Genomic DNA, 72,089 nt, shown 5'->3' on the forward strand with positions numbered 1-72,089 from the left:
TAGAGTAAGAGCAACATAAAACATGGCCTCACACCATCTGCTTTAACCTGGTCAGAATGCATGTGCCACAGGCCTCTCCACTCTCCTTAAGTTTTAGCTTAAGTTTATGATCCTAGAGCAGGGTTTCTCAACCTTGGCACTCTTGTTATTTGGAGCTAGAAAAGTTTTTGTTTGAGGGGCAATCCTGTTCATTGCTGTTGGATGTTTAGCAGAATCCCTAGTCTCTACCCACTAGATGCCAGTGGAAAGTCCTCCCTGCAACGCAACTGTCACAACTAAAAATGCTTCCAGACATGGCCAAATGTGCCCTGGGGTGCAAAAACATCCCTACTTAAGAACCGTTGCTCTGAAGTAGTCATTGAAGAGAGGTTAGAAGTACAATACTGGTTGGGTTCAGGGCAGGTACAAAATTTTACAATGTTTTTTAAGATATTTGACTTACAAAAATCCAATCAACACATTACTTATTTTTTCCAAAAAATAAAAAATAAATAAGAGCTTAGTTAAGCCAAGCACATCTATACATAAAACAATTCTTTCTTATAAGTAAATGGCCCAATTAATACATATTGTGGCTAGGCGTGAAAAAAAAGACAACACCATGACCAAGTCAAGTTCAACCTCTGGCTTTAAATAAAATATTGAAAAGGTGATTTGTCCCATAAATCTCCCTTTGGAAGAGGAACAGAAGTTACTCTTTTTTCTTTCTTTCTTTCTTTTTTTTTTTTTTTGAGGTATAGTTGATTTTCAATGTTGTATTTATTAGTTTGAGGTGTACAGTAAAGTGATTCAGTTATATATATATATTTTTTCAGATCCTTTTCCCTTATAGGTTATTACAAAATATTGAGTATAGTTCCTAAAAGTTACTCTTAAAGTAGAGCAGTACAGGAAACCAGCCTTCCTCAAATGCACCTGTTTACTTCCTGTTCCCTCTAGCCTGGAAGCCTTCTCAAGATAGCCACGCAACTTGCCTCCTTACTTCCTCCAGGTATCTGCTTAAATATCTCCTTATCAAAAAGGCCTTCCAAGACCAATCTTTACAGATAGCACCCCCGGCGTCCCCGCAATCTGCTACTCCTCATCCTGTATAGCAATTATCACCATCAGCTAGACTGTATATTCTGTTTGTCTTCAGTGTCGGTCTCTGCATTGTTAAAATGTCATTTCCAGTAGGGCAGGGACGTTGCTGATACTCTGCTGTATCCTTACACCTGCAAGTGGTGCCTCACACCAGGTAGGTGCTCAATAAATGTTTGTGGAATGAGTGAATGACTGATGTGGGGGCTCAAAAGCCAAGGAGGGCTCAAAGTGCTCCCCTGGGATGGGACGGGGTGGACAGGGGACTGCTCACGCATATTGTACTTTTTGCATTTTGAGTCGTGTGAAAATAATAGCTACTTAAAACAATTAAAAAGTGAAAGAAAAACGTGGTCAGTTCCCCTCTTTCACCAAGTGGGGCAAATCAAGCCTGCTTCACCATCTCAACATTACTTTACATGTGTGTCACATGCAAAAGGTTTGTTCACCATGTCTCATTCACCCTCAGCGCAAAACTGGCTGCGTTGTTGTTATTATTTTCACAACATAAAATGATGGATTGTTTTGGATCCTCATTCCTCATTTCAGAACCTCTTGGCCTCTTTTAAGTCATGTTTCAGTGTTTCTTCAGTTCTTTCAAGTATTTTCAGCCATAGAAAAGCAAAGAAAAAAAAAAAAGCAAATCTATCACTATGTGTCCCCTACAATACTGAAGAACAATTATTTCAAGCATATTATAGCTACTTAACTTGATAGCTACTTTCTGAGAGAAGAGAAGTGTACATTCAAATCTTATAAATCAATGAGTTTAAATGCATCATGGAGCCATTCTAAGATGATCCTGTGGTGAATAGTTTTACGGAAAAAATTAAAAAGAACCTGCAAAAAATGAAGAACAGAAGAAAGAAAAAAACTCCAATATTGAACCCAGACCGGGTGATTTGTACCCATTTTTCATTGTGGTCACATGATGCTTATTCAAGTGTTGAACACATCTTTTGTGTTTTCCTTTACACGTCTCCTCTCTAGGTAAAAAGTCAACAGTACTTTCCACTGTTCCCAGGGGGAAATAGCAACACCACTGGGAGGGGTGCAGGATCTTGGGAGACTTTTGCAAACTCCACAGCACGTCTAGCAGTGGAATCTGACATACCTCAGGTTAGGGGAGTTGCAGGTTAGGTTCTCCGGGAAGTAGATGCTGAGAAAGAGTAGGGGGTACAAAAGGTCTAGTGGGAGGTAAGACCTATAAAAGGAGATGGGGAGAAAGCAGAATTGGGCAGGCAGAGTGGTCCGAAGGCCATCAGACTTGACAGAGTCTGCCAGCCCCACGAGGAGCTCAGTCACAGGGATTGCCTGGCAGGGAAGTCTTGCGTTGAGGGGACATGGCTAGGCTAGCACCGCCATCTTACTCAGCCCTTGGCTGGGGATCCCCCCAGAAGACTGTGACCTTGACTTGAAGAGCTGAAGCAGATCCTGAAGGAGCTGACGGCTGCAGGCTGTTGGACAATCACACACCCTGTGGCTGGGCAGCCACTCATTTCTTGAAGAGGGCTCTGAGCAACACGTGTCTGTCCGCCCCAGGAGGGAAGGAATGGGAGAATCTGACAGACATTTTAGAGAAGTCTTGGCAACTCGTGGTGCTTGGTCAGATCTATAGGAAGAGGTTAAGGAGAACCCTGACAATTAGGATAGCACTGCCATCAGCAGACGTAGTTTGGATGGGATGTAACCTCTTCCCACGAGACCCACAGCTGCCTTTTACTGAAAGTAGTCCAATTATTTTCTGCCTAAGTTGCCATGGCCTCTGCCCCCTGTGTTGAGTGACCAGCCATGCTCCTTAGCTGCAACTTATAGGGCTCACCAGGGGATTGATCCAAGGCCCAAGAAGGCCACATGCAGGATGGGATTGGCTTGATGTGAAATGGTCCCACTTTGAATGAGGACAAACTAACTCAACACTCCTGTTAGTTTCGAGGAGGGGTTGAAGCAGGTGCTCAGGCTTCATCCTAAGGGGCACTGAGTGCTGTTCCCCCCTCACCTGCTGCACTGAGCTGGCCAGAGAGCAGTCGGCATCCACCCTGCTGTTGCCTGAAGAGGCAACATGTCCTTTGCTACCCAGTATCCTTGCAGGAAACTCCTGTCATCACAGGTGATCTGGGGATGCCATTTCCTTAGAGTCTGTCCTTTGAATTTCAAAATGACAATGCTGATGGGTATTTTTTCTTTGTAAAAAGTGGGTGAAAAGATGAAGTTTGACTCTGAGACTCTAAGAACTGTCCTTTAGTTTTTGGTTTCGGCAAACTTCATAAGCATTGAGCACATCCAACTTGCCTCCTCGCCTTCCGTGGTGGTTTTTCCCAGAGCAGGAGCTGTCATGTCTCTAAATTTTGAATGTCAGGCTAATCTGCCTGCCGCATTCTTTACGTGCTGCAGGTGATACAAAGAACTAACTCTCAACAGTTCACAATCTAATTAGCAGGACCCTATCTCAAGCAGACCTTATTTAAAGTTGTTCTACATAATTAAAACGGTTTACAGTACTATCTGTGGACTTCCCTGGTGGCTCAGTGGTTAGGAATCCACATGTCAATGCAGCAGACACGGGTTCGAGCCCCGGTCCAGGAAGATCCCACATGCCGCAAAGCAACTAAGCCCGTGCGCCACAACTACTGAGCCTGTGCTCTAGAGCCCGCGAGCCACAACTACTGAGCCCACACTGCACAACTACTGAAGTCCGCACGCCTAGAGCCCTTGCTCTGCAACAAGAGAAGCCGCTGCAATAAGAAGCACGCGCACCGTGACGACGAGTAGGCCCCGCTCGCTGCACCTAGAGAAAGCATGTGCGTAGCAACAAAGACCCAACGCAGCCAAAAAAAAAATTTTTTTTTAAATAATAATAATAAATACTACCTGTTAATGCCAAATCTCTGTAGCCTCCCAGCATGAAAAGCCTTAAAAGCATGCTTTCAAACCAGAACTAAGCTACACACACACACACCCACACACACCTACATACACACACACACACACGTGTACAACTTAGAAGCAGGGGAGGGTTCTGTTTCTATAATTCCCTGCCTCTACTACAGGTTTGGAATTCTTCGACCTTCAGGTCATAGAATAAGGATCGTCTATTCCCAGGCAGGAGCCAGATTAAAATGGAAAAGGGGAACTACTAAGAGGTATTGCAGGGAATTTTAATTTTTAAAACAGTGATCAAAATTGTAGTTTGAAAATTAAAATTTTAAAGAGCTTAAAGGTGAAAAAGAAAAGAAGAAATAAGAAAAAGTTACCAGGGTAATACTCAAATTCATACATTTCTTTTCAATACGTTAATTAAAAATCAGAGTTATACCAACAAATAAAATATTCATCCTCTACACTAGTCCTTGGGAAATTTTGGATATTTTTAACTGAATGGAATAATGAGTTGGAAGAAGTCAGCTTCTAGATCTCAGAGCCTGTCAGGGAGAAAACTCAGAAATGCTAAACAGATAACATATTTTTCAAGTTTATATGTGCTGCAATTCCAATAACTTAGATGAATAATATCTGCAATGATATCTGCAAACATAGCTGAGGGGCTTAAGGTAAGGTGAGGTATAGATTAGGTAAAGCTTAGAATGCAAATAAAAATAAAGATGGGAGGCAGGAGATCGCAGTGGTTAAAATACCAGCGTCAGAATCTGGCTTTGGTGTGAATTCAAGCTCTGCCCCTCAACTAACTGAAGAATCTTGAGCAAACTACTTCCCCTTTGTGGGTCTCTATTTGCTGTAAAATAAGAATAGGGAGATGATCCAAGATGTCAGTCCCCAGGGCTGTTCACATGGCTGAATGTTCTCCAGTATGCCTGAACCAGTGTCTATGACCCCGGGGTGAGTCACAACCCCATCACCAACACCACCCCTCAGCAGAGATTTTGCAGTAACATCTGTCAACTTTCCCATCAGACAACAAGTGGATTACCTGACAGCAAGTGGAAAACCAGGCTATTAAAGTTTTCCTTGTATCAAAGCATCCTGCTCTGGTCATTTCTTCAGGTCACCATTCTCTTGTGAGGGCTCCCGTGTATATGTAAATATTCAATAAAATTGGTATGCTTTTCTCCTGTTCAAAAAAAAAATAAGAATAAGGAAACCTACCTCATGTTAGTTTTGTGAGAATTCATATATAAAGTACTGAGCACAGAATTTGGCACGTAGTAGATGTCCAATTAATGAAAACGATCTATAATAAAACGTAACCTGAAGTTAAAACCTTATCACAATGATCACTTCTAATTTTTAAGTGATTAACTTGAGTTGTAGACTAGGAAGACTGAAATATGAGAATAAGAGTTATTATTTATTGAATCTCTACTATTCGCCCCGCATAGTGGCAGACACTATTTACATATCACTAATTTTCACATTATATGTGATATTATTTTCTCTATTTATAGATGAAGAAACTGAGGATCAGAAGGTCAGAGAGGCTGCAAGTGACTCTATAACCTAATCTCTATTCACTCTGCCATATTGCCTCTAAGAGTTGTGATGCCATCAAATTAATCTGTAAATAAAGTTAATTTATTTTAAACAATGTAACCAATTGCTGACTTCCATATCACTCTTGTCAGATGTGCTTAATGGACTCTGGCCTAGAATCTACTACTGGTCTTCAATCTACTGGATTGAAACGAAAAGCAAGATGGAAGATTCTACTACCCTCCACCCATCTCTAGTGCCACTACCACACTGGATCGTGGCAATTACTGCCATTCCTAGGAGAGGCATGTCATGAGACACATCTTTTGCAACACAGAGAGGCTTCTCAAAGTTAGAGAAAGGAATGATTACCTTTGAGAAGGGTCAGAAAATTGCTAGGAAGAATTATTCGCTAAAATGCTAACATGTTGGCTTGAAAAAGTTAAGTTCTTCACATTCGGTTAGCAATATGACCACCAAAATATCATGTTCACTTTAATTCAATGAAGGATGAGCAGTAAGCACTGTTTTTTTAGTTATTCTGTTGTATATCTTTCTTTAAACAACTTAGTACTGTACATGGAAATCCAAATACACACACCAAATAAATTAAGAAAGTTGTCCTCTCTCTCTCTCTCTTTTTTTTTAATGAAGAGCGACTTTTGTTTTCCTAAAGACCTAATATCCCTTGAAGCTGGGAAGAAGCACTTCAGAATTCCTTTAAAGGTAAGCTCCCTCAAATACTTATTTGGTGTTTTTTAAACATGTACCTAATAAGTCAAAAAAATTAAAAATATAGAAAACATGCTATACAAATGGCAAGTAAGCACATGAAAAAATGCTCAGCATCATTAGTCATTAGGGAAATGCATTTTAAAACCACAATGAGATAGCCCTACACACTCACTAGAGTAGCTGTAATTAAAGAGATTGACAATACTAAGTGTTTCCAAGGATATAGAACAACTGGGACTTTCATACATTTCTTGTGAAAATAGTACAGCCACTTTAGAAAGCAGTTTGGCAGTTTCTTAAAAAATTAAACATACACCTACCACATGACCCCTCAATCCCACTCCTAGATATTTACCCAAGAGAAATGAAAGCAGATGTCCACACAAAAATGGGTATGTCAGTGTTCACAGCAGCTTTCTTCATAATAGTCAAAAGCAAGAAAACAACCAGATGTCCAGCAGTGGGTGAACGGATGAAGAGACCATGGTCTATCCATATAATGGAACACTGTTCAGTAATAACAAGGAATGAACTAAATAGATCCACAAAAATTTGCCCAGCTGATTTTTGGCAAAGGTGCAAAAACAATTCAATGCAGGAAGGATACCTTTCTAAAAAAAAAAATAAAATGATGCTAGAGCAATTGGACATCTATAGGCAAAAAAGAAAATTGAATCTCAAACTAGAGTCATAGAATCCACAACAAGTATACAAAACAGGTAACAATTTTAGGACTATTTATGCCACTATTAGCTAGGATTACTTTTTTTAAAAATAAAAATAAATTTATTTATTTAGGCTGTGTTAGTTTTGTGAGAATTCATATATAAAGCACTGAGCACACAATTTGGCACATAGTAGGTGTCCAATTAATTTGTTGCTGTGCATGGGATTTCTCTAGTTATGGCAAGCGGGGGCTACTCTTTGTTGTGGTGCATGGGCTTCTCATTGCAGTGTCTTCTCTTGTTGTGGAGCATGGGCTCTAGGCATGTGGGCTTCAGTAGTTGTGGCACGCGGGCTCAGTAGTTGTGGCTCATGGGCTCTAGAGCACAAGCTCAGTAGTTGTGACTCACAGGCTTAGTTGTTCCACGGCATGTGGGATCTTCCCGGACCAGAGCTCGAACCCGTGACCCCTGCATTGGCAGGCGGATTCTTAACCACTGCACCATCAGGGAAGTCCCTAGGATTACTTTTTTTTTTTTTTGAATTTTATTTTATTTATTTTTTTATACAGCAGGTTCTTATTAGTTACCCATTTTATACATATTAGTGTATATATGTCAATCCCAATCTTTTGACTACAAATGATAGACACTCTGAATTAGCAGGGGCTTAATCTCATTAACAGAAACAACAACAAAAATGCAGGTTAGGGCTAGTACAGCAGTTCCGAGAAGTTGTGCGAGCCCCACGCTCCTTCTGCTTGGCTGCTCCACTTTTCTTGGTATTCTGCCTCAGTCCAGGTTGGCTTACCTAGCCCTCACTACGTCCACACTCTGGCCAGCAGGAAGGGGAAGAGACAAAGCAGTGAGCATCCTTGCCCTTTCTGGACACTTTCCAGAAGTCTCACATCAAACATCTCCTTACATGTCTTGGCCGTTACAAGGCCCACCTAGTTGGGTGGGTGGTAAGAAATGTGGTCTTTTTTCCAGGGAACATTGTGCCCAGCGGAATATCAGAAATTCTATTACTCTTTCTAGAAGAAAGCAAGAAGATGTATTGGAGAAAACTTGCAGACTCTTCCACAGGCCACATTTACATTTGTTTCTTCGATGGTTCTCAAGCCTCTCTTTTCTTGAAAAGTCTGAACAAAAAATATGACTTTTCTATAAAAATATAAAACACCCAACACTCTAGGGAGGGTGGGAGGGAGGGAGGTGCAAGAGGGAAGAGATATGGGAACATATGTATATGTATAACTGATTCACTTTGTTATAAAGCAGAAACTAACACACCATTGTAAAGCAATTATACTCCAATAAAGATGTTTAAAAAAAAAATAACCAAACACTGGAAATGGCCCAGATGTCCTTAACAGATGAACGGTCAAACAAACTCTGGTACACCCATACCATGGAATACTACTCAGCAGTGAAAAGGAATGAACTATTGATACTTGTAACAGCTTGGATGCATCCCAAGGGGATTATCTCAAGGTTATGCTAAGTGAAAAAAAAGCTAATTCCCAACAACTTCATACTATATGATTCCATTTATGTAACACTTTGAAATGACAAAATTTTAGTAATGGAGAACAGATTAGTGGTTGTCAGAGGTGAAAAAGGAGGTGGGGATACAGGAGAGAAATGGACGTAGTTATAAAAGGGCGACAGGATCCCTCCTGTGATGGAACTGTTCTGTAAGTTAACTTTAGGGGTAGACAGAGGAAACCACGTATGTGATAAATGGTATAGAATTAACACACACACACACAAACGAGTACAAGTAAAGCTGGAAAACCTGAATAAAATCTGCAGACTGTATCAGTGTCAATATGGTAGTCAATATATTATACTACAGTTTTATAAGATGTTATCATTGGGGGAACTGGATAAAGGGTGCAAGGGATCTCTCTGTATTATTTCTTAAAACTGTATGTGAATCTAATATTATCTCAATAAAAATTTCAATTAAAAAAAAACACCCAACACTCATTAATTGGCTCATCATCCATTCAATAAACATACTTTCTTTTTTCAAGAAACTGTGCTAGATGCTAAATCATTAAGATAAAGACACACTCAAGGGAAAAAAAAAAATCCCTCATTATTAGTAGCAAAAAAACAAAACAAAACAAAACAAAAAAACCAAAACCCTTACTATTGATCTGTGGTTTCTTTAACAATACCTGGTTTTTGTTTTTTAAAAAATGTTTATTTATTTACTTATTTTCTTATTAGTCATCCATTTTATACACATCAGTGTATACATGTCAATCCCAATCTCCCAATTCATCTCACCCCCACCCCCACCCCCCGCCGCTTTCCCCCCGTAGTGTCCATATGTTTGTTCTCTACACCTGTGTCTCAATTTCTGTCCTGCAAACCGGTTCATCTGTACCATTTTCTAGGTTCCACATATATGTGTTAATATACGATATTTGTTTTTCTCTTTCTGACTTACTTCACTCAGTCTCTAGATGCATCCACATCTCTACGACTGACCCAATTTCATTCCTTTTTATGGCTGAGTAATATTCCATTGTATGTACGTACCACATCTCCTTTATCCATTCGTCTGTCGATGGGCATTTAGGTTGCTTCCATGACCTGGCTATTGTAAACAGTGTTGCAATGAACATTGGGGTGCATGACTCTTTTTGAATTATGGTTTTCTCTGGGTATATGCCCAGTAGTGGGATTGCTGGGTCATATGGTAGTTCTATTTTTAGTTTTTTAAGGAACCTCCATACTGTTCTCCATAGTGGCTGTATCAATTTACATTCCCACCAACAGTGCAAGAGGGTTCCCTTTTCTCCACACCCTCTCCAGCATTTGTTGTTTGTAGATTTTCTGATGATGCCTATTCTAACTGGTGTGAGGTGATACCTCACTGTAGTTTTGATTTGTATTTCTCTAATAATTAGTGATGTTGAGCAGCTTTTCATGTGTTTCTTGGCCATCTGTATGTCTTCTATGGAGAAATGTCTGTTTAGGTCTTCTGTCCATTTTTGGATTGGGTTGTTTGTTTTTTTAATATTGAGCTGCATGAGCTGTTTATATATTTTGGAGATTAATCCTTTTTCCGATGATTCATTTGCAAATATTTTCTCCCATTCTGAGGGCTGTCTTTTTGTCTTGTTTATGGTTTCCTTTGCTGTGCAAAAGCTTTTAAGTTTCATTAGGTCCCATTTGTTTATTTTTGTTTTTATTTCCATTACTCTAGGAGGTGGATCAAAAAATATCTTGCTGTGATTTATGTCAAAGAGTGTTCTTCCTATGTTTTCCTCCAAGAGTTTTATAGTGCCCAGTCTTACATTTAGGTCTCTAATCCATTTTGAGTTTATTTTTGTGTATGGTGTTAGGAAGTGTTCTATTTTCATTCCTTTACATGTAGCTGTCCAGTTTTCTCAGCACCACTTATTGAAGAGACTGTCTTTTCTCCATTGTATATCCTTGCCTCCTTTGTCATAGATTAGTTGACCATAGGTGTGTGGGTTTATATCTGGGCTTTCTATCCTGTTCCATTGATCTATGTTTCTGCTTTTGTGCTAGTACCATATTGTCTTGATTACTGTAGCTTTGTAGTATAGTCTGAAGTTAAAAAAAAAAAGTTCTATAAAATTGATCTACCCAACAAGGGATTAAATTTTGGCTTTTAAAGAATACTAGGTTTTTTTGTTATAATATAATCCTTTGTTTATTTGTATATTTTTCAGAAATAGACTTGAAGGTGATATTTTAATTCTAATAGCCATTTTTAAGTTTATGTCTTGAGTCTGTCCCTTGAATAAAGTAAATATTTTTAAAATGACAAGGTCCCTTTTATTTTCAATATTTATATGTAACTGGATTATCCAGGACTTGTTTCTCTTCTCCTTTGATTCCCCTACCTCATTTCATCGCTAACCAAATCTCTCTTGGGGTCCTCTGGAGAGAAATGAACATAAAGTAAATTTACTCAGTTTTTCTTAATAAAGAAATACTTCCTAGTATTTCTGGGTTTAAATATATACTGAGAATGTGTTTATCAGTGAATTTCATTTATTCATGTTATTATTCATATGTAGCAATATTAGTAATCTCCAAAATGCTATTCTCTTTTAAAAGTCCATTTATTTATTCATTATTCCTCCATTCAACCAGTCTTTATCAATTACCTACAAAGAGGTGGCTAATATATTTGTCCTTCCCACCAAAATGTGACTCTATTGTGGTCTAGCAGTTTCCATCTTTCCACTCTCAGCACCTGTTACATGTGGTATTTAAGTAGCTATTCAATAAACATCTGTTCAGAATGAAAGAATAAATGTGGTCTTTCCAGAACCCAGATCCATTGATGTTGTTCTGTTTTCCTAAAGATAATGAAGGCAATCCATGATGATGTTGAGTGTTTCACTGACATTCCAGAATCCCCTGGTTCTGATATTATTTACTTGCCCTTCCAAAAAGGCCCTTGAGATGTTTCAGCAAAGGAGAACAGTAGGGTACCATACAGAAGGCCTGTGCTAGAATGCACTCTCCATTCTCCGTCTCTCTGCAGCAGATGTCGGTGCTTTTCCTGCATTTATATTTCCCTCTATTCTCAGTCAAGTACAACACTCACTTCTCCCTGACCTCTGACTCTCAACTTACTCTAATAAAACAATCAAGTCTTCTTTGTCAGCAGCTCAGGGTTGATTGTTCTTTCTAAAGCTTGACCTTTGTACTGTTTCTAATCCCTACCTTCTCATATATATAGCCGCTGCCTAGCAGATACGCTTTGATTTATTTATGCCACTTGCATGCATAAGCTATTGCTCGCTGCAAAGCTGTGATAGGAAAGTCACAAAAGGAAGGTGACCTCATCTTATAAATTGCTTAGATAGATCTTTTGGTCAATGGTGGTTTAGAGAAACAGTTCAACACATGTGCCCTTTCCTTCTACTGGTCCCTTACCAATTTAAGTGTTCCTGCAGTTGTTACTTATTCATTTTTTAATTGACCAAGCCTGAAGCCTGCTGACTATACTAACCTGACTGAAAAATCAATGTTTAACAAATAAGTGAGGCGTTAACTGTATGAAAGTTAGTCATGTCAAAAACACACATGACTGCCCCAAATAACCATCTCATGTCCTATAGAGTGGGTTTGGTTTAAATTTCCTATCTAGTCGCTGAAATATTGAAATATTTCAGGGATTCCTGAGGATTTCATGGTTAAGAAAGTGTGTGAACTCCTCCTAAAAATAATTTCAAGTTGAGAGCAATTGCCCCAGAGGAAAGAGCAGGGAAACTAGAATACAGAAATTCTGCTCTTAGGTCCAGAAAAATTTTATATCAAGTCCTGGGAAAACTGCCAGAAATTCACATTGCCCTTGATGCCTTTTCCAGATGCCTAAAGGAGGGAATTTTTATTTTAAGTCTTCTGATATATATGCATTCTTATTGTATTTTCAACCCTTAATGAATTCCACATGTTCCCTTTGCTTATTCTTGGGTACTCAGGACTGAAATACAGGCCAGAAGGAGACAAATTTTTCTTCTGACCTTTCCACTCCATGATTACTTTTGAATTGTAAATGATGCACTTTTGAAACTGTGAGTTCCCAGCTGCTTTCATCCGGCTCAAACCATTATCAAATGGTGGCAACCTCCAAAAGATGATCAGATATGGTGGTACCTGTACCTTTTTTCATTTTGCTTTGTATATATGAGTACCTCTCATATGAAATGATTCCTGAATTCAGAAGACATTTCTGGTAAATATCATAAACCAGCACCTTCATTTCTGTGCCACTAATCTCAATTGTAACTTCCAAAAGTTTTTTTAATGCTTAACACCAAATTAAAGTTTTTACCTTTGCTTACAAAATATAAAAATATAATATATTAAAAAACATAATTGATCAAGAGGATGAGAAGACAAGCCACAGACTGGGAGAAAATATTTGCAAATAACTGATAAAGGACTGTTATCCAAAATATACAAAGAACTCTTAAAACTCAACAATGAGAAGACAACTGGACTAAAAAATTGACCAAAGACCTTAACAGGCACCTCATCAGAGAAGATATACAGATGGCAAATAAGCATATGGAAAGATGCTCCACATCATATGTCATTGGGGAAATGTAAATTCAAAGAACAATGAGATAACACTACCCACCTATTAAAATGGCCAAAATCCAGAACACTGACAGCATCAAATGCTGATAAGGATGTAGAGCAACAGGAACTATCATTCATTGCTGGCAGGAATGCAAAATGGTATAGTCACTTGGAAGACAGTTTAGTGGCTTCTTACAAAGCTAAACATACTTTGACCATACAATCCAGCAATGGCACTCCTTGGTGTTTACTCAAAGGAGGTGAAAACTAATGTCTGCACAAAAACCTGCCCGTGAATGTTTATAGCAGCTTTATTCATAATTATCCAAACCTGGAAGCAACAAAAGATGTCCTTTGGTAGGTGAACGGGTGTATCACAGTTTTGTGGTACTTCCAGACAATGAAATATTATTCAGCCCTAAAAAATAAAATAAAAGAAAAGAAAATCCAGGGAACTTCCCTGGTGGGCCAGTGGTTAAGAGTCCGCGCTTCCATTGCAGTGGGCGAGGGTTCGATCCCTGGTCAGGGAACTAAGATCCCACATGCCGTGGGGCATGGCCAAAAAAAAAAAGAAAAGAAAATCCATGGAGGAAAGCCATGAAAAGACATGGAGGAATCTTAAATGTATATCACTAAGTGAATGAAAGAAGCCAATGTGAAAAGGTGCTACTGTATAATTCCAACTATATGACATTCTGGGAAAGGGTAAACTATGGAGACAGTAAAATGATCAGTGGTTACCACGGGTTGGGGGGAGAGATGAATAGATGGAGCAGAGAATTTTTAGGGCAGTGAAACTACCCCATATGACACTTTAATCATGGATATATATCATCATACATTTGCCCAAACCCATCGAATGGACAACACCCAGAGTGAACCCAAAGGTAAACTTTGAACTTGGGGTGATAATGATTTGTAAATGTATTTTAACAAAATACCACTCAATTTTAACAAATCAATTTTATCAGTTTTAACAAATACCCCACTCTGGTGGGAGATGTCAAAAATAGGGGAAGCTATGCATAAGGGGGGGCTGGGGCTATATGAAAATGTCTGTATCTTCCTCTCAATTTTGCTGTGAACCTAAAATAAATTCTACTGGAGACTGCAACAGGAGACTTAAAGGTTAAGATGTTAAAATGGTGCCAAGCTACAATCTTTGCTACAATGGTTCCCATTTTGCCATTAAAATATCATGAAAAAGTTTTTGAAAAATAAGAGTCAGCCATTTGCAAAAGGCATTTCCACTGACTACAGTGCAGAGGAAACTAAACCAAGAAACTTTATCATGAATATTTTATCCTCTGAGAAAGAAGAGCAAAATGGGTAGGAAGAAGTTAAGCCTTCACACTGTTATTCAGTCAGAATCTCCAAATCCCAGGAGAAGGCACAGTAGAATTACAGAGGACCAGGGAGGCAGGGGTGGCTGGTTACAGAACGTGATGGATAGACCCCTGGCATAAGAGGCTGCAGATAAAGCATCGTGGGGAAGCATGCTGACAGCCTTCAGCATTCAAGATTGTAGTTTTTCCATTTATCACAGCTGATTAAAGAAGAACACCAGATAGCCTCTGATTCTTGTCAACATAAATTCTCCTCCTTGCAGACAACTGAACAATGGGTCAGGGGAAGATCCTGTCATGGCGGTTGCTCAACAGGTGATAAATGTGAATGTCTGCAGGATTCCAGCATTTGGGTAGGTGAGTGTGGTCCTGCACTCTCCCTACCACTTTAGGTCTGTTTTCAAGAGGATGGTAAAGAGAAGCAGAGGAAATTTCATCTGCCAGTTGGCCAACTCTGAGACTGGAAGGAACTTCCCTTATTGACATGTAATAGGAAAACAGTCATCACCCCAACATAGGATCGAAAAAAACTCTATAGCACAAGGCAACAGAGTGCTATCTGAAGACTCCAAAGAAGAGTATACAACTGAAGACAATTTGCTATAGGAAAAGAAAACTTTAGAAAATGTCTCTTTGTGTACTTAATAGGATGTGGGGAGATATGGTATCTATCAGTCACTGGTAAGGTAAAAATGTAAGGAAGCTAAAAATTTCACTGTGGAATTAAAAATGCCATTGGAGGCAAAAAAGCAAAATTGACTCTGCTGATGATCAAATCAGTAATTTATAGGATGAATATCAGTTTTTCGGGGAACCTTCCTCACTTCTCCATGGACAGTGCTCACAGCTCTGATTTCTCAAAACACAATCTGCTTACCTTTACAAGCCCTTACTTCACTGTGCTTCACTGTAATTGCATTTGGTGTTTGGCTCTGTCCCTAGACTGTGTGCTTCTTCAGGGAGGGAGCAAAATCCATGCATTTTTACCCCTCCAGTGCAGCATAATCTCTGACCAGTGGGCCCTAGTTAAGTGCCCGATGAAGGTATGAAATGAGAGTTCACAGTTGACTTGGCTTTCTTATTGGTTTACATTTTTGTTTTTTCAATCAGCATGCAAAAAACCCGGTCTGTGACCAAAGTATCATAGAACACAGGGCTAGAGTCTGGGATGTGGGGATACAGTTAAAACGTATGGACTGAAAATTTTTTTTAGAAAAATAAGGCTAAAGTAGTAGACAAAAGAATGAGGATGGCATCAAGTAAATAGTAAATTAAAAAGTAAAGTAGTGAGACTCTTAGATTAATTTATTTTTAAATTTATTTATTATCTTTGGCTGTGTTGGGTCTTCGTTGCTGTGCGCGGGCTTTCTTCTAGTTGTGGCAAGTGGGAGCTACTCTTCGTTATGGTGTGCAGGCTTCTCATTGCATTGGCTTCTCTTGTTGTGGAGCACGAGCTCTAGGTGCGAGGGCTCAGTAGTTGTGGTTCATGGGCTCTAGAGAGCAGGCTCAGTAGTTACGGCACACGGGCTTAGTTGCTCCACGGCATGTGGGATCTTCCCGGACCAGGGCTCGAACCTGTGTCCCCTGCATTGGCAGATGGAAAGTCCCAGGGAAGTCCCTTAGATTGATTTAGAATTGAGAAAATGTTACTTTCCTAAGGTCATGCTAAAAGTCAAGAGATTAGTCGCGAATACATAAAATACCTTTTATCACAAGATCAGGTTCCCTTTTCTTACTCTCTCACTTCTTTTCCCTCCCACCCCCCCTTTTTTCTTTCCCATTTTCTCTTTAAAAAAAATCTTTACCATGCTTTGGATTTGCCAATGACATCTACAGACATTACAGTGCTAGCTCTTATAACAGATAAATCCTAAATCTCAGTGGCTTAAAAAAGAGAAGATATCCCTCGATAAAGTCCAAAATGTTCAAGGCCAACTTTCATAGACTTTCAGGGACTCGGGCTCCTTTCATTTTACAGTCCCTCTCCTCTAAAGCCTTGAAATCCTCTCCATTTCAGGTGGCAAATAGAGGTGCATTAAGGGACCTAACAGAGGTTCAAACAGGGAGGATTTTATGGACCAAGGCCACAAGTGAAGCACATCACTTTGGTCATATCCTATTAGTTACTGCTTAGTCACGTGGCCACACCCAATTGCAAGGGAGACTGGGCAATGGAGTCCAGCTGAGGCTCTGAGAGAGAAAAATAGGTTTGGTGAATAACTAGTCTGCCTCTACCACAAACTCTAGGTTGTTATTCCAACAATAGATAATTGTGACATAGAGCACTATGTGTAGCTCTCTCCTTACTCTATCTCCTACTTATCCTTGCAATAATCTGACGGAATTGGATATTAGTATGTCCAATTTAGTAGCCTAAGGTCACGTAGCTCTGAATGACAAACGAAAATTTGTATCCCATTCTGACTCCAAAGCCCACTGCACTATGCTGCATTTCTCCAATTAAAGCATAATGTTGAAGTGAGATTATAACCTGACTGAATTGTGATTAAGCTTAAAAGATCACGTAACTGCCACATCATCAATAGAGTCCATCCGGTGAGATGTTTTTCCAATTAAAACGATGGACTTACATTAATTTACCTGAACGCTTTCCCATTTTAATGTATAACATAGATCTGAGGAGATCATTGCAGTCTCTTGTACAAGAATGGAGCAATAGTCACTGACCTATCACTTACGGCTCCTTTGCGCTAACAGACTAACAAAGTTGCATTTCCAGAGTGAACACCTTTATACCTCATACTTTTCAAAGACGTTTTAAATATATGGTTTCATTTTATATTCACAACCCTTTGAAGAGCAGAGACATCAGATATATCCATCTATAATAATAATGAATTATTATTCATGAATAATAATAATAATTCATTATTCAATGAATAATAATAGCTAAGTTAGCAGGGAATGCTGCTAGGCACTATGTATATAAAATACATAATATTGTATATATTATAATAAGAATAATTAAGTATAAGTATAATATATATCTATAATATATATAAGATATAGATCACTTATACATTATATTATACATATGTATATCTTTCACATTTTAAGATACTTATATAATTGCTTATATAAGATACTTATTATACCTTTATTATACATTTATATATGTATATATAAATATATGTATGTGTATATATATATCTTCATTTATTTATTTTTAAAAATATTTATTTATTTATGCATTGGGCTGCACCGGGTCTTAGTTGTGGCGTGGTATCTTTAGTTGCAGCATGTGGGATCTATTTTCCTGACCAAGGATCGAACCCAGGCCCCCAGCACTGGGAGCGCAGAGTCTTAGCCAGTGGACCACCAGGGAAGTCCCCTATATATGTCTTCATTTAATCCTCAACACCACTTAATGAGTTAAGTGTTTTTATTACCAGTATTTTATTGATGGGGATATCAAGGCACAGAGGGTTAAGCAACTTGACGGAGGCAACAGAGTTGAGCAGTGAAGAAAATAAAAACAGGTTAGGCTACCACTGAAAGTCTGCAGTAATTGTCCTAGAGTTCAAGTTCATAGGTTCTATTTCTTTGTTTTCAATTATCCTTGCCATATATTATTCCTGTTCCTCAAAATACTTATCAATTGGGGCTTTCATGACATTCCCTATTCTTGCTCCCCTGCAACCTCATTACACTTTATTCCATGAGCATGTTGATCTGAGTATGTAAAACCTAATAGCTCCTGTCGTTTCACCAAAAAAGCCTTGCTATTTAAAGCAGGAGGCAAAAACCTAACTTAGCTGTTTCCTAAGGTAAATCCACAACTTATTTATGCAGAGAAATCCCTAAACTTCCTCTAAAACAAAGGGCATATATTCTATCTAGGCATGTATTTGAGACATTAAAGAAACATCAGTTTTCTGGGGGTGGGGGGTGGGGGGCACATGGTTTACAGGATCTCAGCTCCCTGACCAGGGATTGAACCCAGGTCACAGCAGTGAAAGCCTGGAATCCTAACCACTAGGCCACCAGGAACTCCCATCAATTTCCTTTTAAGAAAGATTTTTTAAACTTAGTATCTTCTGTCAAATTTCTGGTGCCTAGCACAAAACTGGAGGCCAAAAAAAATTTTTTTTAAGAAATCTTTTGAAATATTAGTCATTTTAAGTGACTCACTCACTAAAAGAATTTGCTTGGGAGTCAAAGAAAGGTGACTTTAATATCCCAGAAACAAAAACCCTGATCAATTTGTTCATCCATTCAGCCTATGATGACTCTGTTCCGATGGGGAAAATAAAAAACACTGAAATTGAACCGGTCACTGGAAAACTCTCTTCCTGGTTTATCTTTTAGTATCTAAAATGCCAGTTGGAACTTCAGGCAAAACGTCATTTGTAGAACAGTCTTGTGGCACAGACACTGTATCCATCATACAGAAAAAGACAAGGTGCTCCGAAGAACCAGGTGCTGGACGAAGGAGGAAACATTTTCTGTGTCTGCTACCGGTAAGTTCGATCCTCTGCGGAACTTGAGGCTGAACTCCTGTGAGGCTCCTTTGTCAGCTGTGCCTAAAGCAGGGCCCTAGTAGGTGCTCAGTAAAGAGATGTTGGAAAAGTCAATGAGGCCAAGATGGAGTTTACACATGGGTAGTAGGAAGAGCTCTGAGTTCTATAAACTCCAGACGACTTTTGCAACTGGTTTTGCAGGTCAACCAGGCACTCATCTTTTCTAAGCTCTAATACATTTAAAGGAAGACGGATCAGGGACATTTCACACTGTGAATATATCTCTTAGAACTTCCTTAAATTGACTGGGTGGAGGCCCTACCGTTTTAGGTTGGCACGTTAATGCGGCACCTGCGATTTCCGCCCTTCTCTTTCCTCTCTTCCTGGCCCCGGGTCCCTGCTCCTCGCCCTGCCTGCGGCCCACCGCCAGCTGGGTCAATCCAGGCCCCGGGAACCCCCGAGTCCCTAAAACCTCGCTTCAGGAGAAAATACATAATCATCATTACGTTTTAAACCACTGCAGCATGAGGCCTTTAAGTGAAAGCTTTATTTGGACAGAAAAATGTAACCTACGAGAAACGAGGCAATACGGTCAAACCTCTTTCTTTGCCTCCCTTCTTGTTAAGGCCTCCACGGCCACCTCAAATCCTCCATCTAAGGAAGCTGTCTTTTCCCCTCGGAGGTTGTAGGCTTTGAGAGCCTCCTTCCAGGCCTCAGCTCCGCCCGCCCGCCCCACCTCAGCCCCACTTCGCGCCCACCCATTGTCCCCTCGCAGCTGTCATTGCGCGCTGATCCCCAAGTCCCGATTGGAAAACCATCCCGTCGCTCAGCCCACCCTCTGGGACCGGACGCCTCACTCTCTGCCGAGCCTTAAAAGGCCTCCGGCCGCTTTCCGCAAGCCAGCAGGTAAAGCCGCGGCGGCGTAAGGGAGAAAGGGAGGGGCCGCGCGCCCCGGTCGCCCCGCCCGGCGTGGGGGAGCGGCGGGCTAGCGGGGTAGCGCGCCACCACGCCCCTCCCCGACCCTCTGACCGCGCCCTCCCACCCCCCCAACTCCAGATCATAACGCCCGCACCGCGGAGCCGCTCTCGTAATCCCGCCCCTCGGATGGCCCCGGGGGCAGCTACCACCGCGAAACACGGAGGGCGGGGCGGGCCAGGCGACTGGGAGGTGGTGGTGGGGGGGGGGGGGGGGAGGATGTGAAAGGTCCCGGATGTTGCTGAACGGGAGCCCCTTCTAGAGAGAGTAACTGGCGCAGGCGCAGAAGGATCGAACGAAAAGCTACGGTGGGGGTGGGGAGAAATTTCCTGCTGGCTGGTTTAGAAGAGTGAGCCGGCGGAGGTAGCGGGGGGATCCGAAGGGAAGGCGAGTGAGGGGTGGGGGTATTGGTGGCCAGGAGAAAAAAAAAAAAAAAGAGCTTCCTGTTCAGGCGCACTCAGGACAGGAGTAGAGAAGCTGGAAGCCGAGCGGGCTGGGGAGGAGTGTTGGGAGCGGAGAGGACGCGCGCTCCTCCGCTCGCCCTCTAGTGCGGGCGGGCAAGACGGCCGCGCGCTGGGGAGCGGCGGTTGCTCTGGGCCCCCTGAGCTGTGGGCACCAATCAACGGTTGCCATAGCAGCGTTTGACGTCATCGTGCGTGTGGCGCCCCTGCTGCCGGGGCTGGTGATTGGAGGAAACCCCGTGTCTGCGGAGCGGCTGTAGCCTGTGAGCAGCGAGATCCAGGGACAGAGTCTCAGCCTCGCCGCTGCCGCCCAGAGACCGCTGAGCCCCGTCCGTCCGTCGCCACCCACTCCGGACACAGGTAAGGGACCCGGCCGCCGCCGCCTCGCCCGGCTCCTTCCTGTCCCAGGCCAGCCTTCCGAAAGCGCGGGGGCCGTCCCCGCTCCGCATCCCTTCAGCCCCACTCGCCCGGCGGGAGCGGCGCTGGGCTGAGGCGGAGTCTCCTCAGGCGGAGACGGGCGGCGGCTTCTCTTCCGCTGGATTCGGGCGGGCGGCTCGCGGCTGCTTCGGGCTACTTGCTTCCGCATCAACGCCTCGGCCGCGATGAGCGCCCGGCCCCGGTCCCGTCCCCCTTGGTGGGAAGGGCGCCCACACGCCAGATCCCCGGGACCCGCCCGGTCGCCGGCTCCCGGGGGTGGCCGAGGCACCGCCGGCTGCGATCCGTTCCCACCCGCGCCCCCGAAGCTCCCTCCTCAGCGCCGCCCCGCTGCCCGCTTCCGCCTGAGATAATGACTCGGCGGCTGCGGGCATTGCAGTGGCGCAGGTGAGGCCGCCCCCTCCCCGCCGCCTCCCCCTCCTCTCCCCTCCCCTGCTTCTCCCGCCCGCTCCTCGGCGCAGCCTCCGCGCCCCGCGCTGCGGCGGCGGCACCCAGCCCTCCCCCACCCGGGCGGTGGCGCGGCGGGAGGCCCGAGCACCGGGCTGCGAGCCGGGGCGGCCCGGAAGCGCCCGCCAGGTAGACCTGGGCGAGGCCGCACTTCGGGCGACCCGGCTCCGGGGTGGGGCTCGCCCGCGACCCAGAGCCGAATTTCCTGGGTTCCGCGGGGGGGGGACTTGAATATTCCTGGCGGGGTGGGGGATGGGCTGGCTTTCTGTGTCCGGGTGCAGGGGGGCTGGGAGCCCAGGTAGGGATGGGGATGGGGAAGACGGTGGGCCGCGTGTCTCGCTCGCTCCCGCGGGGGCTGAAACTGAAGGGTCCTGGTCTGGGTGTGTAGACGGGGACCTCGCTCTGCGGGGCGGGTGAGCCGGGGCATAACAGCCGGCGGTGGCCCGGCTCGCCTGGGTGTGGCTCGCCCCTCCCCCACCTGCCGCAGCTGTCGGATCCCCGTAGACTAAGTAAGCACCCGCGGTGGCCGGTGGCGGACGGACGCCGGTGGGAGAGTGGGGTGTGTCCGCGGCCGGCCCGTCTGGTTCCGCTTCTGCGGGCGGCGCTGGCGTCGGTGCCCCCGGCGCGGGCGGCTCCCCCTCCCCGGCTCGGGCGGGGGCGCGCGGCTCCTCCCTCCGGCCCCGGTGGGGGAATTAACACTCGGCAGTAGGTTGGGCTCCTTGACACAGATCCGCCATGACAAAGAGGGAGACTCGGGGACCGAGCGGAGGCACCAGCTTGGGCGGAGCCAAGGAGGGGGGTTGCGGATGGCGCGGACGGAAGGGTTTGCACTTTAAAGTCGCAGTCGGCCCGTTTTCATTTCACCCTCCTCGACGTCTTAGGCCGGTTAAGGGTTAAATGGGTGCGGCCAGTCCTTGGAGCGCTGGTTATTCTAAGAAACCTAATCCATTTCCCGCTTGTACCCGAGGGGTTGGGGAGAGAAACCTTTGTACTGGTCTTAGATAATTTTCATTAGAAGCAGCGTTAGTCCGAGAGCGTTTTTGAGTTCCTAGGGGAGAAATTAGTAATTTCAAGAAGAGGGGGGTGGGGAGGTTATGCGATCACAAATTTTAATTTTCTCATTGAAACAGTCTAGTTCCCATTCAAGCTCGCTAATCACTTGTTCAAACACAGAGGACCTGTGCCGATTTGGTTTTTTAAAAAGAAAGTATTGTGGGATTTCCCTGGGAAGGTAAAGAAAGGGAGTCATTTCCCGTAGTGAATGACAGTGACTCTTCTGTTCATCATAAATCCTGTACCCTGTGGGACCCCTGTATGGGTTAGTAGCTTTCTGTGCTGCTTTAGGACCTTTCAGAAGGATATCTTAAGGAGTAGTAAAACGGGGGAAATTGAAAAGTCGAAGGAGCTTTAAAATGAGAAAGAATTAGGAAGTTACGATATAAGGGCAGCTCGGGTGATAATGTATTCAATTAAATTTTGACTACTAGGAACAATGCAGTAATTCTGCATTTAAACTGAACAGTGACATCAGAAACACTGGTGACACCGGGAAGCACTTAATATATACATTTTAGTGCTCGCAGATAGTAAGAATGAAGTTCCAGGATTCATGGGTGTTATTTTTTAAGCCTGTGTGCATATAACAAGGTACAGATAAATGAAACGTTAGGGTCAGTTATGTATTGATCCTTGGTGGTGGTTTTACATTCACAGTATCTTAAAACAAGCAGTTTGGTCATTTCTCACAGAAAATTGGCATGCTACGATCAGCTGTTGCAAAGATCAGTGGACTTGGGGTGGGGGTGATACCAACTAAAATTTAAACACTCTTGACAAGCGTAGCTATTAACAAAGTAAAAGGACATGAATTACATTCAACTGACAGGTATCGTGATTCTGGGAGTGTGATAGTATAATGTTTTTCATAGGTGGTGTTTTCACTAAAAGCTGCTTAATTTTGGATTAGTTAGTGATACTTGAAACTGGAGTTGAGATTTTGACCAAGTAAGATAACGGTTGGTTTTTAAGGCCGCCTCTTGGTGAAATGCTTTAATAACCTTTTGTGAAATTAGGATCTTCTGAACAAAGATGAGGTAATGCAATTTTAGTTTTGCTAAACCAGTGTTAATGGCTTTAAATGTACCCTCTGCATGCTGAGCATGCCAGGTTTTTTTTTTTTTCTTAGCATTCTTTTGTGAGGTTGCATTAAATTTCTCATGTAAAAAATCTTCCATAGGTAATTAGGTTTGAGGTGTTAACATAGCTTGTTTACAAAAGGTATAATTTTCAGTCTGTTTGTTTTAATGGAAAAAAATATCTAAATGCTACTTTTTTTTTTCCCCCGGCAGAACATCCAGTCATGGATAAAAATGAGCTGGTGCAGAAGGCCAAACTGGCCGAGCAGGCTGAGCGATATGACGACATGGCGGCCTGCATGAAGTCTGTAACTGAGCAAGGAGCTGAATTATCCAACGAGGAGAGGAATCTTCTCTCAGTTGCTTATAAAAATGTTGTAGGAGCCCGTAGGTCATCTTGGAGGGTCGTCTCAAGTATTGAGCAAAAGACGGAAGGTGCTGAGAAAAAACAGCAGATGGCTCGAGAATACAGAGAGAAAATTGAGACCGAGCTAAGAGATATCTGCAATGATGTACTGGTGAGAATCAAACCATTCAGTTTAGCGTCGCTATAATATAGAGTTCCTGTAATGCGTATCAGTTAGGGTACTCTCAACTTTTTCTTTCTTTGGTTTTTCTTTTCCTTTTAAAAATGGGGTGTTCTAGATTTACAAGTCTTTCAGGGTGTCATTACTAAAAGATGTTAAGACAATTGTATAAGGTAAATGCAAAGATGATTATCAATCAGTTCAAATAGATTAGTAGTGTTTTTTGTTCTAATTGAAAAGGTAAAGTAATAGTATATCATTTCAGTTATGGTTAGAATATTTGTAGTAGTTCTAGAGCTGATTTTCTTTAAAGTACATATATGGATGCAGGAATTTTACATACCCTGTTTTAGGTAAGATGTAACAGGAGACTCACTGTAGACTTAATAGCCTTCCCTGGATTAGCCACTATAATGTTAATGTAATGAGTCAGCCATGCAGAAAACTGGCTTCACAGTTGCTTTTGCCTCTTCCTGCATTTAAGTGTTGGAGGTCAACTTTGAACACTGACAACCACAATAAAAGATTATGAAAAACTGAAGCTTGATTTTTCCAGGTTCATTCAAGAAGTATTTTAAGTATTCAGTATCTACTTGTTGAAGCACTGCTTCTCTAAATAGCTTAAAAGAATTGAACATTACATTTTGGTTAATTTTAAAATTTTCCTACAAATGATGATTTTCTGTGTCAGAAAAGTTTAAATCTGAGGATAAATTGGTAGGAGATCCAACCATTTAGCATGTAACAACCTATATACAGTAATACTTTCCCCTTTTAATGAAGCAGGAGTTTTTGGAATAATATTTGAAGTGGGTTTTACTAAATGATTTCTCTTGTATTTCAGGATTTCAGGTTACACATTGGGTCTCAGTATGGCAGGGCTCTGGTATATAGAGAGATGCAGTATCCCAATTCCTCTGCAAATCCAGCTGCACTACTTAATTATTTGAACCTTGTTCACGGAAGAACTACTGTAACGAGCGATATAGGATTATTTCTCATGTTGTGGGTTTGGAGTTTTTGTTAAAGTTATAATGGTATTATGATTCCTTTATACTAGTCTGAGACTAATGGAATATCTTCAGTTCCTAAATTATGACTTTTTTTCTTAAATGATAATTTTCTTTAGGCTATCTTTTTAAAGAACAATAATATTTTTTATCTTAACGTGGGCGCACAGTCTTATGTGGTATCTGTCTTGTGTGTGGTTTGTTTTTGATTGCTTACTTGAAATCTTTACATTGATAGCTATCATTCATTTCTAAGATGAGAAGGGAGTTCTGGCTTTTATTTATACTAAATGACAAATGCTCATCTTGTGGTTTGCTAAGGTAATAAGAATATTTAAAATTTGAAAATATGATATTTTCCTATAATATAGAACATGTCGAGCTTTTCCCACCTTGCTCTGTTTACTGATTAGTACCTGTGTACGTTACTGAGTTTTGTTCGCTCTGATGTTTTTCCTCCAATTATTACACCTAATAGATCAAATAATTTTTATTTTGGTTTCAAAGAGTTTGCTACAAGTTATAATTTCCCTTAAGACAAAAGTCAATTTTAGGAATAAATGGGGTACGCAGTAACATTTACCCTCTACTTACAGCTTATTTGCGATTCCAGGTAGGTATTTGCATGTTTTCCACACAAGAAGTATAAAAGGTCCTGTCATTGTGAGGATTTTCCTAGGAAAAGACTATAGCAGTTTTAACTTTACTTCCCTTTGGTTTCCTTATCAAGGAAAAAAAATAGGATCAGTGGGTGAGAATAACTGGATTAATCTCTAAATAGCTTCTCCTTGTTGATATGATTATTAAGGGGGTTTCATACTGGTCACTACCCATGTTCTTCAGAATAGCACTGGCTTCTTACCAAGTCTAAACGAAATTTCCACTTGGAAAGTATAGAAAAATGAAAGTTTAATTCTTTTATTATACAAAAGACTCAGAGAATCCTAAACAAGCTTTTGCTTCCCGCCTTAGTCTTTTCTAAAGTAAAGCTCCATTAGTGATCTTTGCATGGCTCATGCCTCCTAACATATAGTAGATACTCAAGTATTTGTTAAGTAAATGAGCAAAAAGGCTTCTTTTGGAAAAGAGGATAATAGAACTAGGTCAGCAGCACTGCTAATTTTCCAAGGCCTTTTCTGTTTCAACTTGGGAAAATTCGATATTTACAGATACTGTGATTCGTTACAGGCAGGCTTCTTTCTTTCCCTGTCATCTTTTTTCAGGCAGGTCATGTTGACTCTGGAAACATCTTGCATAAAATTCCTTTTCCCCTTTTTAGTAAAATGGAAGAGTAAAATATAGCAGAACTGTTATTTCTCCTAGAGAAAAAAATTGTTTGAACTGATTTACTTGATGATTAATGAAAGTGTGCTTAATTATATCTCAATATCTTACTTATAAAAATATAACCAGTTACAATTTTCATTACTCTAGTTTTTTTCTGAACTTTGACTTTTAATTTGAGGAAAACAAGCAGGTAATTCCTTTTCAGAATTAACATTATTGGCATCGGTGATGAACCAGACTTCATTGTTCTATTGAGTACCTGTGTCATACTGGCTAAGAACATATTCTCTTTCTTCCTATTAGTGGGAACTAACCTCCACGGTTCAAAGTTTTTCTGAAGAGCTCTTTAGTCCATTATTAGGTTACCGCCATTCTGGTTATGTGCACTTTATCAAGTGTTTGCTTAATTTATACCATTTACTTAAGCAGAGAAAGAGCAGGGAACATGTTACTTTGGACAGAAGTTTTAGAGCATTACTGTGGAAAATGGTCACTGGCTTTATTCTTCACAACATGGACTTCTCTTTATGCCAGAAAATTTGCAGTTTTCTTCCTTGTGTCGTTAAATTGTGAACTAATGCAGTCTGCCTTTTCTACCAGATCTTAGACCAAAAGCTCTCGTGTTAGTGGGGGAGGGGATCAACACCTCTTCTGCCTAAACTCACAAGAAGCCAAAAAATTGGGTAGTTTATCTTGAACATGATGAAATGGAAAATGAAATGAGGATATGCATACTAGATTGAACCTAATTCAAACTCAAAGAAGAATGTAGCGTCGTAAAAAGAGCTCCAGGTTTTGAGTCAAACCGACTTTTTACCGTTGAATAGCCGAGTGGCCTAAAGAAATCTTTCATCCCTCAGAGAAAACTGAGCTCAATTAAATGGGAATAATATCTACCCCTTAGGATTGTTGTGGAGAAAGAAAATCAGGTACTCTTAGTGCCCCAATTTATCTCAGTTTTGGGCTTCTGTTTAAAGCAGTGACAATAGTACAAACCTGCCTCTAATAATATAGAGGTCTCTTAAGTCAGGAGTCCAAGAATGGGATTTAAAAGATCCAAGAAGCCTTAAAAATTGTGTATTTTTCTAGGGCAGAGGGCCCATACTGGCCAGAAAATTTTCAAAGGTTTCATTTAAAAATTGAAAGCCACTGGTATAAGGTAAAGAATGGCTTCCTTTCACAAATCAGTAAAATCATGAGTCTGCCATTTGTAACAGTTGGCAACAGTAGTTGTGTGATTCAGTTAACTTGACTGCGTTCCATTTTATTATGCTTCTCTACGTTTTTAAGGTGTGGTTTTTAAGGTGTGGTTGCTGGGCACTGGTTTTTATCTCTAGCTCATAGAACTGCCATTAAGCAGGAGCAAGCTAGGAAACCAGGCAGCTTTGGGGTCCTTCCTAGTCTGAATATGTTAACACATTTTTGACCAGAGACGTATTATGGCCACAGGCGTTAGTTTCTGCAGAAATCCCCTGGTCAATAATGTGTTAATATGTGTCTTAGGCTTTAAAAACTGCTATATAGAGTTTTAAGTTGAAAATTACTAGGCAGTTCACTTATTGGAATAAGGGCTTCTCAGAAGAATTCTGCAGTGTCATATTCATTTTCACGACTGTATATATTTACATGTTTTTGTCAAATAACTGCTTTTGGTATGTTTCAGTACAAAGACCTTATGTGACATAGCAGATAGCAACAGTCCCTTCCAGGAAGGAGTACATTGGATAGTCTTTTTGGGAATAAAATTCAGTAGTCTTTTTAAAAGAGTTTTCATGATAACCATTAAATATTGACCCTGGTGGGGTATTTTGTATATTTGGGAAGTCTGAGGTGTGTGAAGTGTAAATGAAAGAAAATAAAGGAACAAAGAAAGGAAAGGTAGATGTTTGCCATTTGGTGGGAAGGGGAAGAATAACAACTTGATCAAGAGCAACAGGTTACCTGTCCTTTTCTGGCATAGCAATACTTAGATAAGAATGAAGTCTTTCCTGCCTGTTCTAGGAGGAGATATAGATGACCTAGAGATGTTTAGTGATTAGATGAGCTGTGAAGATAGTGAAAAGTGAACTAAGAGGAAAAGATGAAAGGATTCAAAATAGGACTTAAAACAAAAAACCTGAGTAAAATCTTAAAGTAGAGGAGGAACGTGCACACTTGAGCATCTAATCTGCCCAAGAAAGAGGAAGAAATTGTATTCAGCCCTAGCAGAGGCTTTTGAATTAGAAAGGAGGGAAAATAAAGCTACCTTAGAGTTGTAATAGCATATGGAGAGTAATTTTGCTTTTCATTTTTTCTTCTAAAAACCCAACTTTATCAGTAAAGAAATATTACTGGTAACACCTCAACAGTGGTACGGTAGAAGACCCAAGTTAGTTGGTTAATTGGAAAGTGGTTCAAGTATGTGTTCATACTTGGTCTAAACATTTATTTTCAATTAAAACAGATGTGTATGTTCATTTGCCCATTGCTAATGTGGAGCTAAGACCTTTTCTCTGAATATGCATAGATCCACAGTTTGAAAATAATTTACTAGATACCCCTAAAATAGATGCGTCCATTACAAAATGCTGTTTGAGTTTGCATAGCAGAGTGAGAACTTAAAAGCTAGAAGAGTAATCAGTTCATAATCCTAGAAATATGCAACTTTTCTAATCTTTTAGTTGTTTGAATAACCCAAGTGGTGTGCGTGTGTGTGTGTGTGTGTGAGAGAGTGTGTGACTCTCCTTTCAAAACCAGTCGTTCGACGCATTCAGCTTAGTTTTCATAGGAACACTTCTTTTCATACTTATATTTCATAACACTTAAGTAACATACCATTTTAAGTAATTATAGCCAAGTATAATGGCATAGTTCGGGGAACAAATATGGGACTCTTAGTAAGGATATAACTGCTGATAGAAGCTGAAGGGAGTTCCAGAGAGTAGCCAAAAAACCTATCTGAAGTATTTAGCCCAAAGTCATGGACATGACTGATGTTTACTTAGGAATGAAAGGCCTAATGTAAAGCCAGTCTATTAAGTAAGTAGGATTTGGTTAATACAGCAAATTAAGTGATGGTTCATTCTTTCGGAACAGTAGGTGGGAACATTGCTTTATTTAAAAGCCTTTTCCAATAATTTTGCAAGAGATGAGGAGGAGAGAGAGGGGTACTGGTTAGATCATGAAGGGTCTACTATGTTATAAATTAAGGAATGTGGGACTTAATGGCCATATGAAAACTTCAGGCAAAGGAAATGACACCAGATTTTGCCTCTTACAAGGTGTGTTGATAGACATGCAAAAACAATTCTGCTTTTATAAAGAAAATCAGAGCTTTTGATTTGACCAATTTTTTTGATTTCTGATCATCCGGTTCTGTTCTTTGGACTAACTTTCGCCTTTTACTAATGTCAGAAACAGATTCTCAGTGCCCTCCATCATAGTTTATCATCATTTATATATTAACCTTGGGGTTTTGTTTGGAATTGGGGCTTTAACCTATGAAAGACATAGGGTTTTTTTTTTCCCCCCCATGAATATAATACCTATTTTCATATCTGATGACTGGTTCTACCACATAGAGGGAGCCCAGTATGTGAAATAGTTCTTCATTTATAATATTAAATTAAATGTTATTGGACCATTTAGATTAATTTGACCACAAGTTTTTTATTCCAAAATAGGTGATCTTTGACACAGTTATACTGAAGAACATTTGTGTGTATGAGAAATTTTTTTAAAGTCAATTACGGGTGTTCTGATGTCAGCTAAGTTAAAAATTTAATGTAGTCCATTGAAATTCTAATAAGCATTAGAATTTTTTTTCTAGAATTCCTGAGATATTCCTCTTGTGATTTCATCCTGGTTTCCATAGCTCTTTTCTTTATTAGGGTTTTACATTGAGAATGAACACTGCTCTTTAGAGGATTTAGAATTGCTGTCAATCTCAACGTGCTACAAGCAAGAGTTCATCTTCCTTTTGAAACTACCTGTCCTTCCTAACCTCTTAATTTTTAGCACATTTTCTAGACTTAATCAAAATGACATCTTGGGCTCAACTTTGACTTCATTTTCTGATTGCAAGTTATTGCTGTGTTGCCTACATCATAGGTTCTCAACCCTTTACATTGTTGATACTCATTTGTATGATGCACTCCCGTGGGTAGTACCCAGGATTATTTGCCATTGCCATTGTACTAGTTAGTAGTAGTTCTACCCCTTACTCTCCCACTCAGAAGCATATTGGCAAGAAAGTGATGGTGTAAGGAAGGGTAAACTTGACCTAATTTTAATGGACAGAAGCTAAATTGTAAACCTTTTACAGCTAGTGGTGGTCATTCACTCGGACTTGCTATCTTTACTGTTCTTTTCCCGGTTCTATGCTATATACAGACAGCTCTTACTCTTCTTACCTTTTTATAAAACAGTGCTTTCCTTCTGTTCATTTGCTCCATCTTTGCCAGAATACCCTCTATAAAGCCTTCATCTCTAGTTTGGTGGTCTTACTTTCCCTGACACAGGCCATTGCTAATTCCCATCTTTATGGCCCAAGGGTTTCCTGAGGGTTTCATTACTCTGATTTGCAACTTATTTTAATTTTGATGTCCATGTTGTTTTTGAACTTTAGAAGATTGGCTCTATTTCTTTATTCCCCCTAAAAACAGGACCACTGACATATGTGGTATTTAATATGTAAAGTATGCTGAAGGAATATGATACGCTTAATATTTAGGTGGCACAAATTTGAATTTGGCTTGGGAGAAATGGCATGCTTAGCCCACCACATTCTTATCAGTTCCCATTGTACTAAGTACATTTCTTTGTAACAGGTCATTCTCCTTTATTCTCTAGTGAGCATTTCCCTATAATGATGAAAAACTTGTATCTGTAAAAATTGCTATGCGGTAGCAGTTGTCGTTTGTCACTGATATAGTTTTGCATTTTCTGGTAAGGTATAATGTGACATAAGTAGTGATGTAGTATAAAATAGTCTTATATCTTGGCAGATTTCACTAATTTTTTTCTGTTGACGTTAGTTTGCTATAATGTGGAACTTGGGGGCAACAAAGCATGGTTGAATATATCTGACTTCTACCAGTATGGTCCTGTTGCATGGCACATTCACGTTTGTTTGTATTGGAATAGATAACTAAAAGGTTTCAGCATGTAAGCTGTTTCTTTCTTTCAACAGAATTTGTGAGTTTTCTTCCCTTCTCCCCCAAATAAAAATACAGTTACAATGGTATTAGCTACAGGTAGGATGGCAAAATAAGAATGTAAGGACAGTCAGTCAAATGTTAATCTATAGAGTTAAGTAAGTCAAACTAAGACTTTGTCCAATTGGTTGACTTGTATGCATGTTCATTCTTTTAAAACCTAGAAAAGGTGCAATTTTTGTAGTATTGGAATTTCATTTATTTGAATTGCTTAATGAGTTGGACATCATTAGAGAAGTTAGAAATGTTTTAGTGGAGGTTAACTTCCATCTCGCAAACAAGTTTCAGGATCTACGAGTTTTTTTAAATTAGCGGTATTACCAAGGAACCCAGTGGTGATTTGAATGTTTCTCATCTAAGTGATTAAATACAAATGCTTTTCTGAGAAAAATCTACTTCTCTTGTTGATCCAAGACTCATGAATTGTCAACTCATAATTATTTTTGCTCCTTAAAACAACATACATTAAACACCATTGCCCAGAATTTCAAAGGAATACTTGGACCACATTCAACCAAGGGACACGTGATGAAAATCCTACTCAAAACACGTTACCTTTAAAATGTGATTCTGGGAAATTGACAGTTGAGGACAGTGTATAGGTAGGCAGTAGTATTCTTAGAACAAGCAAATTCTCAAGTCAATAATTTGATGAGTATTTTACTACGGTGTTTAGAAGATGTTTGGAAATAAGACATCAAATGGATCATAACACTTTGTTAACAGTAATGACTTTTCCCTTCAGTTTCCCATTTGATAGTTTCCATCTGATAAGAGGATTATCATCAGACTTAAATTTAATTGGATCATAGGGATAAGACTTGAAGAATAATCTTATGTAATATTTCTAAAAAATAAACTATAATGTGTGCTGCTCTACTTTAAAGGGGTGATACAACCTAGCACAGACTATGAAGACTTTTGGTGTTCGAATTTTTTAAATTCATTTTATGACTGGGCAGGGTATTACATCTCTGTGACTCTTATTTCCACATCTGCAAAATGGAAATAATAATAGCATCTACCTCTAGGATATTTTATATAGAGTTAATACATCCCCGTGGTAATAGTAGATAGCAAATATACTGCTTACCTTCTTTTGTGCTTCTTTGATATCACTTCATTGTGGCTTGATTTATTAATTTTAGATTAAATTTAAGAGAATTTTAATAAACTGCTTAAACTTTAAATTTAATATTTATTGATTACTTGCTACTTTATAAGCCCTGTGCATAAAGAAAAACATAATAAATATAAAAAGCCTCTGCTCATAAAAAGAATCTCAGCAACCTAGAGGGGAAAGTACTGTGTGTTGGTCAAATTCAGAAGAGCTAGCTGGTCTTCAACCTTCCTTTTTAAAAGTGGCTGATAATCTGGTCCCACTAAGGAATTATAATAACACACAATGTGCATGTGCAAGTTTAAAAAAACACTATAAAAAATGAGGTTTTTTAAAACAAAAAGTGCTTTGTGATGGAAATATTGGGAAATGGGGCCTTGATTGGTGAGAAACTTCAGCCCAAGTAGGTCAACATTAATGCCGGCTCTGAGAAGGGCTCGGGGGAAGGGGAGAAGGAAAGCCCCCTAGTGTCAGACAGTTTTAGCAGTTATCACTCAATGCTCAATAATTTCTTTTTGGTACTTTTCACCATCTTTTAATCCTTAGGAGGTACATTTCAAATATGACTAAAATACTAATTTTCAAAAAAAAACCATTTTAGAACACTCCAGGCTTTCTATCAGCATTGAGTTTTTATGTGGTTATCTTTTGTTTCATTTTTGGTAAGAATCAGGGAGCCAACTACTCTGGCTTTTTAGCAAGAATTAAAATGAAATTTTAGGCTGGTTTCAACATTCCTTAAACACCAGAGAATAATATATCTTGCCTTTATCAAATTCCTTGTTGCTATTTTAAAAGTTAGATGGTGCAGATTTGCCATCTATTTCTTATTAGTGGAAAATGCATTCAGTTAAGTGACTGGTCAGAGTCCTCTGTGATTCCATCCTTGAAGTTAAGAAGCTCTGTCCCTTCATATCTATGTGACTTTATCATTTATAGAACACCTAAAATTTTACTGTGTGCCAACATTACACAGAAAGGTGAGTGCACAGAAAGTCTTCAGATCCCTACCAAATTAGTTCTTGACACCATCTAATTCATTAGCAGTTTTGGTGGAGGACTTTTGGAAGCAACTGGTGGAGTTGCAATTGAAAGAAAGGAAAGCAATGCAGCCACAAGAGGGAGTAAGAGAATAATTTCTAAATTGGTGGGCCTTTGTTGCAACGAAAATAGCTGTTTGCTTTTTAGAATTTTGAGACTTTAGGAATGATAAAAGTCTCAGGGGCTCTACAGAATAAAGTGAAAGTTCTGGGAAAATTCTCTGTGCACAAGGGAATTGTGCAGGACCAGAATTGTGAACTTCTACGTTGTGCTGTAGAATTTGAATTAAACTTCATATTGAGGATATTATTTAAAATGACATTTGTGGGGCTTTTGAGATTTTTAATTGAATAATAAAATAAATTGGGAGGTGAATTTTATAGAATCATTGGATTTGAGGCTTGAAGGAGCATCTACCCTAGCTTTTTCATTTTCACAGATCAAGAAGCTGAAGCAAAATAAGACTTTGTCCAGTTGCGTGACCTGTATGCATGTTTGTTAATCTAGGAGAGATCCTGTTGCATTTAATTTATGAGGAGTGCCCAATTTTTGTTGCATTGGAATTTCATGTATTTGAATTGTTTAATGAGTTGGACATTAGAGAAGTTAGAAGTGTTTTTTAGAGAAGGTTAAATCCCATCTTGTAACTGGAAAAATTACCACTTTGTTTAATTTCATTAAAAGTGATGGCTTTAGTTTTAGACTATATTTTAGGATTCTATACTTAAATGAAAATAGCAAGAATCACACTTGAGGGCCTTGTGCCTCAAGTTCTTGGCACCTTTTCCCTTTCAGCCATTGGCATTTTTTGTGCCTGATTGGTATGAAAGCCTAGTATCTATATCCTGGCCTCTTTTCCTTTGTGTTAGGGAAGAGGGCCATGATAGTACAGTCTAAAACAGAGCAATGGGTGTAGAGGCTTGGTCTTTCCCGTGCACACATCTGGTGAAATCAAGTCAAAGGAGACACTTGCCCAGCTATGTTTTCAAATTGCAGTCCGTAAATGTCTCATTAGAGGTTGATTCTTTTGGTTTAATATTCTGGGACTATTTACTGTTTGCTTAGTGACTTTTTAATGTATATTAATTAATGGAAATTAAATTTAACAGTATAAGCAATTGTTGGAATACTCTCCAAGACGAAGTGGGAACCTCCTCTCCACCCCTCATTTTTATTTGCAAACGCATCACTTATTTTTGTGACTTTTTTCTCCTAAATACAAGTTTTACCAGCCCAATAAGGAAATTTGAAAAACATAGATGAGCACATAAAGTGTATAAGGGTGGAGAGCAAAACTCACTGATAATGCCATCTTCCAGAAATAATCACTTTTTTTCTTAATCACTTTAAAAAAAATTATGTATTTATTTTTGGCTGCACTGGGTCTTCGTTGCTGTGCATGGGCTTTCTCTAGTTGCGGCGAGTGGGGGCTACTCTTCGTTGCGGTGCACGGGCTTCTTATTGCGGTGGCTTCTCTTGTTGTGGAGCACGGGCTCTAGGCGTGCGGGCTCAGTAGTTGTGGCTCAGTGGGCTCTAGAGCGCAGGCTCAGTAGTTACGGCACACGGGCTTAGTTGCTCCGCCGCATGTGGGGATCTTCCCGGACCAGGGCTCGAACCCGTGTCCCCTGCATTGACAGGTGGATTCTTAACTACTGCCCCACCAGGGAAGTCCCCCAGAAATAGTCCTATTAAGAAGGTTTTTCTTTAAAACTTACTTTTATATAAGTGTAATATTAACTAACCAAAAGGGAAAATAGCTTCTTCTACATATGGTAATTAAACTGCCTTTCTAACCATTTATTTATTTTGAAATAAGTTCAAGTTTTCCCATATATCCTTTACCTGATTCCCCAAATGTTAACATGTGTAACTACAGTATAATGATCAAAATCAATAAATTAATAAAATAATGGATAAAATAAACTATTATATAACCTATAGCACTTACAAATTATACCACTATAATTGCCTAATTCTGGTCCAGAATTCAATCCAGGATCACAGTTTGCATTTCATTGTCATGTCTCCTTACTCTTCTTTAATCTGGATCAGTTTTTCAGTCCTTGCCCTTTGCCACTTTTTTCAAGAGTACTGGCCAGTTGTTTTGTAGAATATCCCTCAATTTGGATTTGTCTGGTGATCCCTCATGAGTAAACTCAGATTGTGCATTTTGGGGAAGAATTCCTGGAAATGATATCGTGCCCTCCTTGGTGCATCGTATTAGGAGACACATGTTGTTCTGTTACTGAACCATTATCTTTAGATAGGACATTATATTTTCTAATTTAAACAGCAGGGAGGACTTCTAAAAACACCCTGTGGTGTAAAAGTATAAATTTTTTTTTTTTAAAGATAGATGCCCCATAAGTATGATTACTTTATCAAAGGTTAGAACTAAATATAGTTTGCCGAAGTCCTTTTTAAATGGGTTATGTAATTTTATAATGAATGGATTACTCTTTTGAAAGGGGAAAGAAATCCCAGCTCTATAACTTGTGATTTTCCTTTGAAATACATTTTCATTACTTGGCTTCATGTATTCTAATTGACAAGCTAAATCACAGCCACTAGCCCAGTGATTTAATTTGAGTGCATAGTGGCAGGTGGTCATTCTTTAGGGCTGAAATAAATATATAAATGGTTTACAATGAGTTCTTGTTAATTTTTTAAAGTTTAGTCTAAGGACCCTTACTCTCTACATTGTCTGATTCCCATTTAAGAAAAAAAGGAAAGGACAAGTGAGGAATAGTGGTGGGGGGCGGGATGTGTTCATTGCGTTAGAGGAGCTTTCCTGGGGTGAAAATTTGGAAGGAAGGTTTTGAAATGAATGCTACTGTGAAGCACAAGAAGATCAAATGAGGAGGTGTCATGATTTTGTATTTGAAACTCCCATCACTCCTCTTGGTGGCAGAGTTGTAGTACCAAAATCTAGGTGTCCTGACTTGCAAACAAATTTACTCTACCTTGCTGCTTGGAACTGTCCTCCCACCCCATCTCTGGTGAAGTTTTGTAGTTGTTTGTCTCCCTTAGTTGTCCCCTCCAGAGGCATTACGTAGTACCTGGCGCTTATCCAAGGGCCCTGAAAGCATATTAGGATATACCTAGCCTGCCCTTTGGCTGCTGTTTCTGAATATATGTGCTTAGTACAGCACCCAAACACCTGTCATTTTTGTGCAATTTCTAGGTCTTTAAAGAAGCAGAACATTGTTCCTTTTTGAGCAAAATATTCATTATCTAACCTACAATATCAACCTCAATAATTTTTACTACATTTTATTTTAACTATATTTAGAAGTTTGGTAAGATGATGAACTTTTGATAGTCTTCTCGATGTTAGGCTTTTCTCCTTTAAGATTGTTCTAAGTTTCCTCTGCTATATTTAAATGAAGCTGTTCAAATTAGTCTACTAATTCGGCCTGGGGATTTGATGTTTGAGTGCCTAATGTGTGCAAAACGTTTGTCTCTAAGGAGCCTATAAGTAGATTAAGAATACATATGTGAAAAGTCAAAGGTGCAAAATCATAATTATTTTAAATTACACTTGCTCTGGATAACATGTTGCAGAGCATAGGATGTAAAGTTCAAAAAACAAAACTCTTCTGATGTCATCCCACTTCCTCAGAGGTAATGTCTAATCTTTTTTGTATCCTCCTGGGAACTTGCAGTGCCCACGCAAACAATTCTGTCCTTGAAGAATATACACAGGTAGGATCATATACAAACTATTCTGTAAGTTGAACCCACACACACAACATTTTGATGTATATCTTACGCTTCATTCCATACTGGCACGTACTGTTTAGACCTGGGACTAAACTGAATATTTTTGAGAATTGGCTTGAGGGAGAACATAGTGTTAGAGCTGGGTATATTGAAAGGTAGGTGAATGGTACAGATTACTTTAAGTCAGTCAACAGTTCTTAAGAGTGATCTGTGGACCCCTGGGAGTCCTGCTGGGGGGGGATTCATGAAGTCACACCTATTTTCTGCTCTTTTACAGATGAGAAACCTGAGGCCCAGAGAAATTTCAGAACTTCGTCAAGTTGACATAGCTAGTAAGCAGTGAACTGGGATTTGAACATAGGTAGTAAGCAGTGTAAGCTTGTGCCTTTTACAAGTCTGCTGTAAAAAGAACCAAGTACTAACGGAAAATGTTTCCTTCATCTTTCGTACTTTGATATAATTTAATCCTGTGGATTTGTTTTTGTTTTTGTTTTGCTGTAATTACTTCAGTTTATTCCTTCACCAGAACCTTCAGGAGGCGCCACAAAACCAGGTGGGGAAGCCCAGAGCTCAGCAAGTCCCTGCCCTCTTTAATCCTGTGTTTTTAAATGAAAGGTTTTTTGTGCATTATTTCACCACTCTTATTAGATACACAAATTTTTGATTACTGAACCCGAACTGAAGTACTAAAGTTGAGAGTACAAGTGCACTAAAGCAGATTTTTTGGATGTCAAGATCCCCATGTCATATTTACATCTAACTGAGTAGAGTACCTACTCTTTTAGGAGCTGTGATTGGTGCTTTCCTGTTTATACTCTCATTTAGGCCTCGTAGCGGCCTTTTGAAGTAGATTTTCATTTTAATCATTTGTAAATATATTTTGTATTAAAAAAAATCATTTTATAAAATTAAATTTCATTTAATTCTTTAATAGATGAGAAAACTAAGGCTCTGAGAGATTAACTTGCCTGAGATCTCAAAGTTGATGAGAGTGGGATCTCTTCTTAATTTCAAGCTGTAATCATATTAAAGGACAGTGAGAGAGGTATATCACTAGAATAGAGATGGATTTTCAGTTTACAAACTTTTTATTAGAAATATTTGACCACAGTTAGAATTGAATGTTTATTGAAATTCCTAGTGGGGGCAGGTTGAGCCTACCTCAAGAAGGGCAGTCAGAACTAGATAACCTGTCAGTTTGTGTGGTTCCTTAATGTTAATACGCTCCAAAGTCAAAGCATTGATGTTACGTAGACCATCTTTGGATCAAGCACGTGCTAGAAACTATTGTTAATATATTCTGCCCTGGGTAAATTGACTGGCTTGGGGGAAAAATCATTACTTGACCCCATATCTTAAGTGTTCTTACAACCTAAGAGGTTAATTGTACATGGTGCTGTAGAGGAAAAAAAAAATCTTTTAACTCTAAAATCTCAAGCTCAACATAATTTATCCATTGATTAGATTAAGGTTCAGCGCCCTCTCCAGAACTATAGCATGTATTTAGCTGTGGACTATGAACCATTTACAGAGACATTTCAGATGTGGGCCTCATGCTTTCAATTCCACATAACGTTAAGTGGGGATGACTACTGTATAAAGTCAGAATATGCATTAACTCTAATTCAGCAGATTAATTTTGGGTATTTTTAAATGGCCATGGTTATCTTTAAAAGACAGTAGCTGTCATCACAGACATTTTTTTAAACTGCTTGAGGGGAACTACTGTGAATCTCTAAATCAAATTCTATTTCAGCAAGATCCTTATTGACACTATATATAGTACAACTGCTCTTCAGACAAGTAACTACTCCCTCCCTATTGTTTGATAACATTTTAACGTTCATATTTAGCATATGATGCTGATGTGAAAATTTTTTAAAAATCATATAGGTAGTGAGTATAAAAAGATTTAGCTTTTAAATTTTTTCTACAAAAAATTCACACCATTTTTCCATTTTCACTAGTTCTTTTCAATTTCATATTAATTAATAATCAATACCAGTAACTAAGAAAAAATGCTTCCATCAATTGTGTGACAGAAACTGCTATCTGTTTACTAAAACTGAGGCTCCCCTCTAATTCCTGTGCACACAGCTGGACCAAATTTCCCAGTGTCCCTCTTAAATACAGGCAAGTGACTGTTTTTACCAGTGGAATGTACATGAGGGCAGTGGGTACTAACTTTAGACTACATGCTCCTTCGTGTTATTTTTTTCTCTGGCTAAAATGGAGATCAGCTCAATATTAACATTGTAGTCTCAGGTGCTTGAGTGTAAGATGTTATTAAAGTTTGTGTTTGACCTGAAAATCCTTTTCTGTTACAAATTACATTTAGATTAGAAAGTCAGTGTTATGTGGAGAATTTTACAAGTGGAAGGTTCATCAGTAGTTAGCCTAACCATTGTTTTATAAGTAGAAATTGTGACACCTCATTTGCTTCTTTCCTTATATTAATGCTATGTCTCCTTTTAAATTCAGATTCTCACAATGTCCCACAGTTGTCATCACCTTTACTTTACTACTACACATGAATGAAATATAGGAAGTTGTATACTTAGCACAGGGTATTTTCTGAAGTTTTTGTATGTTGAAAATAGCTATTAGTTCTTTCCTCTCTTCATTTTCTCTTCTTCAGTTTTTCTTGTCACTGCTGCTTTGTGATAAGTGCTGCTTCCTTTTTTCCCCCTCTGTTTTTATTTCCATCATGGTCTTCTCCCTACATTTGCCTTTCTCCTCTGGCTTTTAAAGCCGGAAAATTGAACTTTTATTTCTCTTTGGTTAGTTTGATAAGTTAACATACTTAATCATCTCTGTAGTGTTACAATTAACTTAATTCAGTGAACTCTATATCTTCCATATCTTAGAGTTGAATGAGACCACATCTTATTTGTGAATCTCTAAAAAATAGTGATTTTTCTCATTTCTCCTGAAAATCTCTGTAAGAAGAGTAGAACTTGCTATCTGACAAGGTGGCCTATTCCAAATTTGTTTCGTAAGTTTTCTCATACTGAGCAGAAATCTACCTCTGCCCAAATTTAACTAGTCTTGTCTTCTGGAGCCATTCATGTCATATTCTTTCAGTTTTCATGACTGTTTCCAGTTTTCATCAACACTCTTGCTTGCTTTCCTGGATACTCTCCAGTTTGTCAAAGCCTTACTTGATACTTTTGGTGGGGGCTGGGGGGCGGGTTGAGGCACGCAGCATGTGGGATCTTAGTTCCCTGACCAGGGATCGAACCCGTGCCCCCCACCCCCACCCCCCGGAAGTGGAAGCACGGAGTCTTAACCACTGGACTGCCAGGGAAGTCCCTATTTTTAAAGGAACAGTATACTCTAGGTTTGGTTTCCTCAGCACAGTGTAGAACTGAATCATCATCCTTCATTTTGATTTCTAATTAATATCTTGGAATCATATTCTCCTTCTTAGTAGGCATATCATCCTGTTGAGGCAGAGAAAATGTAGAATAATGTAGAACAGGTCAGATTGCCTAGTTGGAGTTGTACCTTCACAACTTAGCTGTGGTTTTTTTTTTTGTTTTTGTTTTTGTTTTTTTTCCACAGGGTTTTTTTTTTTTTTTTTTTTTTAATTTAATTTATTTATTTATTTATTTTTGGCTGTGTTGGGTCTTCGTTTCTGTGCGAGGGCTTTCTCTAGTTGCGGCAAGTGGGGGGCCACTCTTCATCGCGGTGCGCGGGCCTCTCACTATCGTGGCCTCTCTTGCTGCGGAGCACAGGCTCCAGACGCGCAGGCTCAGTAGCCGTGGCTCACGGGCTTAGTTGCTCCGCGGCATGTGGGATCTTCCCAGACCAGGGCTCGAACCCGTGTCCCCTGCATTGGCAGGCAGATTCTTAACCGCTGCGCCACCAGGGAAGCCCCTTAGCTGTGGTTTTTGAGCTCGGCGCCGTTTGTTGTCTTCTATGAGATGGCGATAATTGTAGTTTGTACCTCATAGGTAAGGTTATGGAAGGATCAAATTAATCCATGTAAAGTGATTGTCAAAAATGGCATGTTTATTATTGAAAATGATGTTTTTATTATTTTTCTCAGTTGTCTATTGCTGCATAACAAACCGATCAAAACTAAAACAGTGATTTATTCTTTTTTGTAACCCTGTGGCTTGTCTGGATTCTTTTGGACAGTTTTTCACATGGTGTTGGTTGTGGTCACTCATTGCTGTCTTCATCTGGGGCTGAAATATCCAGATGGCTTCACTAAACATGTTCCATGACTGGGGCTGACTTGACCTTTCTCTCCAGCAAGATAGTTTTTTTTTTTTTGTTTTTTTTTTTTTTTAATGCTGGCTTAGGGCTCCAAGAGGGCAAAAAGGGAAGTTGCTAGTCCTCTTAAGGTTTAGGCCTAGAACTGGAACAGGAGTCATTTTCACTGCATTCTGCTGGTTAAAGCAAGACAACAAAGTTAACTCGGACTCAGGAGAAAGGAAATGAATTCCACCTCTTGACAGGAGGAGTGGCATACATGAACAGGGATGGTAGGGGAATTGGTGGAGGACATTCTGTTCTTTCATAGTTAGCTTTTTGAACCAAATTTAATGTTTAATCCAGTCTTTCTTGCTTTTTGTTTTTTAAGTCTTAATGGTTCTTACCTTTATGTCATCAGAAGATTTTAAAAGTTTGTCATTTATCCCTTTCTCAACTTCTTTTATTTTTAACAGCTTTACTGAGGTATAATTGACATACAAAGAACTGCGCATATTTATTTAATGGGTACAGTGTGATGAGTTTGCTTTTTCAACTTCTTGTAGTCAGCATTTTACCAGAAACATTCGCCACTGTTGATCCTTGGTCCTTTTAGTCTATCATTAGGCCAATAAACAGCCTGACTACTGGTATCTTGCCTTCTTGTTACTTGTAGGTTCTGGTTAATAGCTTTAAAGTAGTTTTTGCCGTTGTTATTGTTTTAATCAGATGTTATGGCTAAATTCAGTGTTCACCTTGGGGGAAGAGGTGCTTAATTGCTAATTTAAAAATTCTCAGTGTGAGTTACCCAAATGTAAAACAACAGTTTTTAGAGATATAGAAGTTATTACTCATAAAAGATGAGTTACAATTTCTTATGACATTTATTGACACCTTGCCTAAATAACTTCTGCAAGTTTTCAGATGTATACTTTAAAGTTTTACATTTTAAGTGATTCACCCTTAACTAACTGCACATGTTTGTGGCCCTCATCTTTACATATATACAGTGGGTTAGATAAAAGTCATTGAAAAGTGAAGGACATGACGAGGCAGTGTTATTCTGTTTCTCTTGTCTTCCCTGCTAGACATTTTATCCTCAGACTTAGAGACTGTCTTGTTCACTATTCTCAGTGCCTAGCACAGTGCCATTTAAGTATTGAAGAATAAGTGAATGTAAAAAATATGTTGAAGCAGTAAAATACGAAATAGAAATGCCTAGGTAGAGAATTGATTTCATGGTTAGGCTTTTACTTGTTGTCACTTCTTTCATTTGAAAATATTCTTTGTCAATCTTAAATATACATAAGTGAGCCAGAGAGCAGTTCACAATCGAATTGTATATGGAACCTTCTTTAGATTTATATATATTTTTCCCGCTATTTAATTTGAAGTGATTTGTGAATTCTGGTTAATCGCAATATACTTTTTCCTTAGTTAGACTTCATAGTCTAACTTTTAGCCTAGCCAATCAGAAGTGGAATTTGTCCTTCCAAGTGTGGAGTGCCACAGGTTAAACCTAGACTTCTGAATCCAAAGCCATTATGCTATACCGTCTCCCATAGTGGAATGAATAATGCATTTTATATTAAGATATAAAACTTGAAAAAGCCTGGTCATTTGTTTCTTAAGTTAAAAAAAAAACCCACTTACTATATTAAATGGAACTATCTTTTGCTGTTTAGGCAGATCCCCAAAGAGCAGCTATAGTGTTCACAGAGTGTTCATGCCTCAAAGAAGATGATGGTGTTTAAAGGACAAAAATGACGGCAAGTTGGAATATTGCCAAGTCTTAGGTTATAGGCATTCCTTCTTCAGAGGAAGCAGTGGTCTTCCAAGCCCAGAGGGTTCCTTTATTTCTAGTTTGGTTGAGATTTCACACTAGAAGCTGCCTCAAAGTTTAAATGAATCAATGAATGAATGAATTCCAAAACACTTTTGCAGCTGAGAGATCTTTGAATATGAAAGTCTGGGGATGGTGTAATAAGAATTTTGTTATCCTAACCAAAGTGGTCTTCTGATTTCAGGCCAACGGTTTCAAATATCAGTTAATAATCACAGGAAACATAATTTCAGGTTGAATTCTCTCATCTCCAACCCTTTGCTGTAATGCGTTGCAACCTGCTCCTACTGCCAACTTGGAACTACCCACTTCATCCGAGTATCTGTTGCTTAAGTTGCAGAAAGGGGGAGAAGCCGGGTTAAAGCTTACTCTCCCACTCACCATTTGGAACATAATGGGGTAGACATACAAAGTGAGAGTTATTATTTTAAAAGCGTTTTTCAACCTGTTTGGCATATAAGTAGGTGCTATATAAACTACTGGGTTACTACCAGAAGAATAGAAACCAAGAATTAGATACCCTTTTTCCTTGTAAAAATTGAGACTTGTTTGGGGCTAAGCCCAGTTGAAAATTGACTTTCACCTTGATTCCTAGAGTGTGTTTAGTAGGAAGAAGTGGAGTATTTAAAAAAAAAAAAAATTTGCCTAATTCTACTACTGGAATATTATCTTTCTCCCCCTTAAAAAAAAAATCACTAGTTTATTGTGCCTTATCCCCCTAATACAGTGAAATCAAGTTTTTCTTTAAATCCATTGTAGAATATAATTATTAGCATGTTAGGATTTACTTAGCTTACATTGTTATAGTTTTGAACAGAATTATGTAGAATGAAGTTTTACCTGTTTGGGGTGATCGGTAAATATGTATCTTATTAGCTGAAAATCCCTTTAATGAAACTAAAGGTTTACTCTTCAGATCGTTTTTTTTTAAAATATTTATTTATTTATTTATTTATGGCTGTGTTGGGTCTTCGTTTCTGTGCGAGGGCTTTCTCTTGTTGCGGCAAGTGGGGACCACTCTTCATCGCGGTGCACAGGCCTCTCATTATCGCGGCCTCTCTTGTTGCGGGGCACAGGCTCCAGACGCGCAGGCTCAGTAGTTGTGGCTCACGGGCCCAGTTGCTCTGCGGCATGTGGGATCTTCCCAGACCAGGGCTCGAACCCGTGTCCCCTGCATTGGCAGGCAGATTCTCAACCACTGCGCCACCAGGGAAGCCCCAACTCTTCAGATCTTTAATTCTCATACTCCTACCAGTGTCTTAATTTAGGTAGGAAGAATAAAACTTTGAACAGCTTTTTACCTGTTGTGAGGTATTACTTTAATTGTAGTCTTATAAATGACGTTTTGTTCTTTTGTTCTGCTTCCTCTGTCATGGACTCTGGTAGTGTCTATTATACTGTCGGTTTCTGCTTAAGTCATATATTCCTCCAGAGTACCAGAAAGTTAATCTCTTATGTTCTTTGCATTCTAGTGTCATGACTACCTTGAAAATGAAAAGTTTGCCATTTTGTTAAGTAATATAGTAATAAAACATAATAACATATAATATTATGAGCTGTCATGCTTTCACATTCATTGAAACATGCAGTCTTTATCAGCATGTAAATTGATAGTACTATGGGGGAGAGGCCAATATTCAAATTATCATCCTTAAATAATAAGCTGAACACTAATTTCAAATTTTAAGTATTGCTGTCCAAAGCATTCTGCTTTTAAACCACAAATTTACGAGCCTACGGCATTCAAAAGTTGTATCATTGGCAATGACTGGGTATTAAAGTTTTATAACTTAGGCTATAGTATGCTCTTGAAAAATGCAGATTCTTTCAGTTTTGTAAATATTTTAGTCTTATTATGACTGTTTCTTTTCTTCCCAAGTCTCTTTTGGAAAAGTTCTTGATCCCCAATGCTTCACAAGCAGAGAGTAAAGTCTTCTATTTGAAAATGAAAGGAGACTACTACCGCTATTTGGCTGAGGTTGCTGCAGGTGATGACAAGAAAGGTATGCTGCCTCAGCCTGTGTGCTGGACGCTTAGAAAATGACACAGTATGGAAGGAGTCCCTTCTGGAGTGTAGAGAATTGTTTTGTTGTTTTTTAATTGCTCAGAGCACTAAATGAAGAGTAATAATGGACTTTGCGCTTTCTCTCTCTCTCTTTCTTTCTTCCTTCCCTCCCCTCCCCTCCCCTCCCTTTTTCCCTCCCCCCATCCTTCCTTCAACTAAACAGTTGACCCTTGAGGAACACAGATTTAAGCTGCACAGGTCCATTTACACAGAGATTTTTTCTGTAAATACTACAGTACTACATGATCCAAGGTTGGACATGAAGGGCCGCCTACAAAATTATACTCAGATTTTCGACTGCATGAAGAGTTGGCATCCCTAAACCCCTTGTTGTTCAAGGGTCAACTATGTATCTACTGCCGAATAATTGGTATTCTGAAATGTATGCTTGCTAACAAGCCAATTTTATGTATAGGAATGTTTCCTCACAATTTTAATAGTGGTTTTAGTATAACTGTAGAGCAGTACAAACTAATTATTAAAAATAATACTGAGATGATTAGAGTTATTTTGTCTTGACATTGATCAATGGCTAGTGTAGTTTTCCAGGAGAAGCTTTTCTTTTTTTTTTCTTCTCTTTTAAATTTAGGAGCCTTAATCAGTTAAGGTTGCTACAGCTTAATATTTCAGAGTTTATAATTGGATAGTAATGGTTTGGTTTGAGGGGTGAAGGTGAAGTGCAAACTTTTATCGATATATTTTGGTGCATTTTATTATCCAGGGATTGTGGATCAATCACAGCAAGCATACCAAGAAGCTTTTGAAATCAGCAAAAAGGAAATGCAGCCAACACATCCTATCAGATTGGGTCTGGCCCTTAACTTCTCTGTGTTCTATTATGAGATTCTGAACTCCCCTGAGAAAGCCTGCTCTCTTGCAAAAACAGTATGTATTTTTTACCTGTTATGTGGAAATTTAGTAATCAGTATTATTTGAGCATTGAAATTATTTCTTTTTTATCACAGGCATTTGATGAAGCCATTGCTGAACTTGATACATTAAGTGAAGAGTCATACAAAGACAGCACACTAATAATGCAGTTACTGAGAGACAACTTGACAGTAAGTACATATCAGCATCATGAGTGGTTAACATGGCGAAGAGATTATAGGCATAGCTCTGTTTCATTGTGCTTCACAGATACTACGAGTTTTATAAATTGAAGGTTTGTTACAACCCTGTGTTAAGCAAGTCTGTGGGTGCTGTTTTTCTCAAAAGCATTTGCTCATTTCATGTCTCTTGAGTTCACATTTTGGTAATTTTCAGTGTTTCAAACCCTACACCAACAAAAATTTCAACTGCTGAAGGCTCAGTTGATGATTAGCATTTTTTAGCAATAAAGTATTTTTTAACAAGGTATGTATGTTGGTTTTTTTAAAGACATAATGCTGTTGCATACTTAATAGACTACAGTCTATGGTGTAAACATAACTTATATGCACTGGAAACAAAAAATTCGTGTGACTCAGTTTATTTTTATATTCGTTTTTTATTTTTTCTTTTTTTTCTTTTTTTTTTTAAATGTAAGATCCTATCTGCTTTTAAAACTCTGAAGAAAACCATCTTACAGAAACTGAAATATTAGACTAAGGACTAAATATGTGTCCTTTGATTAGTTACATATACCCATTGTTAAAATTCTGGTTTTTAAAATGACTTTGTAATTCATGGTTTTGAACTTTCAATTACATAAGCCATTTTATTTTTCATTTCAATATAGGTGATTCTGTTCTTTCCATTTTAGTCACAGAAGAGTTTTGCTTTTAGTATCAAAAGCATACTTAAGTTCTCTTTTTTTAAAAAAAATAACTTTTATTTATTTATTTGGTTGTGCTGGTCTTAGTTGCAGCAGGCAGGCTCCTTACTTGTGGCTCTCAAACTCTTAGTTGTGGCATGCATGTGGGATCTAGTTCCTTGACTAGGGATCGAACCTGGGTGCCCTGCATTGGGAGCACGGAGTCTTAACCACTGCGCCGCCAGGGAAGTCCCTTAAGTTCTCTTCTTATTTATTTATTTATTTTTGGCTGTGTTGGGTCTTCGTTGCTGCGCACGAGCTTTCTCTAGTTGCAGCATGTGGGGCTACTCTTTGTTGCGGTGCGTTGGCTTCTCATTGCCGTGGCTTCTCTTGTTGCGGAGCATGGGCTCTAGGCACTCGGGCTTCAGTAGTTGCAGTACGTGGGCTCAGTAGTTGTGGCTCGTGGGCTCTAGAGCAGGCTCAGTAGTTGTGGCGCATGGGCTTAGTTGCTCCGAGACATGTGGGATGTTCCTGGACCAGGAATTGAACCCGTGTCCCCTCCATTGGCAGGAGGAGGATTCTTAACCACTGCGCCACCAGGGAAGCCCTCTCTTCATATTTAAATTCCATTAAAAATGGAGACCATAAAGTTGCTTCTATATTTATGTAGCTATGGTAGGGCATTAATAACTTTAGTTACAAAATTTCAGATACTCTATGGAGTCCAAGTGGACATCTATTTTGCCTAGTCTCTTAGTTAAAAAAAAAAAAATGACTTAACTGTGGCAGGTCATGATTGTCCTTGGTATACTGCAGACTAAAAAAAAAAACCACAATGCCAGTATCACACTGAAAAAATATTTAGTTAATTCCTTAATAATATTAAATTTCTAGCATTCAATTTCCAGTTGTCTTTTTGTGTTTCTTTGTATTGTCTTTTTTTTTTTTTTCTTCCAACAGTTTTTTATTTGCATTGGGATCCAAATAGTCTATATATTGCAGTTGGTTGATATGTCTCTTTGGTCCCATAGGTTTTCACATTCTTCTCCTTCACATAAATATTAAATTTGAAGTTTTGAGGCTTGGGTGAAAAAAAGTATCAAGTATCTGCTGTGTGCCAGATAAAGAGCTAGGAATGAAGATTATAGTTTAGTGCTACTGGTTTTTATTAGCTTTGGGGCATTTGTTTTGGGGACTGTACAGCATCATTGTATATACATTTAACTTTTCTCAGCTTTATTTTTTTTAGTCCATTGCCAATTTTCTGAACCAGTTATATTCTCAGCAGTTTTTTGAATGTCATTATGTACTTGTTTATTATTAAACACTGAAAATTATTTTAGAAAGTATAATTGGAGGCTACCTACACACTCTGGAGATTATTTTAGTCAAGAGGGTAAGGTATAGTTCCTTAAAGAGTGGATCTTTTTATGCATATCAAATGAAAGAAGCACTTCAGTTTGTTAGCTAATTTTAATATTAATTTTAATATTAAGAATTTTTCAAATTTTTCTGGTTTGAAATGATGAGATAGTTCTAAAAGGTAGAACTTGAGACCTAGTCACTACTGAGTTGTGTTGTCATCACTTTTTGAGAAGGCCTGATCTGAAATATATACTTCCAGCTGAATCTTGGTATCAGTATAGCATGAAGAGCATATTACAAGAGCTGAGTAAGAAGAAAACCAAGGTTCTGATTCTGATTCCGTCACTATTTACTACGTGCCTTCTCTGAGCTCTAGTCATATTGCCTGTTATCATTATAGGTTGATTGGATCACTTATCTGTCAAGTAAAGAAATTTTGTCAAAACTATCTAGTATCTGAGTCTGGATCTGGTTGACCAGTATTGTCAACACATAACCCTAGGAAGATAAATATAAATATCCTTCATCAAATTTTTAATGTTTATATGGAAAAAACAAGGGTCTATGAGAGAACTGGAAAGAGATGATAAAAAAATAATTTCATCTTGTCTTATAAGACCACCAGTTTAATAGAAGCTTACAGACTTCTAGAGGTCATTCAGCTAACTGTATGATGTTCAAAGAAGTCTCCTTTCCAGGCCAGTAACATATTTGGTTAATAAATAAATAAAACTAATGGGTGATTTGGGGGATAGAAAAATATTGAGCTTTTCCCCCCTTCATTCTGCAATGTATAAGCAATATAAAATTCAAGGTATCTTGAAACAATCCTTTTATAATTGCCTCTAAAAATCATTATAGAGTGCTAAGACTTGTAAAAAAAATTAATATTTGGAACAGCTGAGATAATCTTGAAATCATGTTTTTAAACTGCTGAAAAACTGTAACATTAATCTAAAAATAAATAGACACCATAGTCCTACTACTATGGGACAATTCAGTTTTTACCTCTTAGAAGATTTGGTTCTGACCATACTGTTGTGTTCATCTATTTATTTTGAATCAGACAAATTCACAAAGGTAGTTTTTTGTTTTTTTGTTTTTTTTTTTTTTTGTAAACTAAAAATGTTAGTTAAATTTGTAGTTTAGTTCTGACTTGATCCTGACTCTTGAATTTCATGGAGTGTGGTATTCTCTTTAGAGTGGCAGTCTAAAGTCTACCAGGGGAAAGTAGTCAGCCTGAGCTCCTTGAGCATGGGCTGAATTTGATGATTCTGGTTTAGTTGCACTAAACTTATACATCCGTCTCTCACTGGGGCTATTTGGGACAACCTACTATTCTGATAGCTATTGATATTTAGAACTGTAGCATTTCTATGATTTCTTCTACTTTTTCTTTACCTTCTATGAATAACCAAGAATTTCCTGTATCTGACTTTGTTATTTGAAGACATCTCTGCTGTGTACTTACAATGCTTACAGAATGATTAGGGAGGAAATAAATGTATTATATTGAGGCCTTTTATATCTTTTTAAAAAATTTATTGTATTGAAGTATAGTTGATTTACAATGTCGTGTTAATTTCTGCTGTAGAGCAAAGGGATTCAGTTATACACATATACATTCTTTTTCATATTATTTTCCATTGTGGTTTATCACAGGATATTGAATATAATTCCCTGGAGGCGTTTTACATCTTGAAGCTATCTTAAATGCTGCAATTTTTTAAAGAAAGCCTTCCAACAAAAACTGCTTAGATTCTGGTACTTTGGCATATATATTAAGGTTTTTTTTAAACTGAAATATACTAAAATTTCTCTCTTTCCCTCCCCCCCTCCCTCCTCCCTCCCTCCCTCCCCTCCTCCCTCCCTCCCTCCCTCCTCTTAACTAGTTGTGGACATCGGATACCCAAGGAGACGAAGCTGAAGCAGGAGAAGGAGGGGAAAATTAAAAGGCCTTCCAACTTTTGTCTGCCTCATTCTAAAATTTACACAGTAGACCATTTGTCATCCATGCTGTCCCACAAATAGTTTTTTGTTTACGATTTATGACAGGTTTATGTTACTTCTATTTGAATTTCTATATTTCCCATGTGGTTTTTATGTTTAATATTAGGGGAGTAGAGCCAGTTAACATTTAGGGAGTTATCTGTTTTCATCTTGAGGTGGCCAATATGGGGATGTGGAATTTTTATACAAGTTATAAATGTTTGGCATAGTACTTTTGGTACATTGTGGCTTCACGAGGGCCAGTGTTAAAACTGCTTCCATGTCTAAGCAAAGAAAACTGCCTCGTATTGGTTTGTCCTGGTGGGGAATAAAAGGGATAATTGGTTCCAGTCACAGGTGTAGCTGTGGGTACTTTAAGGTTTGGAGCACTTATAAGGCTATAGTAGAAATAGATATCCCATGGATATTACATGTTAAACCATGTGTTATCTGTGGAATACTCAGTCTCAATGTGCACACCATTGACTACAGCTACAGAAGTGTTCCTTTAGTTGTGACCCAATTTACTCTGGATAAGGGCAGAAACGGTTCACATTCCATTATTTGTAAAGTTACCTGCTGTTTGCTTTCATTATTTTTGCTACACTCATTTTATTTGTATTTAAATGTTTTAGGCAACCTAAGAACAAATGTACAAGTAAAGATGCAGTAAAAATGAATTGCTTGATATTCATTACTTCTTGTGTATCAAGCACAGCAGTAAAACAAAAAACCCATGTATTTAACATTTTTTAGGTTTTTTTTTTTTTTTTTGCTTTTGTGGGTTTTTTTTGTTTTGTTTTTGTTTTGTTTTTTGGGGTTTTTTTTGTTTTGTTTTTTTTTTTTGATACTTGCCTAACATGCATGTGCTGTAAAAATAGTTAACAGGGAAATAACTTGAGATGATGGCTAGCTTTGTTTAATGTCTTATGAGATTTTCATGAACAATCCAAGCATAATTGTTAAGAACACGTGTATTAAGTTCATGTAAGTGGAATAAAAGTTTTATGAATGGACTTTTCAACTACTTTCTCTACAGCTTTTCATGTAAATTAGTCTTTTGGTTCTGAAACTTCTCTAAAGAAAATTGTACATTTTTGGAAATTTATTCCTTATTCCCTCTTGGCAGCTAATGGGCTTTTACTAAGTTTGAATACAAAGTTTATCATAACAACAAAATACTACTAAGATAACTACTACTGTTCCCAGTCATGTCCCATACTCCCCCCTCCCCCTGAAAAAAATTTTTTTTTTTTTTCAGAGACAGGGGGATTGATTGAAAAAAAGAGTAATGTGTTCCATTTAAAATTTTGGTATATGGCATTTTCTAACTTAGGAAGCCGCAATGTTCTTGGCCCATCATGACATTGGGTAGCATTAACTGTAAGTTTCGTGCTTCCAAATCACTTTTGTTTTTAAGAATTTCTTGATACTCTTACAGCCTGCCTTCAATTTTGATCTTTTATTCTTTCTATTTGTCAGGTGCACAGGATTACCTTTTTTAAGCCTTGTGTCTTGTCACCAACCGTTCCTACTTGGTGGCCATGTACTTGGGGAAAAGGCCGCATGATCTTTCTGGCTCCACTCAATGCCTAAGGATACCCTGCTTCCTTTGCTTGCATCCCACAAACTATTTCCCTCATCCTATACACTGCAGCAAATCTCTCCCTAGTTGATGAGATTGTGTTTATCTCCCTGTAAACCCTACCTATCCTGAATGGTCTGTCATTGTCTTTGCCTTTAAAATCCTTCCTCTTCCTCTCTTTGAATAATGATGGGGCTAAGTTATACCCAAAGCTCACCCTACAAGCTATTTCCTCAGTACCTTGCAGAAAACACCAAACAAAAATACCATTTTAAAAGAGGTGTATTTTTTTTTTTCTTTTAGAATGTAAGCTCCTCGAGAGCAGGGACAATGTTTTCTGTATGTTCTATTGTGCCTAGTACACTGTAAATGCTCAATAAATACTGATGATGGGAGGCAGTGAGTCTTGATGATAAGGGTGAGAACTGAAACCCCGAATACTGTTTTGTTGCTTGTTTTATTATGACCTCAGATTAAATTGGGAAATATCAGCCCTTTGGGACAATTGTCCCAAATGTTACATTCAAATAAAAGTGCAATGGAGGCCTTGGGGTCTTTCTTTCCAGGAGAAAAAGATCTCTTACGCATTTGGGACAACAACATAATGCATCTTCACGCACAGCTCTTTTCTTTATCTATTGATTTCTCCTGACCCCCAGGCCAAGGACATGAAATAATCATTTTATAGCTACAGAGAATGAAGTTAGACTGAGGAGATGGGTTTTATTCAAGTAAATTACAAATAAAATCTAAAGCTTGTCTCATTTGCCTATTTATGTGCCTCAGTCTCATCTACTAGTTTGATTCTGAAATAAATTGTGATAATACTTCATTAATATTAGCTGTTAATAGGTTTCTACATCGTAGTGCCCAGTAGATAAAGGAAGATTTCAACCTGAGATTTTTTTGCCTTGAGATTTGAATAATAAATTTTTTATAACATTTCTTAAATTGCCCCAAATTCAGGCTTCATGTCTGTTTCTGTCAACACTTTCAGGAATTTGGAGACTCCAGCAATGTAATGTATTTGGCGTGTGTGTGTAGTGTTGGAGTTGTTAAATGTACATATCCACTTCAGAGTTGTGCCTTGAGAGAGGGCAGGAGTGTGATCGGTTAAAAGGATGGATTTTGCTGCCACTTTGGCCTGTGGTCTTGGCTTTTCCAGTTAATAGCTGTTTTTTGTGCTATGAAGATAGAAATTGGGGTGGGGGAGTAAAAGAGAATTAAAAGAATGTAATGTCAAGTGGCTTACTAACTATAGGAGCTCAATTCTTTTCCTGTCTTCCCTAAAAATAGTCACCAATCCTGCCATGGCCCAGCGCATATTTTAAAACTAGTTAAGGCCAATTTGTAATCTGCAATCTTAGATTATTTGTGGTCAGGTCTCAACTTGATGGAATAACTTGGGAGCTCTAACAATGGTGAGATGTTTAAAAATCTTTAGTAGGCTCTGAATGTAGATCTAAGAATTTGACACTTTTCAGCGGTGGTGGCATCATTTAATCGTTTATCTCTCCGTTAGGAGAGAATGGCAGTTTATTTGGATGCAAGTATATCGTAGTCACTGCATGAGAGCCTGCAGTGTGTGAGGAACTTTAACTGGTGCTCAGAGATATACACCTTCCTGTGGGAAAAGGTGAAGGAATCATTAAATAAATTGCTTTATTATATTTTGTTATACACCATATAGGAAATGACAGTGGTGGAATTGAAATATCTACAGTCTTAAGGTGTTGGCTTAGACGGGGCCCTTGGAAAATGGCTGGACTTGGATACTTTTCTGAATGTGAAATTGCATCTGTAAAGTACTTTTCTGTTATTTTTAGTGTGACCTATAGCAGTCACTATCTCGATTAATTCTAGTTCCTTTTAATAGACTAGAGACCTAAACATAAGATACTGCTGGGTCTTTGTAGGTTTTTTGTTTCTTGTTTTTTTAGAAACTTTACAACAGGCCTCTAAGGAAACTGATATTCTTGGATGACAAAATGGTATTCAGGAACCCATCACAGTGGTAGATCTGCTTTAAAAGTCTGAAAACTAACCTTAAAAATGTTGCTTGTGTACATCCAAGTCTGGTTTTGCTACTCACCTGCGTCCTTTGAAGTCTACTTTATGTATGACTGTCAACCCCCAAGTATTTCAAAACTTGATGGTAGACCAACTATTTGGAAGACATACGCTTCTCACCTGTGTACCATAATTACTCAGTTTGTAAGAATATCCAACCATCCTGCTGGTCAAGCAAGCATATGTGTCTTTTGGATGCAGAAACCAAGAATATATTGAATGCATATATTTAGGCACAGCTATTATCAATCCTAGGTGACGCCAGGGACTCCGTTGGTGATGAGTACTTTTTTCTTATAAGTCCATTCCATAAAATTTCTGAAAGACCAGACTTAACTAATGTTAATCGAAGACTTGTCAGTAGTAAATTTATTTCCAATTCAAGAACTTTTAAAACCTATCAGTATTTCAGTAGGGGCTTACTTTTTTTTTTTTATTATCGGAGGTTGGTTAGGGCCAGTTACTATTCTGAGTGATTAAGAAGGACTTTTCAGAGAAGATTTATGTTTGAGTCAAACTTGCAGAATGGATGGTATCCGATGGAGTATGAACAAAGGCATCAAGATAGGAGAATTTAAAGACGACTTCTGTGCACTCACAGGTGAGGAACTCTGAGAGAGTGTAGGAAGAAGAAATAGGCTCTGCTTTATAAGTAACAGACAGGCAAGTGGCTTTCACTTTTAATGGTTTTGATCAAATCAGGGTTAAAGTGCTTATTCCCAGCACCCAGTCTCTGGGATTCTAATTTCTAAAGCCCAGGGATATGCATATACTTCATGAGCTGTAATAACTTAGTGTCCACATTGCTGAAATCTATAGGAGGAGAGGGAACGTGTAACGTTCGGGAAAACAAGGGCATGTAAAACCGTGGCGGCCCCCACCCCCCAAAAATAAAAGCTGTTTCTAAACTTGAGAACTTCAGTCTGCAAAACAAAAGTTTGTGGATCTGCTCAGCAGATCATGTTTCCCAAGCAGAGATTAATGATAAAGTTTACCTGTCACAAAAGGTTTTTCACATTAATGATCCTGGTTTAGTTTGGAAACAGGTAGGTACTTTAAAACTTCTAGTGTGTCAAGAGAAGAAAGGTAACACGTGATTTTACGGGGGTTTTTGTTTGTATTTTTAATGAATGCCATTTCTACTGTTTTCCTTAACTCCTGCCATGCATAAAAATCAAATCCAGGGAGTTCCCTGGCAGTCAAGTGGTTAGGACTCACTGCTGAGGGCACGGATTCAATCCCTGGTTGGGGAACTAAGATCCCACAAGCCACGAGGCGTGGCAAAAATCAAATTAAGAAAAATGAAAGATTTAAAAGCAAACTTTGGAATGTTCATAAGATTTAAGTGAATCACTTGCTGACCTTGAAGTCTGTAAGGAAAGATCTCTTAAGATGGACACAAAACCTAACTAGAAAAATTATATGTAAATTCAGAATCTTAATATATGAACGTTAATATAAATTCAACTGCATAGAAATTTTTATATCTGGAAGTGGAAAGAAGCACCTGAGAAAAGACAAGCTAATGGACCAAAAATTGGTGTAAATATATAAAGAATTATAATAAAATAGAAAAATGGACAAAGATTTTGAAAGTGCATTTTTATAGAAGAGATATCTGATCAATAAATACATGAAAAGAGGCTTAACCAGGAAAATGCAAACCAAGACCACAATTAAAGTAATCTTGATTAGTGTAGTTTGAAAGTCTGGCCATACCAGACATTAGAGATGATGTGGATGGAGATCTCTCATACATTGCTGATGGGAGTTTAAATTAGTACATCTCTTTGGAAAACAATTTGGTATTGTGAAGTTGAACATTCCACATCCCTGCAACTGAGCAATTCTCTCTTGAGCATATCTTTTTTTTAAGTGTTTAAAATACTTGCATGTGTGCCCTCAGGAAATTGAAAAAGATTATTCAGAGCTGTACAATTTGAATTGGAAAAAATTGGAGACGATCCAAATGTTCATTGAAAGGAAATGGATAAATATTTTCCTGATGACATCGTCTTCATTTGTGAAAATAAGTCAACTATAGTCCAGTCAGGGACATGGTTGAATTTTAATAACAATATTGAGGGAAAAAACAGCCCCAGTAAACTATATAAAACAGTACAATATCTTTATAAAGTTCAAAAATGAGATCTTAGGCATACATATATGTGACAAAACTTTCTCTTTCCTTTACCAAGGATATGAATGACAAGTACAAAATTTAGAATAGAGGTTAACTGGAGAAGAAGCAGGGGGACAGGCTAGGACAGGAAGGCAAAGTAAGTGTAAGTTATCAGCTTGGGAGCAGGGCGGTGGGTTCACAAATACTCAGAAAGAGATCCATTCAAGAACGGGTGAAACAAGGATTATGATTAATCCAGTTCTGGGCATTAGAAGTCACAGAAAGGAAAGGAACTAAATGGAAACAGTACAGTAGGCCAATAAATTCATTAGTCAAAGGCTTGCTTGAATGGTAAAAAGATTGGCACAGTTTTAAAATACGAAAAATAGCAAGTTTGATGAAACAGCATGTGAAACTGTCAATAGAGACTTAAAAATTACCACCCCATACATTACACCCTAAAACTGTCCTACGATCCTTTCCATTTAACTCTGCAGGAGCAGGAAGCAAGAACCAGAGATTCGGGCAGAAGAACGACTGAGCTGGGAAGGCTGTATTAGGAAACACTGAAGCGAGTGAAACGTGAAGGGTCTCGAAAGAGGAAAGTCTTCAAGAACTTTTGGTAGCACGTTCTGAGTCCGTCCTTGTGAGGCCTGAGGAATTTTGTCATATCAGCCAAACCACTTCAGCAGATTCAGCCTAAGGTTCCTCACTTCTTAACCTTTAGAGGAAACATGCTGCATTCAGACCTGAATCACTGAGGCATCTCCTATCGTATCCTATGTATAGCCAAGTCTTAAATTTTTCACTATTTTTTCCTCATCTTGGATTCTTCAAGAGTTCTTAATTGGCTTCTGTAGGGAAAGTCTACTGACTTGAGTTTAAAGTACAAAATCTATATGATCCATAAACGGTACTAGGTCAAATAGACATATGGTTGTTGGTCCTTTATTTTCTTTTCCAGGATTTGCAAGAGAGGTGTCCAGAAAGTCATTTTTGGTGACTTTAGTCCATACTTGGAGGGTCTTATGAAGGATCGAAGTAGAAGAGCCAGAAAAATTGGAAATGAGACAATTTCTTTGGAGAATGCTTTAGAGTGCTGGGCATGTCCCTCCACCATCACCTGCCTGCTCAGTGGAGGAGAGGAGGGGGGCACTTTGAAGCTATTCTGGAATCTAATATATGACACAGAGTGAAGCTAGGCTCATTGGAAATTCTCAAGTCGAGACAGTGTCTAGCTGGCAATGCTGATGGCAGAGCCGTGACAAGTAACTGCATCAGAAATCGGCCGCTCTCTCAGGGTTTGTGGAGGCGAAGAACGTAGCCGTGTTTCCAGGAAGCCAGGATCAAGACCAGGAACTTGGCCTAAAAGGGCTACCTGGATAGGATCCCTGTACCGTAGTCTGAGGGGCAGAGCAGCAGCAGCCCATGGTGAGAGTGCTCAAGATCTAACCTGTGACTTGTCTCCAAAGAATCAGCGAGAGACTAAGAAAGTTGGCTGTAACAACTGTCGTGGTCAGAGGAGAGCAATAGCCAGTTTCCTTCAGGTTCCATCCTGTGAGACCTTTTCCGCCCCCCACCCAAGGCAACCACGGTGGAGCCAGTGCAGCCAGTGGCTGAGGGAGGAGTGGGCCAGGTGAGGACATGGAGAATGAAGCTGCCCAAAAGTCCGTCCAGCAGTGGACCACAAAGGAAAGGAGCTTTAACAGGAAGTGCAATTAGCTCTTCATCCCCACTTATATAACAATCTCAGCTCAGTGAAAAATGACAAGGGTGAGTCTGCAAAAGACAAAGGATTAGCACACCAAGAGCCTGAGTGAAAGAGCCATCTGAAAGAAGCTATAAAATGTGTTTGATATATTAAGAAGGTGAAAGAAAGAATAGAAACCAAAATGAAAAAAAAAGACACTGAAAAAAATGAATTGAACAGGTAATTGAGTAATCTGGCCGGTAATCGAATTTAGAACTAAAACCCAGCTCAATAAACTAAGAAAACATGTTCCTATTTCCTACTTGATTTTTTTGTTTCATTTTTTTTTTCTTTCAAGGAACTTTATAGCAAAACACTAACAATAAGGAATTTTACTTTTCCCAGGAAATAAAATCTTTTCTGCCTAATGACACAAAACCGCAACTATTTTTTCCTGAGAATAAAGTCTTGTCTTTTATTAAGGAAAAAAAATTTATATATTATATATTGTATCTTATATTTAAAACCTTGATTGTATCATTTAGCAAAACTTGTGAGAGTGGCCTCTCATCAAAGAAATAGAATCAGCATTGTGGAACTTCATGTGACTTGGAGTTAAAGGCCTTTTTTGGTTGCATATTCTTAACTAGAGTAGCAAACATGAAATAGTCTTTTTAAAATTTTAGACTTACAAAAAAGTTGCAAAAATAGTACAAAGAATTTTTATGTACCTTTCACCGAGATTTTCCAAATGTCAATATATTACCACATTTTTCTCCCTAAATATTTTTTTCTGAATCATTTGAGAGATATGGTGCCTCTTTACCTCTATATGCTTGAGTGTTTATTTCTTTAAAAAAAGATAGTCTCAGGAATTCCCCAGCAGTCCAGTGGTTAGGACTCAGCGCTTTCACTGCCGGGTCCCTGGTCCAGGAACTAAGATAACCGCAAGGTGCACAGCGCAGCCAAAAAAAAAGATAGTCTCATGTGAAACTATATAATTATCAAAACCAGAAAATTTACACTGATGTGATACTAATATCTAATCTGCAGACCTTATTCAAATCTACCAGTTATCCTACAAATGACCTTTGTGGCAGAAGAAAGAAACTTTTTGTTTGGGTCTAAGATTCAATCCAGGATCTTCAGTTGTATGTATTTAGTTGTTATGTCTCTTTAGTTTCCTTTAATCTGGAACAACTTCTCGGTTTTTGTCTTCATGGCATTTTGAAGAGTACAGACCAATTAATTTATCGAATGTTTCTTTTTTTTATTGTTTCCTTTATTTTTCCCTGATGTTTTCTCATTAGTTTCAGGTTGTGCCCTTTTTTCAGGAGTCCCACTGAAGTGATGTGAACACTGGGACGCACTTTCAGGTACAGCCCCGCTCCGCCCAGGCCTCTGGTTGTCTTTATAGAGACAACTGCCTTCCAGCTCACACATGGACCCCGGATGTCTCAAGCTGCCTTTATTTGTTGGTCATATTCTTTACTTCTAAGGATAAAGTCAAAACCCGCACTGTCCAATGCAGGAGCCACTCGCCACAGGTGACCGTGAAGAACTTGAAATGTGTCTGGTCCAGACTGAGCTGTGCTGGATTTCTGAGGCTTAGTATGAAAAAAGAATGTAAAGTATCTCATTGATAATGTTTTTATCAATCAAGATGTTTTTATCTTGATTATAGGTAGAAATGATAATTTTTGGTGCATATAGAATTAAAAGGCATATATTTTAAAAATTAATTTTACTTTTTAATGTGACTACTAGAAAATTTAAAATTACGTATGCGGCTTGCATTCTATTTCTATTAGTGCTTGTCTCAAAAGTAAAAATCACAACTCTCAAACAACTGTGTCATGAACGTGTCAAGGATTTTTTGAAATTCATTAATTAATGAGGGAACCAATATGTGAGAAACCAAGATGTTAGGGTTTAACAACGAAATTTAATAACAAAATGTTAGGACACAATGGCTGGGTTAGATATAAAACCAGTTAAACCTTAAGGGTTATTTGTTCCACTCAACAGAAATTATCTGCCTCTTTACTGGACAAAATGTATTATTTATTTATTTATTTATTTATTTATATTTGGCTGCGTTGGGTCTTCGTTGCTGCACGTGGGCTTTCTCTAGTTGCGGCGAGCAGGGGCTACTCTTTGTTGCGGTGCGTGGGCTTCTCATCGCGGTGGTTTCTCTTGCTGTGGAGCACGGGCTCTAAGCACGTGGGCTTCACTAGTAGTGGCATGCAGGCTCAGTAGTTGTGGTGCACGGGCTTAGTTGCTCCGTGGCACGTGGGATCTTCCCGGACCAGGGCTCGAACCCGTGTCCCCTGCGTTGGCAGGTGGATTCTTAACCACTGCACCACCAACCACTGCACCACCAGGGAAGCCCCTAGACAAAATCTATAAATTAACAAGTAACTTCACTAAGTCTGGGACTTTTAATCAATAGGAAACAATGAGATGTACTAAGTACATTCCACTGGTCGAGTGCTTACAATAGAAATAAAATACAAACCACATAAGTAATTTTAAATTTTCGAGTCGCCATATTAAAAAAGCAGGTGAAATTAATTTTAGTGATAAATTTTATTTAACCCAGTATATCTGAAATATTATCACTTCAACATGTAATCAACATGAAAATTATTAATAAGCTATGTTACAATTTTTTTCCATGCTCAGTCTATGAAATCCAGTGTAGATTTTCCACTTACAGCATGCCTCAATTCAGAGGCAACCACTCAGAAGCTCACTAGCCACAATGGCTAGTGGCTATTGCATTGGGCAGGGTAATTCCAGACACTCTTGGGTGGTCTTTTCCTGCTATGATATGGAAAGGATGTGCCGTCCACCTTGTCTGCCTTATTTCCAAATGTTGGTTGTTTTTTCTGACAGTACCCAGAGCTTCATATGAAATAGGTGGGCTCTGAGGATGTTTGGGATAGTAAAGTTCATGCAGTGAATCTGCGTGTGGGCTGTAGAGACAGTCTGGGATCGAATCCTTGCAAGGTGTGGGGATGATTGAATGAGATGATACACATCACATCTAGCTCAGTGTCCGGCACATAGGAGGTGCTCCATAAGTACCAGTGGCCCCTCTGGCAAGGGAGAGAGTCACTCCCATGAGTCATTTGTACACACAGAATGGCAGTGACTCGCCCCAGCCAGGGCTAAAGTAAAGGGCTGAGAAACCCTTTTCAGAAACTTCCCCTGTTTTTAGTACTCACTCATCCAGAATCCTCTGCAGCCTCCAGTGGGGCTCAAACACTTAGCTTTCTCCTTCTCCTTATCCCCAGAAAGGCTGAGAAAGGGAAAAGCAGCTCCTAAACTCCCTCAGGCAGATCAAGTCCCCTAAGACCCAAGCAGCAGGCAGAAGGGACAACTGCCATCCACTCCACAGGCGGCCTGGAAGTGAAGCCCAGCCCGGGCCCAGCCCACAGAGCCGACTCTTCTCCCCGGTCAGAGAACTGTCCATTTGAGAAAAGAGAAAGTGAGGTCAGGGGAGCCTAATAAGAGAGGGCCACACCCTTTAGTAAAAATGCAGATGCATGAAAAGCTTTTATAATACATAAAGGCAGGCCTGATAATTCAGCCATGAATTCCATTCCGGCTGTTGACAGCCGCTGCCTGTTCTGATGGGCTGGTGCCCAGGCCTTTCCAGTTAAGTTGCTGTTATTCAAATAGTACCTCTGGATGGAGGTGTCCTTTACGGAACCTCTCAAGATGCCTCACTATGCCAAGATGGACCTGCGGTCCTTCACACATGCTACTTCCTTGCCCTTTCCATCTCTCTTCCTATCTCTTCTCCACCAGATCCAACAACATCAACAAACAAGCCAGCTACTCCTCTGCAGCTTGCCTGGCCCTTGGAAGAGAGAGTTCCCAATAGTACACGCTCTGTTGATTGGACCAGAGATGGTCAGCTGAGCCCCAAACAGCTGACCATTGGCTGGCTAGTGAGTTGGGTGTCCTGGATTGGAGAATTGAGCTGGATCAATCAGCTTCTATACACTGTGGCCAGGTAGTGATAAAACAAATAAACAAAAACAGAGCAAATCAAAAATGGTACTGGAAGTTTATTTGGATTCTGGGCTTGGAGCCTATGGCAGCCATTTGGGGATCATTTATAAGCTGATGAGCCAGCAGAGAAGCTGATCTACAGAGAAAAAGGAAGAGACACACAGAGGGAATCAGAAATGAGAGAGAGGGAGGGAGGGAGGGAAAGAGTGAGAGAGAGGGGGAATGAAAGAGAGAGAGAGGAAGGGAGGGGCAGGGAGCCTCTGTGTCTCCTCTACACTTTCCAGTGTCCTGTTCCAGATTAATGACCCTGGGCTACATAACTCATTTCCTGGCTTAGATTCCAGGAGATCTCTCAATTCCTAATTCGAAGACATTTCTATTCCTTGAAGACAAATGCACCTTGGCTACAATATTATTCTTTGAGACTCAGATTGAATGCCTCCTTGTGCAAGGACCACCCCCCAACCCCACAACAGTCACTGCCCTTGGCTGTCTCCTCTCTTGATTCTAGGCTCCTCCAAGTCAGGGGCTTGTTCTACATTTCTTTGTATTCTCAGCACCCAGCACAGAGCTCACTAAGTATCTGTTGCCCTATGTATGATTGTTGATGGAGAGAATTAAATATACCTTAGTGTTTTCAGTCTCCAGAAAAAAATTCCTTACCTTCGCATGGCTTTTATAGTCTATAAAGCATATTCACCCCCAGGCTTCTAGCTTAGAGATCAGCTGGTCAGTGTAACTATATGTTTGTATTCTTCTGGAATGACACCGACTTAGAACCGACTGCTGGGGAGGGCTTCTGGGGCTGCCTCTCACTTGACAGAAGCGGGCAACAGAGAAGCTCAGTGACCTGCCTGACGTCACGCAGTTGGTGACATGACTGAGACTGTAAGTCGGGTCTCCTGACCCCGAATCGGGCTATTTCCTGTGCTCTTAATCTGAATCCTTGTATTTGTCTCCACCTTAATGAAATAGGTTGTGATGACCCCCCCAAATGCTAAGTCGATCCTTGAAGAAGGCTTTTTAGGTGCCACCTCTGAGAGCCCTCACCTTGCTCCAAGGACTGACTGCTCAGCGAATCTAGGGCAAGGTTTTAAAGGACATCAGCTCCCTAGGAACTAGGGCGGCACTGCCCTCTCAAAGCAGCACTTGTCTCCCTGGTTGCTCTCCCGGGCTTTAACCCCACACAAGACCATAATAGTCAGGCTTCTGAGCTCCACGCTGTCCCCATTCCCCAGAATTCCTCCTCAACTCACCCATCTTATTGCCAAAGCATTCCCAGTGATTCCCACCCAACTCACCATTTCTTGGTACCGCCAGGAACGCTAAAGGAAATACTCAAGCTCCAGAAGCAAGCTTCATCCTTCCCTGCTTCTGTTAGCCACTCCCTCCCGCCCCCCAGCATTAACATGTGGGACATCTAGTCCTCAAAATGTTACCCTTTAATCAATACGCTCCTGATGAGAGAACAATTCTCTACAGAATTTTAGGTGGAGTCTACAAATTCTAAGTGCTCATCACATTAGTGGATTTTTTCCTACATATAGGATATTACACTACTAGGAATATACATATTAAACCAGTAGTCTGGGTATATTCCAGTTACTAATGTGATTAAAACCATTTTATCATTTTGGAAATGCTGCCAAGTTTGTCAGAGAAAATGGCTTATTCTCGGGACTTCCCTGGTCGTCCAGTGGCTAAGACTCCATGCTCCCAATGCAGGGGGCGCGGGTTTGATCCCTGGTCAGGGAACTAGATCCCACATGCCATAACGAAAGATCCCGCACACGGCAACGAAGATCCCGCATGCTGCAACTAAGACCCGGCACAGCCAAGTAAATAAGTAAATAAATAACCCCCCCTCCCCCGCAAGAAAAAGGCTTATTCTCTTATTCTGCACTCAGTCCTCTGTGGCAGGCCAGTATGTGTGATTTTTGACAAATGCAAAATATCCTTTGAAACTCTCTACAACGGGGGATAAAAGTCCCCAAATTATGAGAAATACTTTTTTATGCTCCACAAAAGCAACTACCTTTATTTTTGTATTTGTGTGAAATTCACGTAACACAATGTTAATCATTTTATAGTGAACAATTCAGTGGCATTTAGTACATTCACAGTGTTGTGCAAATACCACCTCAATCTAGTTCTAAACAATTTTCATCACCCACAAAAGGAAATAGCATGTCCATTAAGCAGTTGCTCCCCGTTTCCTTCTCCCTCTAGCCCCTGGCAACCACCAATCTGCTTTTTGTCTCTATGGATTTACCTAACCTGGACATTTCATATTCATGTAATCATAGCATATGTGGCTTTTTCTGTCTAGCTTCTTTCACTTAGCATGCTGTTTTCAAGGTTCATCCATGTTGCAGCAGATATCAGTACTTCACTTTTTATACCTGAATAAGTTTCCATTGTATGCATGTACGGAGCCTGTCTGAACTCGAGGGGACAAGACACAAACCTCAACTATCTATGGGAGGAGTGTCAAAGAATTTGTGGCCATCTTTAAAGCACCACAATAAGTAAAATGAAATCCTTTTTTTCTCTTGCACTTTTTTTGGGGGCCGGAGGGTATTGCTGAGCATAGCTAGTTGAATTTGCACAGTGTCAGTGTGACTAAGTGGGCCTCCACTGTACTTCGAATCATGGCTTCTCCACACTGAGGGCCTCCTATAGGCCAGGCACCTGCTTTATTTCTCATAATCACAATGCCTTCAAGTGCAGATTCTACGCTATTTCACAGGAGAGACCCTGACAGGTTAAGGAACTGTCCGACGGCCAGGTAGTGTCTCAACCGCCAAGCCTCTGACCGCCACCTTGCCATGCTGTGCCCAGAGCTCATTCCCCTCTTGGCTCCTGCCTTTGCCCATTCAGGCTACTGTAAGAAAATACCAGAGACTGGGTAGTTAGAAACAACAGGAATTTATCTCTCACAGTTCTGGAGGCTGAAAGACTGAAAGCAGGTGCAGGCATGGCCAGGTGAGGGCCCTCTTCTGGGCAGGAGACTCGTCCTTGCATCCTCACGTGGCGGGAGGGGCCAGGGAGCCCTCTGGGGTCTTTTATGCAGTCCCTTGCACGAGGGTTCCACCCTCGTACCCTAAGCACCTCCCAAAGGCCCACCTCCTGATACCATTATACTGAGGGTTAGGAGTCAACATATGAATTTAGGGGCACGTAAACATTCAGTCCATAGCGACTGCTCTTTCTGGTCGCCTGACCTTGAGTCCTACCCTGTCTCGGTCACAGATCTCACCCTGTCCCTTTCCCGTATCCTCCTTCAGCACATCAAGCAACAGTCACACTTCTCAGCCTGACCTCACCTTCTGCTACTTCCCACCTCGAGCCGTGTCATCCAGCCCTACTTAACTGCTTCTGGTTGACAGAATATTCCAGCTCCCGTTACAGCTCTGTGCCTTTGCACATGCTGTTCCTTTGACTGGAACGTCCTCGTTGTTTTTCTCCTTGGCAAACACCTATTTATCCCCCAAGTCTCAGCTCCTCTGTGAAGGCTCCCTGGTGCCCCCGTGTAGAATCAAGAACTCGTTCCCGTGGGTCCCCGTGCTGCCTGCGGGGCCTCTCCTGTAGCCTTCTCCTTCCCGTCTTGGCATCTCCAGGACTCAGCACCACGCCTGGCCCTTAGCCTGCAACACCTGCTATTTGAAAGTAAACTATTTGAAAGTAAAACGTGATAACTCTTTATCCCTATATAATTCAGTGTGTATCTCTCTAAAAACAAGAAAATTCTCTTTCATTAGCACAGTAGAATTACAAAATCGGAAAATCACATTTTTATAATGTATCATGTAATCTACATACCTGGCTCAAATTTTGCCAGTTGTCCCAAAAATGTCCTTTATAGCAAAAGAAAATCCTGGATCACACATTACATTTGCTTGTCATGTCTCTATAATCTCCTTTAACGTGGACCAGTTCCTCTAGCTTTCTTTGCCTTCCGTGACATTGACACTTTTGAAGAGTTCTAGCCAGTTAGTTTGTAGACTGTCCCTCAATTTGGGTTTCTGTTGTTTCCTCATGATTAGATTCAGGTTATACATTTTTGGCAGGAAATACTACAGAAGAGATGTTGTATTTTTTTTAGTGCATCGTATCAGGAGATATGCAATGCTGATTTGTCCCATTACCAGTGATGTTGAATATGAACTTGGTTATGATGGCGTGTGACAGTTTTCTCCATGTTAAGTTACTATCTTTTTCTTTGTAATTAATAAGTGTCTTACAGAGAGATTCTTTGAGACCATGTAAATATCCTGTTTATCACGATACTTTGATCCACTAGCTTTAGTATCCATTGATGCATTGATGAATCAGGTATTACCATGATGATTGCCAAATGACAATTTTCTATTTTCATCATTCCTTCTGTGTTTAATTTATTCCAGTGTAAGAAAGAGCTCTTCTCTCCCATTTATTTATTTATATCAGTTTTCACTAATTTATTTACATTTGATTCAGTGGGTTATAACTGGTTATTATCGTGATTTATTCTGATGCTTAAATTGTCCAAGAGGTGGCATTTAGGGGCCTCTTCAACTGGCTCTATGTACTTTCATATGTTCTATCATTTTTTGAGCCCTGCTATACTTTTTTGGCACAAAATGTTTCAGGCTCATCTTGTACCATCCCTGCCCCAGCCTTGAAATCAACCATTTTCTTAAGGAGCCCCAATGCTTTTTAGTGGGGAAAGGTATTTAGAAACCATGATTTGGGTGCTAAGCATGTTCATTGCTACTGAATGTCATCACTTTTTGGCCTTCTTAGTGGAAAGAAGTCAGAAATATATGTACATATACACATGCACAAATATATATTTAAATATATAGATAGAGATATATATCTCCACACTTTATTTTATATCTATCTATCTATCTATCTATCTATCTATCTTAAAACCATTAGTTCAAACCACACGTTCATACTGATACCTCCCATTCTAAGCCAATACCATAGGGCTTTATTCTAACTCTCTCACTTTCTATATTGATAATTTCCTCTTCCAACAGTGAAAAACCTGGGTCCTATTATCCATGACATAATGTCTTATCTTCTTAACCCTAGAATATATAGAAAGTCGTTTCAAAAGTGTTAAACCATACCTCGGCAGAAAAAAAGCAAAACAAAACTACTGACCTGAGTTCAATGTTTACAGGTTAACTTTTGTCTCTAGCTTCAGGGTATATGGCCCAAATACTTTGTTAAAAGTTACTTGAGATAGTTATGGTTGTTGTTTTAAGCCACTAAGTTTTGGAGTGGTTTGTTTTGCAAGGGATTGTAGAATGACTTTGCAAATTAGAGTTTATTACAGGTCCAGTGTGAAGAAGGAATCAGGCAGAATCTAAATGACATCAAGCTGTGGGGAAAGAAGCTTCATCTGACCCATGGAGAAATAGGCATCCATTAGCTTAGGCACCTCTTGGGTGGGTCGGGGAAATGTAGTACTGGCCTTGGGTCTAATTAAAAATCAGGTGAAGTTTGTCTTAGACATCCTATCTCTCTCCTTTTTCCAACATGCGCATCTGATGGAAATGTCACTCCCTAGATACTCATTGCTCTCTGGCTAGCCAGAACATCCTGCCGTGGTTTCCCAGCTTTGCTTGGGAACTCCTCCCAATCCTCCATTAATCTTCCCAGGCTCCAGCTGTGAATAACCTGTGAGTCCTTGAGAAAATAGCTGTATAGTTCAACAAATTCACAACGGAGAGTGAGACTATTATCTAACTAGTGCTACACTTGTTACACTCAGGCCCTGGGAAAGAGTGGGAGATACCTTAGGACCAAGCCTTTCCTGTCTTGACCCCTGACCTCTTTCTACTTAATCTGTGGGCTAGAATTGTCCTGCTGGGAAGAACTAGAGGAAATGTATATAATGTTCGCTGGCTTGAAATCTATTACAGATCATTTCTTTATCACTTGAATGGTCTAATGCATAAGTAAATACATTGAGTTTATACATGTACTTATGTTACCGAACTAGAGAGTTTATAAGCAACTGCGTTCCTGTAAATCCTGAGTCAATGAATGGCTTTACTATCCACCACTTCAGTAATGCATGAAGAAATGTGTTAGCTGGAAGAACTGGTCAGTGGAAACCTTAGCAAGACTGCTGCTGGCCTTGCTGCCGGCCTTGCTGCCATCGCTGCAGGGTGGGACATTGGTGACTTCTCAAATTAAGGAGTTTGAAGAGAACTCCTTATTGATCTGCTGACTTGTTCGGGTGTGTGGAGCACTTCATGTATTGACCACCACAGCAACGACCCCAAAGGGTGGTGGGGTGGTCTTCAGAAGCAGCCAGAAGGATTGATCACAGACTATGTAACCATGTCTCAGGGTTTTCAGAAATTATTTAGGGGAGGAGAAGCTTATAATAAGAACAGAGTTTCTGTCATAGTCAAGATGAGGGCTGAGTCATTGTATTTGAATTTTCAAAGAGATACAACCTTATCCTGTACTCCAGACTGGCAAGGCAGGGTATAACTCCTTATATAATGCCATGTCAGGTGAGAAATGGTGCCTGCCCATCCGAATTGTTCTCTGCAGCTAATTTCACAAGTGTCTCAAGGGCAGAGCAAGATAAGTGAGCATAATGAATTTCAGAATTACAGAGAGATTTCCAGGGTGTTACATTACAAATTAATAAGCCGAGATGAGTTTGGAGGGATGATTATTAAAGTGCCTGGCTAGTCTATTTTCTGTGGCAGAGCTTCTTAACTTGAGGTTCAGTGATGCATTTCAGGAGATCCATCCTCCCCCAAATTTAATGGGATTTTATTTAGAGTTGTGCTTGTGCATTTTTATGAGGAGAGAGGCTGCAGCTTTCTTTAGATTCTCAAGGGGGTGCTTGACCCCTCAAAGGTTAGGAATCTTGATCTATTTCCACATCTCTAAGACTCGGTCTTCTGAGCTCTGTAGGAGACCTCCAGCTGAAGGATGCCCTCCCGTCGTGTGTTCAGATTTTGACATCCCTCCCACTTCCACCCCCAAATTATGGCAGGAAGCAGAGCACCACCTGGCTCACAAGTGCTAGAACTATCTCTGCTCCCTTAGTAGGAGTCCCTTTCCTCCTCAAAAGAGAATATTTGAATGCAAGCGAGGGTGTGTGAGGAGCTAACTGCCCCAATTTATTTCAAAGAGGAAATTAGTCCCAAATGAAGTTATTTCCAACATTCCTCACACTGGATTATGACAGACTTGAGAATCAATGCTCAACTGAACAGCGAGATGTCTTCTGGAAGAACAATGAAAAACCAGTGTGAATTATGCAGTATTTGTGACCTGATGATCCTGTGAGCTCTGGGGCAGACTTCCTGGGAGGCAGTCTTGGCTCTACTGCATCCCAGCAGTACAATCTTGGTAGATTACTTCACATCTCTGGGCCTCAGTTTCCTCATCTGTAAAATGGGGATGATAATAATAGCACTGACTTTGTAGGGTTGTTTGTGAGGATTTAATGAGTTTATATTTTGTAAAGCCCCAGAACTGTGTTCGACATGCAATAAAGAGCCAATAGATGGCTATTGCTCTTGTCTTCACCATCAATTTGATCCACTACATAGTCAAATTTATCAGTTAGTTCGGAGTCAGTTGATCACTGGTGTAGACCCAAATTTTGCCTCCACTTAGCTTTCGATTGCTATGATAGATTTTCATTAAATGGTAAGTAAGTTTGATTAATCATTTCAGGTGGCATTTATGTCAGGGAGTGGATGGGCTTGCTTCTTAAGGAAACCTAGCTTCAGTCCTGAGACTGTCGATATAGCATTTCTGCCTGCAAGCAAAGATCCAGACCATGTGATGTAGAAAAACAATAATGATCCTAATGACCACTTACTGAGGGCCTTCCATATTGTAAGGACTCTACAGATATTATTACACTTATTTGTCATAATAATTCGATAAGATTAGCCTGATATACCATTTCGCAGATGGGAAAATTGAGACTCAGAGAGGTTGAGTACTTTTCTCAAGGTCACACAGCTGACTTGTACACACATGGACTGACTCCAAAGCCCACACTCTGTCTTCTAGACTTAGCTTCCTCCTGTTTTCACAATTACCAACCAATGAGATGGGAATAATTTTATGATGCCTCCCAATGCTCTTTTATTAGCAGTGCAGCTTGTTTCAAGGGGCCTGTCTGGGAAAAGGAACAGGGAATGGGATCCATTGATTTCTTCATCTGGTCATCTCTCAAATTCAGTGTGTGCTAAGCTAGCCTTACTTCCCCACACTCCATGTTCTGTGCCCCTCCTTCTCAACTCCTCCTCCTTCTGTAGCCTCTGTCCTACTTACCAACTCTTTCTCTTCCCTATCACCCTGGCAGGAAACCAAGGAACCTCTCGGCTCCTTCACCATCAGCCTCCACTTTCAATCAGTCACCAAGTCCTATTGTGTCAATTCTTAAAATGCTTCTCCATCCTCACTACCTTTTCTTAATTTGGGTCTCGTCATTTTGTGGGCTGGTTATTTCAACACTTTCCCAAGTGGTCTCCCAGTCTCTAGTCTCTCCTCATTAGGATCCATTTCCATGTTGTCTACAACATCTCTAAAGACAAATTTGATCTTGTCATGCCCCTCAGTCCCTCCAGTTGCCCACACTATAAAGTCCGAACCCCTTATCGTGCCTCACAAGGTCTCGGGTGAGAATTTCTGGGGTACTCACCCAGTCCACGAGTCACAGATCCCCCTTTCTCTGGGAATTGTTCCCTCTCTCATCCAGGGTTGGGTTATCAGGCATCATATTTGCAAAGTGTGACCACACCCCTTAGCAGTAGTTGACTGAACCACGGGTGGTCCCATGACTGGCGCTGTACCAGCCAGAGATCTTGCACCAAGAATTGGAATTAGGACCACAGAATTATTTTCTCTGTGTGTCTGAGTCTGTTCTATGGACACGCTAGAGCTATGAGCAGGACAGGTGTTCTGTCCCATAGACTGGATTGGCCAGAATTCCCGTCTGGAAGGAGAGAGAAGGAAACATTCCTGTCTGCAGAGAGAAGTGTAAAAAATGAAGTGTGAACACTGCCTGGGCTCACCATGACCTTCTGCTTCCAAGTGTTCGTCCTTCTTGGCACGCTGGTGTGCTCCTGTCTTTGGGTTCTGAGAGATTTCCTGTTTCTTTATAGCAAATCCATCTGTTCAGCTTAAGTCAACTTCAGTGGTTTTTACGTACAGTCAAAGCCCCTGCTAATTTGACCCCTACTTTTCTTCCTCACGTTTCCTGCTAACTCTTCCACCTTCCCTCTGTTCTTCCTGTGGACTCATCTTTCACATCAGCCACGAAACCATTCATTGCTTCCTTACCGTCTCCTCCACTCTCGTCACTCCAGGGCTTAGGTCGTGCTGTTTCTTCTGCCTGCAATCCCCTTCCCTACCTCGTGGGTCTGGGAGACTGCAACCCTTTTAGGCACTGTTCATGTATAACTTCCCTTCTGAAGCTTTTAGTCCTTCCTTTGTGGCCTCGGGGCTTTCTTTATGTACCATTGTAGCACTTAGCCTCCGGGCTCTGTGTTTACCTGTCTGACACCGCACTAGCCTGCAAACTCCTTGCGGGCAGGGCGCAGTCTTCTTCATTTCGTTAATCCCATTGTCCGTAGCCCAATTTGCAGAGCTTCTTGAAGTGCTGGCAAAATGAAGGTTTGTGACTCAAAATTCTGTCTAGTCATCTCAAGTATGCATTCCCTGTGTATACATGGTACCTAGGGTTGGAGACGCCTTCAAAAATAGCCCCAAGGTGAGGCTGCTACAGAAGAGGAAAGATAGAGGGGCTTGAGGAATCAAACCTGTATCCTGCTCATTCTCGACTTCCCCAAAGCACCTCAGAGGCTCTGGCTTGACCTTGGCTTCCTTTCTGGCTGGAAATTCACTGTGTCCTCAGAACATTGCGGTCCCATGGCTGATCTCGGGCATCCCCCAGAACCTGGCAATGAGTGGTGTTTGACGTTGCTGTTTCTCTTCCCCCTTTCGGTATCCTCTTGCAGTTACCTGATAGGCTCACATAGCCTCCTGGCTTCCCCTACCTCCCTCTTCCTTCCCCTGCTGCCTTCACCCCACCCCTGAAGTTCCCTATCTCCCTGGACATGCCATTCCATCAGAATTCTCTTTCAGGCCCCATATCTTTGACATTTCACATTCAGAATTAAAAATGAGCATTTATTACATACTGTGCCGGGCAACGAGCCAAATGGCAATGAGCCAACTAGAATG

General features: G+C 39.8%; 1 protein-coding gene across 1 annotated transcript; it reads left to right on the forward strand.

Moving 5' to 3' along the window:
* Positions 1-20,231: 20,231 nt before the first annotated feature.
* Positions 20,232-52,501, forward strand: YWHAZ (tyrosine 3-monooxygenase/tryptophan 5-monooxygenase activation protein zeta). The gene is made up of 6 exons (XM_059901538.1): positions 20,232-20,615; positions 23,486-23,790; positions 45,098-45,221; positions 46,005-46,168; positions 46,249-46,344; positions 50,276-52,501. The coding sequence occupies exons 2-6, from the start codon at positions 23,497-23,499 to the stop codon at positions 50,333-50,335; spliced, it is 738 nt and encodes a 245-aa protein (XP_059757521.1). The 5' UTR covers positions 20,232-20,615; positions 23,486-23,496; the 3' UTR covers positions 50,336-52,501.
* The last annotated feature ends 19,588 nt before the right edge of the window (positions 52,502-72,089 follow it).

Source organism: Balaenoptera ricei, chromosome 17 (assembly GCF_028023285.1).
Source record: "Balaenoptera ricei isolate mBalRic1 chromosome 17, mBalRic1.hap2, whole genome shotgun sequence".
In the NCBI taxonomy this organism is placed as follows: domain Eukaryota; kingdom Metazoa; phylum Chordata; class Mammalia; order Artiodactyla; family Balaenopteridae; genus Balaenoptera; species Balaenoptera ricei.

Excerpts from the sequence above, each read along its gene's own strand:
- YWHAZ (XM_059901538.1), top strand. The coding sequence starts at position 23,497 with ATGGATAAAAATGAGCTGGTGCAGAAGGCCAAACTGGCCGAGCAGGCT. Across the intron at positions 45,222-46,004 it reads TGCAGGTGATGACAAGAAAG|GGATTGTGGATCAATCACAG; the intron begins GTATGCTGCCTC and ends TTTATTATCCAG. Across the intron at positions 46,169-46,248 it reads CCTGCTCTCTTGCAAAAACA|GCATTTGATGAAGCCATTGC; the intron begins GTATGTATTTTT and ends TTTTTATCACAG.